Consider the following 70,897-nt stretch of genomic DNA (forward strand, 5'->3'; position numbering starts at 1 on the left):
TGCAGGAGGAGTACATGATTAATATACACATGGTAATCCTACAAGTACAACAGTATATTTCATATTGTAGCTCAGTAATAAACTGGCTACCCCTAATGAATATTGTTGGCTATACAGCCTACAGTAGTCTACAATACAGTAGCAACACATACTGTACAGTAGACAGTGGCTAGATGACAAGCAGTAGGCTAACTAACTTAATGAAACGGGCGACCTTTGGCCAATGGTGAGGCAGCGCGTCGTGGTAGAGGTATGCACATATCCTCCTATCTATAGAACTCAAACTCAAAGCACGACCGTGTAGACACTTGGTGGAAAGCGCACAACAACAACGACAACAACAACAACAACAACCAGAAACAACTTTGGACGCCGATTTCACAGTTTACTTGAATATAAAAGTAGTCATGGGACACGAAGAATCCATTCCGAGGAAGAAACGAAGGAATCGATGCCTGATCATGGGTCTCTGTGCAGTTTTTTTAGTCGTCATAGTCCTCGCTATTGCCCTGAGTGTAACACTCAGACCCAGTGGCTCCTCAAGTGACAGCTTCAGATCGACAATTATTGCTAAATGTGAAAAATTTAAAGAGAAAAGCAAACGACACAGGTAAGTGTCTTTATTGTTAAAACGAAAGTTAAATAGGATATTTCATTTTGTATTATTATTATTATTATTATTATTATTATTATTATTATTATTATTATTATTATTATTATTATTGTTGTTGTTGTTGTTGTTGTTGTTGTTGTTGTTGTTGTTATTGTTGTTGCTGTTGTTATTGTTATTATTGTTATTATTCTATAATTGTGGTAAAACTCAGTTTTCTTCTTGTTGAATATGTGTCTGCATTTACCTTGAGAATAACGTTGGGCCTTTTTTATTGACGTTGATCATTCAGACCTGGCTTCAGGTTCCTGTTAATGGTAGCACAGTTTATAGAAGCCTGCCTCCATCAATTATTAGCAATATATACCAACACATAATTAATTTGCTGCAGTTTTTGATGCAATCCCCTCTGGATATTATATTAAGGATGTGGCCAATGTCTCTTGATCCAGCTGACTCACAGTAGGCAAGATATGTTTCTCTCCTACTGTTCTTAACAACAATAGAAACATACTTGCCTTATTTCAATGTGATGTTGTTTCAGTCCCATATACTGGAATGGCCATGTAAGAAATATTCAATGGAAAAATGTTTGGTCTCTTCCTCAGAAGTTTTAATTAATAAGATTAAAGAAGTATCTTATAAATGAATCTACCCAACTAAATATTATCTTAAAAATGACAGACATTGATGTTTCCTGTACTTTTTGTATTGAACAACTGGAGACTGTTTTACATTTATTTTGGTATTACTCTCATACCAATTTCTGGTCTCATACGAAGCTGTGAAGCTGTGGCAAGACATCTGTTAGACAGGGCCCAGCCAGGACAAAATTGGCATTTAATTTTCCCAGTCAGAGTTTTCTCAGTGGATAATGCTTGTCTAGCCCCTACTCTTGCAATTAAGCCTTTGGGCTGGATTTTGCCCCAAATTTAATAGTGGCCAACATCCAATGATTGAGTGGATGTTTAATCTCCAACAAATGTAAAAAAAAAAAGAAAAAAAAAAGATATGATAATAGACAATTTTCAGTGTTGTTGTGTTATATATCTGTGTCTATAATATTTTGGTGTAATTTCACATTATTGTGAACCCAATATGGCTGTCATAATGAGCTTTACTACCTATTTGTGTGTTGACTGTTCTCAAGACTGTTCTCATCTCCTGAAACATTTACTATAATTTTTGTAACAATTTGGAGTAGATCTTATAAGTAAAAATATATTTTGGATTGATTATTGACAAAAAACAAAACAAATCACGACCATTCGGAGAGAATATATGTGTACATTTGTCAGGAGTGTTAGCACAAAACCACGACTTTGCCACGATTGTTGATAAAAAAAAATATGTCTGTGTTGATATGACCATAACCTTGTTGAGAGCAAAGCCTGGGGAAATCTTTTGCAGAAAATAGCTACAAAGGAATATAGCTGTGCTCCTACAGCCTAACAGGGATAGTGTAGATTGGCCCGTGGCCTATTTTTCAAAGAAACTGAATAGGCATCAGCAAGTCTATTCCATCATTGAAAAGGAGGCCTTGGCATTGGTAATGCCCATCCACCATTTAGGGTGGACGTCTTTCCGTTGTGAGGGAGGATTTGGGGATTTGGTGGTTTACACAGACCACAATCCCATTACCTTTTCGGAGAAGTTCAAAATGAATGGGTGTTCAGGTCAAGCCTGGTGTTGCAGCCGGAGCCTGGTGTTGCATCCGGAGCCTGGTGTTGCATCCGGAGCCTGGTGTTGCATCCGGAGCCTGGTGTTGCATCCGGAGCCTGGTGTTGCAGCCGGAGCCTGGTGTTGCAGCCGGAGCCTGGTGTTGCATCCGGAGCCTGGTGTTGCATCCGGAGCCTGGTGTTGCAGCCGGAGCCTGGTGTTGCATCCGGAGCCTGGTGTTGCATCCGGAGCCTGGTGTTGCATCCGGAGCCTGGTGTTGCATCCGGAGCCTGGTGTTGCAGCCGGAGCCTGGTGTTGCATCCGGAGCCTGGTGTTGCAGCCGGAGCCTGGTGTTGCAGCCGTATAACTTGTCTATCCACCACTTGGATGTAGATTTGTTTTAGATACATGTTAATTTTGCTCTTCTGCTTGAAAACGTTCTTTGGTTTTACAAAGCAAAGACTATGAGAAGCCATTATTTTTATTCAACCATTGTTAAGTTTGTAGCTAAATTTCATAATCATAAACATATATTTATGAATCGAAAACCTCTGTTTATTAACTTTGAGAATGACATTTAACAGTATATAAAAACAATTTCTTCTTCACATAACAAAAAAGCAATCAAAACTTTGAATTGTTGTACTTTGTACAAGGTCTTTATATAATGTATTGTCTGTATTCACCTGACTGTTTTGTATGTTTTGTTTGTAATGTTTGTATACTCCTATGTGTACTCTGTTTGTTTGTTCTTTGTTAATTATTACCCAAATCGATGTCTCAGATAAGAATTTGCTTCACCAATATAGCTACTTGTAACTTCTGTTGTTTCAGTGGAAATGATTGCCAAAAAATATGGAGTGTGTTTGAGCAAGCGTACGTGGGAAGAGACCCGTGCACTGTACCCATGGAGGCTTATGACCCTCTTATCCTCTCTGTGACCCAGGATCCTGCTTGTAACAGAGTAAGACACAATACCGTGATACAATCCATCTGGATAAAAACTCACCTCTGACTTGGTGATACACACATACACATTTACAAAGGACCCAAACCATTTCTGATATAATAAAAGATAGCCTGCGTTCATAGTTGTATTTTTTTGTTTGTTTTTTTGTTACATGCCTGCAGTTTTAAGTTAATGTTTGACGTTAACATTTCCCTCCATATATTATTTTGGCTTAAAATGTAGATGTTGTTTTGGAGTAAAACCAAGGACATGGTCCATGACTTCACAGAGAAGAGGGATTGCTTCCTGACCCTTGAGGACACTCTGCTAGGCTATATCATGGATGGACTCACTTGGTGTGGCAAGGAGGGCAGCAACGGTAAGGCTCAAATGGTACCAGGCACTGTCTTATCAGTCTGTGATTCAACAATCAAGATTCTAGTCTGGTGACAATCCAAAGGCTACTGTACAGTATATAGTGGCTTACTACATAGTATACAGTGTACAGTGTACAGCACTACTGTGTACAGTAGTAACCATGAAATGTCTATCTAGCATCCTGGGGGTGTTCATCAAGCTACCTCACACTACAAACACGTGGCGTTCTTGCGTATTTACTTAATAGCCATGATGTACATGACTAAATAGTTTTTTATACTAATTCAGTCTACAAACAAATCCATTAAGTCATGTCTCTTGGCTAGTACAGTAACCTACCACCGTAGTCAATATTTGATTTGAGTTATGTTTTACTCACATACCTTTTACCATTGCCTTTTCCTGGAATGTACTCCACTTTTTCGAGTAAAACAACTTGTCTTGTGTGTGTGTGTGTGTGTGTGTGTGTGTGTGTGTGTGTGTGTGTGTGTGTGTGTGTGTGTGTGTGTGTGTTTTCCTCAGAAACGTTCACCACAGGATGCCCAGGGTGGACTGATTGTGACAACAACCCAGTTCGCTCATTCTGGAATCGGGCCTCTGCTGCAGTAAGTAGCTTTTAATGTGTTTGTGTTTATGCAAAGATGTCTGGTCCCAGATCTGTATGTATTAGCCAACTCTTGTGACTATCACTATCATGTCTTAAATAAACTGTATGCCAACCATAGTCATCAGAGGAGTTGAGTAAAGCACATACAGATCTTTGACCAAGTTAAATTCAATGGGCAAAGTGTTCTGAAATTCAACACACACACACACACACACACACACACACACACACACACACACACACACACACATACACACATGCACACACACAAACAATATTGATATGAATGAGATACTGTAGATACATTGACTTAGAAGGATCCAAATTCAAGTCAGACTGTTAGATATTATAATTGAGAGGAGAGGAAAGCGTTTCTCCGTCTCACTGTTTATCAATGGGGCTTTGTCTCTGTATCCATGGAGACACATTTCTTAGCTCTCTCCTGAGTGAACAATGTCCCACGCTGCACACCAGATGCACACACACTTTCTTTTTAATATCGGAATTCACAACAATAAATAGGTTGTATTTGCCATATCTAACTCGATAGGTATACTGTAGATTTAGGAAAGTATTTTCATTTTGAAAAGCTGTGCTGTACGTTTTGAGGTTTGAAGGTTTGAGTTTGGAGGGGTGCAGCTGCAAAGGAGCCGGCTCTACTCAGCTGTGTGGGAGCTGGGTGAACTGTTGAAAATTCACTGGGATTCACTTAGAGCTTGTTTCCAGCTGATTTTGCAGTACAGCAACTTGACATTTCCTCAGTGTGTGTGTGGGTTGGGTGGCCTTTACTGGATATGTTTTGTTTTATTTAAAGGATAGTTGTGTCATGTCTACCCCTTGCAGTTTGCAGATGATGCCTGTGGTAATGTCACAGCAATGCTGAATGGATCCATTGCCACTCCTTTCAGCCCCACTAGGTAAGCTGCCCTAACCATTGCACCACATATTCGTGAGCCAATGTCTTTTGCTTGGCCTACTTCAGTCTCCAAGGGCAATTACATGTTATCAGTAAAATATGATTTTATGATAGTCTTATCAGGTTCGTTGTGTGTAATTGAATGTGTTATTCTGAATACACTGAACAGTTTGCGAGTTACAACACCACAACATCCTTGCAAGACCACTTCAATCATGGAATTACATCCTTGCACAACAACAACTTCAATAATTGCATTACATGCTTGCCCATAACTACCAATAACCATAGTTGCTCTAGTCACAGTTGCAAACCTTTATTGTTAGTATTACTACTACTACTACTACTACTACTACTACTACTACTACTGCTACTACTAACTACTATTACTGCTACTATTAACTACTACTATTACTACTACTACCAATAGTATTTTAGTAACAGTACATAAAACCACTGTTGGGACTTGATACAGTAAGTATGTAGGCTACTTAGAACATGAAGTTAGATACTGTATATCAGGTCTCAGTTCATTGTTATGTGTTTTGTCTTGGTTTTGTGAAGTATCTTTGCCACCATTGAGGTCAAGAGGTTCAACTCCACCAAAATGAACAGCTTGGGTGTTGTCCTGGTAACGAATGAGAATGACATGTAAGCTTTGCACTCAGACGTAATATGTACTATGCATATAGTAGTTGTAAAGATTAGTATATCAACTGGAGACCTTTGTGATTTCCTCATCGGCTGTGTGTGTGTGTGTGCGTGTGTGCATGCGTGCGTGCGTGTGTGCGTGTCATTGTTGTAATTTGCATAATAAGTGGACATTAGTCCATTTCTATTTGGTTGCTTTTGCATTGCAGTGCTTTGACTTAAGACCTAGCATATTATCATCCACTGTGGAGTGTCTCCGTAATACAACTTAATGACAGCATTGACCCTATGCTGTATTCAATATAGAAGATATTGAGTTCGTTGGCCAACTTTATGTGGTTTGAAATCAATTCATCATTGATTAAAATAAATGTCAGATAACATATCCTAGACAGCCTACAGTACAGTACATACTACATGTCTCTGTCTACTTTAGGACGGCCTGTAATAATACCTCCTTAGAGAATCTGCAGAAGGAGCTGGATCCAAAACTGAAATACAGTTGCAAAGCAGTCCCTGAGTAAGTCCCCCCCCCTCCTCTCACCCTTTCTCTTGTCTTTCTGTGTGTGTGTGTGTGTGTGTGTGTGTGTGTGTGTGTGTGTGTGTGTGTGTGTGTGTGTGTGTGTTTGTGTGTGTGTGTGCGCACGCCTACCTGCCTGCCTGCCTGCCTGCCTGCCTGCCTGAATGCCTGCCTATCGGTCTGTCTATCTGTCCCTATGATCTGCTATTGATCCTCTATCCTTCAGGTCTAAGATCCGGGACTGCATCTCCAATCCAGACACGCCCTGTGGTGCCTGCTGGTGACTCTGTCCAATCAGGAGTGAGCAAGGTGTGGGCACCCAGGGCAGCTTGTCCAATTGCCATGTACCTGAGATACTATTACTGTCACCCACTGTGATTTAAGCACTGTGACAACAAGCAACAGGCCTACTCTGGTCCCCAACAGCTACTTCATTCCAAATCCAGAGATCTACAACTAGTTGCTAGGTGCAAGCATTGCTTTAGTACATTTCGCTGACCAAAGGTGTGCATCTTCCTGAAAATGGAACAATTGAAATTTCGCTAATGAGATTTGTCAGTAGACTATGTTGATAATGTAGCATTATTTGTTGATACATGCACTCGTACAACTGAGTACTGTTTCACTCAGCACATGCTATTGTGCAGTTTTATACTGTAGCTGATATTGTAGAACAAACTAAAGTACAGCTGATCTGCAAATATTCCCTGTGATTGATTTTAATTGGTTAGTTATTTAGCTCTGCTGGTAAACTGAGAGTTTAGTTTCCTAGTGCCATACAGTTTGTGTACTGCACACAACTATTACAATTCACCAGAGGTGTGTTATGTTGTGCATACCATACCCTACTATATTTAGAGCTGTATGCATGTGGACTCACATAACTAGACACAGGCTGTGTGGTGAGACATAGTAGTAGAGACAACTATGAACTTATCTTGTTTCACTTTTTACCTTCTTTTGAATGAACCAATATTGAGAGAGATGTTTACTGTTTACTGTTGATCTTTTTTACTTATTATTTTACACAGTAATGCACCTGTAACTTGTGCACAAGCTTGATTTTAAGCGATCTAGTGAAATGTGATGTGGTGGCAGGTAATCCTAGATTGTAATATTATTCTATGATAGAATCGGAAATACTTTTGAATAAAATGTTGATGAAATTGATTGTCTTGTCTCATTTGGATTAGGGTCACCAGTGAAGTGTTAAGTGTCAACACTAGGGGGCATGAAAGTGCAGCACTTTGAAAGTACTGACTACTGAAGAACTGTTTTGGATTTTGTTAACTTCATTGGTACAACAGGTTGTTGTTATGTAAAATGTAATCTAATTTCTATTGTTTGACTTTTATTATTACTGAAAGAGGAGACATGTTTTGGGGAATAAGGACACAAAGCTTTTTGCACCAACATTCAGTAATACTGTAAGTTATGTCAACACTTATTGTAAATCGTTTTAGAGTAAACATCTGCTAAATGACTTAAATGTAAAATGCAAATGTAAACATACTCTACCTGTCAGGTATTACTGTAACAGCCTACTGTAATGATGATGATGATGTGTGTGTGTGTGTGTGTGTGGGGTGTTTAGGGAGGAAGGGTAATGGGTAAGTGCGAGAGAGCCAAATGTACATACAGGAAATAAGATGTAACTATGCAGTTATTACTTTGTAATGAGTTGCTGAGTCATGGATACTATAAACAAACTATTTATGTGACATGTTAATGCTGGGAAAAGAAGTACTGAATAAACATTTATCAGTAAGTGCACAGTCAGTGCCATAACATATCACACCTTGGCTACTACTTCTACTTACAGCAACGATGTATGGTCACAGGTAGGCCTACTGCTGACACATATGCCCACACACACAATAATAGACAGCTGTAGAACAACCTACATCTAAAAAATGTGTGTCAATGGGAGTAGGTCGGCCATAGCTTCTGCTGAGTCACAGCGGAATGCCAGTCACTTTAAGTGAGGTGAATTCCCCCTTGCGCTTTCCAGAAACAAGTCGTGATACTCTGAGTCACACGGCGCCTCTGAGAACAGAAAGAGAGATTGTGTAATACGGTACTGTAGGCTATGACTGACATGTGTGATTTTCCCACGGTAGAGGCTGTAGAGCAACGGATTTTACTATTGTGCCATGGCAAAGTAGACTGATGTATTGTAATGTGCAATTATTTCAACTTTTGCCAACATGAGTAAAACATGTCTTGTTTCAGACAGCGCTGGGGTTTCCTCTCTGTCAGTCACATATCACTCTACGCTGACCATATATGCACTGACTGATAAGATATGAATGTCAAAATGACTTATTTTAGGATACGATATGAATGTCAACATGATTTATTTTACGTGGCGGTCGTGAACGCCTTAACCCCCTTTACATTACTGGCAATGAAAGGTCGAGATGTGAATACTCGCTTGCGCTTTCGGTTGTAGTTAAAGGCATAGGCTACACCCCCTCCACCCCTGGAACGTGCGCGCGTGCGTTTCTCCGTAACGACGTGCCCGTCTGAGGGAATCCCAACAGGTAGCTACAGTAAATTCGTGGGCGGGTTACTGTTCTATATCGAAGGAGGTGATTCGATCATAGAAAAAGAATTAAGGGTTCGGTGCACGTACGTCATAGGGATTCTCTCTAGCCTATATTTAAATGTCCCATAAACCAGTCCCGTGCACTTTTTTTTTTTAGACAAGAGGCACGCAGTGGCAAATCGAGACATTGGGCTACTGATACATTTCTGTTGAAATTACTGCATTGAAATGGTGAGTTAATGATTTAAACAAAACATTCTGGGGCGTTAATTAATTTAAAACTGAACTGCAATTATTTTAGTTTACAAATGATTAAAGTAAAGTAAGATTATAGTGCATTATTATGGCATTATTATTATTATAGCATTACATCTTACCAATATGGTCAAAACGAATACTATGTTTATCTGTCCTATTTATAAATACTAACTAAACATGGTGATGGCATTCATTTTTGGGAAATTAGCAGGTGATCAAATACTGTATGTCATTTAATGAATTTCTGCTTGGATATTTCTGTTAGCAGACATATGCTATGTGATTAAAAGTCTTATGTTAAGTGAGGCTTAAATGTAGTGAATATGTTGGTTTATATATATAATATTTATAATAGCCAATGAGTATGGCATTACGTGTGTAAGGCCTCAGTGTCCCATACATGGTTTCACAGTCTCAACACAAGGATGTGATGGACAGACCTCAGGCTGACAGACCACAGACAACTAGACCTCACATGGGAGGCACACAGACTGACACACAACAGTCTAAAAGACTGTACCCCTGGGAGCTGCTGAATCCAGAACGGTGAGGCTCTTAGATTGAAATGTATGAGTGTAGGGTTTTCCATTAGCTAACATTATTCCTTTATTTGTAATAGCACTGTGTTTACTATTTGACATCTCTTTCAGTCATTTCAGTCAAAAACACAGAGTGATATAATGATATAATGAAGTCAAACTACAATCTAAACATTCTCAGGTGTGAGAGTGTTGAGCTTGACCATTCCATCAGGGAGCGCGTCCAATCCCACCGACTCACCCAGGATACACTAGACCGTACTGTGATACTCAAACAGGCACAGGTAAATAGGAAATATCTATCTATAAGTTATTTTTTGCAAAATAAGTGTACTCATGCTACCAGAGAGGGGTTCACAGTTGTACACCCCCTCATACTCCTACACGTCACCCCTCACATCCTTCCTGTTCAGGAAATGACCTCGCTGTGTGTGTTACTGGAAACACTAATGGGGAAAACTTCCATTATGTGTCAAGGGAAGCTAGCAACGATTGGACACATCTCATACGACTCAGATATTACAGCAAGATTTACATTGTGTTTCAGCACCTTAGTTGATCTGTCCTTCCTTTTGCTTTAGTCTGGTGCACCTGCCACTGGTGTTGACACTGGGGATTTACAGATGGCCATCTTGGAGAAACAGAGACAAGAGGTTTTTTTGTTTTTATGTGCAATTATTCACACAGGCGCACACAGGCGCACATGCACGCACACACACACACACACACACACACACACACACACACACACACACACACACACACACACACACACACACACACACACACACACACACACACACACACACACACACACACACACACACACACACACACACACACACACACACACACACACACACACACATTGAACACCTACTCGAGCACATCTTCAGTGACTCACTCCTTTTGTTTCTCAGCTCCTTTACATCAACAAGAAATGGGCAGAACAGTACCAAGCCATGACACAGTATTACAAAGAGAAGGTGAGATGATAACTAGCTCTCTGTTTGAGTTGAGATTTTTGTGTGTGATGATCATACATAACAGAATGTACTCTTGTACACTGTACTGTACTGTATACAATACAACTGCATCTTCAAGTATATTGTTATACAGTATGTGTATGTAGAAGAATAGACAAATATAACATATGTCTATCAATGTGTGTAATTATTTATGCCTATGGATTTTGAATGCACAGGTACACAAGTTAAAGAAGCTGCTAACATTATATGATGGACACCAGATGAAGAAAGAGGAGGAGGAGAGTGACAGAGGAGAATGGTACAAAGTGTTTGAGAGGGATTTACCTCAGACAAAAGACGCAGCAGAGAACATACAGGTAAATATAGCATAACTGTTTTATAACATAGATTTTGACCGCACATTTACATCGTTCTGCTTTCTGTTGTTTTTCCTGTTCATGCTGATGATGAAATGTTGACTGATTGTAGGGACAAAACTGTGAAAAGTTATTGAAGGCAGAAAGTGAGGCAGAGGATCTCAGAATGCAGAACACTACCCTGACCAGAAGAGGGCAGCAGCAAGATGGGGAGATAAAACGACTCAATAAGGTGACTCAGGGCTGGAAAATTACAAATACGGGAAAAGGATACTTGACACTCAGATACAAACCTAAATAAATGAAATCAATAAATACCATTAAAGGTGCTCCACTTTAAACTTCAAATGGTTCAAATGAAAGCCAGTCATCACAGTCACAGATAAAAGCTCAACACCTTCACATAAGAATGTGTGCTCTTCCATGGGGGGTTAGGGTTAGTTACTGATCATTCTTTTGTTGTACCCCTCCAGGCCCTGAGTGAGGCGATAGAGACCCCTGCACCTGCTAAGGAGGACAGTGGGACAGGAGAAGAGATCTGGAGACACCAGGTACTGTAGGCTACATAGTGGAGATTCTAACTAAAATACCCACAATCATTACGTGGCTATGTATATTAGTCTATTTTTCTTTTTACTGCTGTTTCTATGTAGTTGTCTTGGTCTGTATAGCACACACCACCATCTATTAAAACATATCTTTATTAAAGGGGCAATCTGGGATTGGTATATACATTTTCTGACATTTAAATTAATGATATATAGCCATTTATTCCTGAAGAATATAACATAAATGCCTCATGATCTTAGTTCAACTGTCTTACCCATCAGAACCCAAAATATAAGCTTGTTTTACTCCATGGCTTGTAAACAATGTTATTGTATAGCTTCAAAACATTGTTAAAAATATAATTTTGATCTCTTGGATGGTCAGTACATGCAAAAATAGCTCAGTCTATGAATTTGACAGTGGTTACATTTCTCAAGCTCCATCCCTCAGCCGTTTACTAAATACAATGGTGGGTTGACCGCTTTGTTGTTATTTGAATCCCAGATTGCCCTTTTAATAGCCTATGCATGTGTCGTGAATTTCTTGCTTACCCTCAATGTCTCCTTCTCCACTGCTAGGCCCAGGTCTATAAAGAGGACTTCTTGAAGGAACGGAGAGACAGAGAGAAGTTGAAGGAGAAGCATACACAACTAGATCAGAGATTTAGAAAAGTCCACACAGAGCTAAATACTCTCAAGTCCCAGGTATGTTCCATTGTAGCATGTGATATGTTGTTGACACTTCACCCAAAATACACACACACACACACACACACACACACACACACACACACACACACACACACACACACTCACACACACACAGAGACACAGTGGACAGAGTAGTGGTCAAAGATGACACTCTATGTTTCTGATCCCAGGTGACATGGACTCCAACACTAGCTCGTTCCTCCCCCGCGTGTGTCTGCACTCATGGGGCACGTCTCCATACTCGAGAAGGGGAAGCCAAACCCAGTGCCCACCCCCACACCCAACACCCCCACCATCATCCTCAACCACACAACAAACCCTCCACATAAATAAACTATCACTGATCACACTCTCAAACTGAGCCATGTAAATGAACACATGAAATGAACGCAATAAATGATGGATCAGCTTTGAAATTAGTAAATAGAATTTAAGTTCTATTCAATAGCTTGCATAATTTCTAGTCCCTTTTTGTTCCCCTGCCCCAACCCCCCGGGTTTTTTTGCCCAGCCACCACTGTTGTGTTATAGACTCAATTTAAAATGGATTATATAGATTTTGCTTGCCATCAATCCACACACAATGCCCCATAATGACGAAGCGAAAACACATAGAAATCTTAGCAAATTTATTAAAATTGAAATACAGAAATACCTCATGAATGACTTGTTGAAGATTTTTGCATTTTAGCAAATTTTAAGAGTGTCATAGGTAAGGGACTGAATACTGTGTAAATGAGGTATTTATGTATTTCAAATTTAATACATTTGCATGTCTAAAAATATGTTTTTGCTTTGTCATTATGGGATATTTTATGTGGATTGATGGCACCAAATTTGTTTTTAATCCATTTTAAACTGAATCCATAACACAACAAAATGTGGAAAAAGTGAAGGGGTCTGAATAGCCACAAGATATCTATATCTACATACATATATATATATATATATATATATATATATATATATATATATATATATATAGAGAGAGAGAGAGAGAGACCCCTCAGCTGCTCCCAGCCCATCCCACCTCTCTCAATATCCCACCCTCTTTTGGTTTCCTTGTGCCGTATATATTTTTCAATTGTGCTGTGATGTCTCACATAGTTCCTGATATATTAAACTCTTATACAGATTTTATGCTAAAAACAAATATTTTTGCTCAGACTATGATTATATTATTAATTATTGATTGTCCGTCAAATACTAAGTCACCTAATAGTGCTTTTTGTAAGGTTATTTTAAGATTAGAATATTGTTTTTTTCCAGCCATTTCTAAACCTTAGACCAAAAATCGGACACATGGGGGCAATACCAAAACAGATGTTCTATTGCTTCAGTTTCCTCACTACAAAATCTGCATAGTGGCGATTCTTCAATGCCCCATATGGTGAGCATTCTTTTGGTTGCAATCATTTTATACAGTATATATTAAATAAAAAGCATAGTAACAAGACAGTTGTTGTTTTATGCATTGATTCATAAACCTGATGCCATGGGATAGTAACGTCAAATATCTCTTCACAGTACTCTTGTATCAATCTTGTAAGCAATAAATGTACTTTTTGTCTACTGCAATCCCTGTCTTTAATTGCAAAATTCTAAGAAGGAATTCCAAAACAAGTTTTAATTAAAAGTGATTATTTAGAGAAAAATATCTTCCCTTGACAATCAACAGTGCAAATTGAATACAAGGGTTTGTACATAACTGATGCTTGGTACCAATTAGTGAAATACACAGAATGTTATAATTGGTCTTTATTTGGTGACACCTAGAGAGTTAGAGCTCCTCATTGGCTGCCAGGTGAGCTGAGAGTTTCTGGGGCAGGACTACATATAGGAAGTGAGCCCTGTTCTGCTTGAGTTTTTGGCCGACTGTTTGCTCCAAGCCCAGGTTCAGATAACTCTCAGCATGGTCATAAGGATGCCACTCCACCAGCCCTGGCCTATTGGGTGACCTGAGGACAAGAGTATAAGTTCAGGAAATATTCTTTGATACTGCAATCAGGTACTGTAACTACTGACAATAAAACATAGGAAAAGTGAGATTATTCTCACCCTGTGTGAGCAAAGTTGGCCAAGTATGCCATCATTGTCCTGCTTAGCTCCTCCTCCTCTTCACTGACTGGTCCTACAGGAGACACACATTTACTTAGAGAGTTATTGACAGTTCCATAATGGACAGAGGCTTTGAGTTGAAAGAACCCAACTGTGATCTGAGCCTGTCCATTCCAGAAGCAGGCCCCGAGGGCAAACAAAGCATCATCGAAGTGGTCCGCCTTGACGAAGCTGGGCCTTGCCCCGCTGTTTATTGATGCAGAATGCTGGAATCCATACATACACAGGTACATCTGCATCTGTGTTTGGAAGAGTGTATGAGAGAGAGAGAGAGTGAGAGAGATACAGTTAGGTCCGGAAATATTTGGACAGTGACATAATTTTCATAAGTTTGGCTCTGTACACCACCATAATGGATTGGAAATGAAACAATCGAGATGCAATTGAAGTGCAGACTTTCAGCTTTAATTCAAGGGGTTGAACAAAAATATTGTATGAAACGTTTAGGAATTGCAACCATTTTTATACACAGTCCCACATTTTCAGGGGCTCAAATGTAATTGGACAAATTAACATAATAATAAATAAAATGTTCATTTTTAGTACTTTGTCGAAAATCCTTTGCAAACAATGACTGCCTGAAGTCTGGAACCCATGGACATCACCAAATGCTGGGTTTCCTCCTTCATGATGCTTTGCCAGGCCTTTACTGCAGCTGTCTTCAGTTCTGTGTTCGTGGGTCTTTCTGCCTTTAGTTTTGTCTTCAGTAAGTGAAATGCATGCTCGATCGGGTTGAGATCAGGTGATTGACTCAGCCATTGCAGAATATTCCACTTCTTTGCATTAAAAAACTCCTGGGTTGCTTTTGCAGTATGTTTTGGGTCATTGTCCATCTGTACTGTGAATCGCCGTCCAATCAACTTTGCTGAATTTGGCTGAATCTGAGCAGACAATATATCCCTAAACACTTCAGAATTCATCCGGCTGCTTCTGTCTTCTGTCACATCATCAATAACACTAGTGACCCAGTGCCTTTGGAAACCATGCATGCCCATGCCATCACACTGCCTCCACCATGTTTTATAGATGATGTGGTATCCTTCAGATCATGAGCAGTTCCAAGCCATCTCCATACTTTGTTCTTCCCTTCATTCTGGTACAGGTTAATCTTAGTTTCATCTGTCCAAAGAATGCTGTTTTTTGGCAAAGTCTAATCTGGCCTTTATATTCTTGAGGCTTATGAATGGTTTGCACCTTGTGGTAAACCCTCTTTATTTGCTCTTGTGAAGTCTTCTCTTTATGGTAGACTTGGATAATGATATGCCTACCTCCTGGAGAATGTTCTTCACTTGGCTGGATGTTGTGAAGGGTTTTTTCTTTACCATGTGAAGGATCCTGTGATCATCCACCATTGTTGTCTTCCGTGGAAGTCCAGGCCTTTTTGTGTTGCCAAGCTCACCAGTGCATTATTTTTTTCTCAGAATGTACCAAACTGTTGCCACTATGTCTCTGATGGATATTTTTGTTTTTGCAGCCTAAGGATGGCCTGTTTCACTTGCATTGAGAGCTCCTTTGACTGCATGTTGTGCGTTCACAACAACAGCTTCCAAATGTAAATACCACACTTGGAATCAACTCAGACCTTTTACCTGCTTAATTGATAAAGAAATAACAAAGGAATAGCCCACACCTGTCCATGAAACAGCTTTTGAGTCAATTGTCCAATTACTTTTGGTCCCTTGAAAAAGAGGGGGCTACATATAAAAGAGCTGTAATTCCTAAACCCTTCCTCCAATTTGGATGTGAATACCCTCAAATTAAAGCTGAGAGTCTGCACTTTAAGCCCATATTATATAACTGTAACTTCAATATGTCTTGGTAAACAGCTAAAATAACAAAAATTGTGTCAGAGTCCAAATATATATGCACCTAACTGGAGATAGAGTGATAGAGGAGGGGGGAGGGAGGGAGCGAGGCAGGGAGGGAGAGAACCAGCAATTGGTGTTGTCTCTTTCCACAGCCACTTTCTTACGCAGAGCCTGAATCTAAGCAAGCATGACTTGTCAAAGTGTTATTCAATATTAATTAAAAAATGTATTTACTTTAATGAGACAAAATTCATGGAATTTGATCTAGTAGTTCAGACTTACCTCTGTGGTACCTGGCCACCTTCAATACAGGTAGAACAAGGACTATGTCCCCTAGAATCTCTGTGAAAGCATCCCTTATATCCTCTGGGGTTTCAGTGTGTTGGAGGTATTCGTCTACAATCATCTGATTCCCACCCGAGGCCTGAAATACACAATGAATGCAAGTATAGACCCTGCCTACACTACAGGCGCATCATGGTTTCAAACAACAACCAAACATATATTGGTCCTTTCCAATGTTATTAGCTTCTTGTAGAGGGATGTTTAATAATGTAGCAACCCTTGTTGTACCCTCCTAGTAATCCAGAGATGTGGTGGTAGATGATGAATAAGGAGGACTTACATGAGAGGGGAAGAACATGTCCAACACAGATATCACTGACTGCTTCTCCCTTATCCCAAGCAGCCGGAGCAAAAAACTACAACAACACAAACAACAGTGGTGTAAACATACAGAAAGTATTAAAAAGGTGACACAGGTTATTTCTAGATCCGTTATACAGTAGTAAGATTGTCTTACAAAAAGCATTTTGATTAGATAGAAAGAGCAATGAGCTTGCCTGAGGTATTATCCATCAAAACTCATGGTTGGTCACTCCTATAAGCATAGGAACCTTTAGGAACTCCTTGTTCTTCAAAACCTCCTCCATCAATGGCCGGGCCCAAGAATGCCTGAACCTACAGTAGAATGCAGATATTTCTTGTTAGCATTCATGCCTCGTAAATAATCTCTTTCCACTAGAGTCTGGCATATTCAAATATATGACTATCCTGTGAGAAATAAATAAGATACGAAAGTACAAAAATTAACATTCCTAACGGTGGGTCATGTGGTTGGTGACCTCACCAGATAAGCTCAGAAGAATGCCTACCTCATTGATGCTGTTTAGTATGTCCTCTTCAGACATCCCTCTGATGCACTAGATAATGTCATCACACTCTGTCAGATTGGCTATCATCTATGAGAGGGGTTGGAATTAGATTAAATACTGCCATTCCATAGGCCCTCTCAGAAGAATATATCAATTCAATTCCTGAATGAATTGACCCCATTGTTTTGTATTGTCATGAATGGGGAGAGGGGAAGTGTGGACCTAGAGGATGTGTGAATGGGAATTTATAAGAAGGTGGGTACCTACCATGGCACTGGCTAGTGGGTTATTGGTGTAATGGGCCTCCAGAGGTGCCACTCCACTCATAGGGATGGCTCTGTGGAACAGCCCCTCAGCCAATGGGGACATAACCTGTCTATAAACAGACAGAGCGATTGGTGCAAAAACATGTTTTGGAGATCATCAAATTTATAATACATGATCTTGTATCATTTTTTTGGTAATACAGTACAATACATCTATAGACAACGCTCATGTGGACTTTTCAACTGCACCTGACTGACTCACTGCTGCCATCTATAGTCTCTGTCATACCCACCAACATAGAGACACTTATGTGCCGGCAGATTGTCCAAAGACAGTGACTGATCCTGGGTCCCCTCCGAAGTCCTCAATATTATCACAGACCCACTGAAGACTAGCTATTTGGTCCAGGAAACCCCAATTACCATGGGCGTGTTCATCTCCAGTGCTTCAAACAAACAAACAATAAATCTGGTATTGTCCATGACTCCAATGCATGGAAATATTACAGAGATTAAGAGAAAGATTTAAAACAGGTAGAAAGGATGTTACTGTCCCATACCTTAAGAAACCCAGAATACTAAGGCGATACTGTATGACAACCACAACCACATTCTGATAGGCTGCAAGGGCCGATCCATCATACTGGAAGGTTCCGCCCAGTTTGATGAGGCCTCCTCCATGGATCCACACCATCACCTGTGCAACACAACATGTCACTCCAGACACCATCGCTCCTTGTTTATCTCAGACTCTCTAAATCTCAGTTTCTATCGTGAGAAAATGACATTACCTCACTATTTTCTTCTCCCATTTTATTGTAATCCCATTATTTCCAAATAAACTATGTGCATTAATGTGTGTGGGTATGTGTTGTGCTACTACTGACAGGTAGTTTCTCTCCAGCAGGGGGCTCAGGGGGGTGTAAACATTGAGGTAAAGGCAGTTCTGACACAACTGGTAAGGGTATATCCATGGGAAAGGCTTTCCAGTACTTGTACATAGACGTCCGTTCCTGAGGGTTTTGTGGCAGCCTATTTTGCAACCGATTTTGGTCCAGACTGAAGACCATGATCATTTGAAACAGATGTGCTAGTCCTAGGCTGTAACAAAAGTCTGCTACACACCCAGTGACTCTGCAGGACCAGAGCTTGAGAAGATTTGTGCAGTAAAGAGTCAGACCCACATTGGAGGGAGGCTAGTACCATCTCTCACCCCCTCCCAGGGCTCGGCGGGCAGGGGGGCAGACAGACGCAGGGGGCCCAGAGGGGGGTGGGCAAAGGGGATTCCCAGATACTCCTCTACCGTCTGCTGTGTGCCCCTCACTGTCCTGTACTGCCCACGGACAATGCCACCCTTCAGGGTTACTACAGGGCCAGAGACCCCTGGAAGTACAGAAGCCACAATACACAAGACACAATGTCATTGAAACAAAAAGACAGTTTCAATGCATGGTTGTTTATAACTTAAGTGTATGTGACATTGGACAGTAGATGAAAATGGGTAGATTATGATAAGTAGGTTGTAGATGTACATGTTGAAGTAGACAAAACCAACACTTACTTGTTTGAGCCAGAGAAGTTCTTAAGAAGCCTAGGACCAGACAAATGTTCAGCAGAACCTTTGTCATCATGGTTATTCTAGACAGGGAAACACATTAATCTTACCTATGCACAGGTAATAAGGCACTGGAGAAATATGTCCAGATTTAACAACAAAACAACAGAGAAACAAACAATACCTGCAGGGCAAAACACTCACCATAAAACCCTGGCACATAGACCTACTCACTATGACTCGATATCCAAGCCAGAGTGCAATATATAAAAACATGACACCAAAGGGGCGGGGGTAAAGTTACAATAACACACCTTAATTACCATATAAGGTAACTGGGGTTCTAAATTCCACCAATGGTATGAATAAACAGGAAACCTGGTGTGGAGTGCTGTAGCACACTTCCAACACACTGACCTTTGATCATCAAACCAGATGAACTCGCTCTTGGTTTCTTCTTAGTATGATACCAATTATGGCAGTCCACCTATCAGGTGAATCATCATGCTTTCAAGCACCTTCAATGGCCCTGAATTCATCAGCATTGTAAAATAAAAATTCATAAACTTTTACTCCGAAATATACTCCTTAAAATGTCATGGTTAATGTTTTGTGAGCTGAAATATTGGGAACATCCCATTGTGTTCTTTTAAGAAAGACTTCCTAATGAATGTAGACTTGTTCATTACAAAGCTATTTATTAGAATAATTGTAGCAGCGACATGTTTCTGGTCTTTCAAACAAAATCCACCCTGTCCTTCTCTATTTGGTAGTGAAACATTTTTGACCAATGCGTCTACACACTTTACTTTGCAGACGAAACAGTAAGGCACATGACACTGTTGAGCTCAATAGAAGTGATTGTCTAATTACATTGTTAAAGTGCGTATGCACACAACATACAAAGACAGAACATTATAAGCACTTTACAAAGATACAGTTCCTGTTAGATTTGTCATTCACAACCAGATATGCTTATTATTGGTTTGGCTAACGTGTGATACATTCATAGTGGTTTGGTTTGAAATAACTTGCTGTTTATAAAGAAATGTGACAATTCTTTGGTAAATACCTGCCTCAATAAGTTTGATGAAAGCACAAAAGATGAAGAGGGAAAGAGAAGGCTTTTAAAATATGTCTGTACCCAGTGCTCATTGTTGTAGCATAACATTACATCACAAACTGTGACATGTGAGAATACCAAACCATTTGTATTTCATTGAAATATTTGTATCCCTTTTTTACAGATAAATATGTTAAATACATTCCATGTAAGTGTACGCAAAGGACAGCATTATCAACAACCATGCAATTAAAAAAACAAAGAAAAACAGGCGAATATTGCACACCATTTCCCAACTAGTCCTAACAACCTAGCCCTTTTCTCAGGGAACCCCAAAGCAGGAATTTTAAAACATCCACTTGTCAAGGGGTAAATCCAACAACTCCCCTGTTAGAAGAAGGCAGGGTTTGTGTGCTCGATGACGCAGCGTCTGCAGTGGCGCCGGACGAACCGCAGCGCCTCTGGCGACACCTCGCAGTCCTGCACGTTGAGTAGCTGCAGCTCACAACAGTTTGCCGCTAATGCCCTTAGGCCCCGTCCCGTCACACTCTCGCATGCCCTCAGGCTCAGCCTCCGCAGGCCCAGACAGTACAGCGCCAGCTGCTCCAGCCCGCTGTCTGACACCAGGGGACACTTGCCCACGTCCAGGGACTTGAGCTTGGGGCAGCTCTTGGCCAGGTGGCCCAGGCCATGGTCAGTGAGCCCCTCACAGCCTCGTGCGTTCAGATAGCGTAGCCGCGGACAGTAGCGTGCCACATAACGCACCCCAACATCAGTGATACGGCCGCAATGGGCCACACTCAGGTAGCGCAGGCAACCCTCCAGGCGGGCCACCTCACGCAGGCCGAAGTCGCCCACCAGGCGGCAGTCACTGAGGCTGAGCTCCCGCACCGAGGGGCAGTGCAGAGCCAGGTGGCGCAGGGCCTCGTCAGTGAGGCGGGTGCAGCGGCGCAGGTAGAGGTGGGTGAGGCGGGGGCAGTGGGAGGCGATGGTGCGGAGGCCCTCGTCCTCCAGGGAGAAGCAGTCTGTCATGTCCAGGTAGTGGATGCAGATCTGCTGGCCGTGCAGGGGAGACAGTTGAATAGACGCCTCCTGGGTGAGGCTGATGCACGTCACCTTAGAACAGCCTGAGGGAAGAGAAATGGAGCAGGTGGGTTACTGTTTTTGTTCATTCAAAAAAGTAAAACATTGTTTTCTAAATCATGAATACTGAGACACTATTGAATCTACCTGTAACCTAGGCCTTAGTCAATACCATAAACCACTTTTCATACCGTGTATCCTCCGATTAACTTTATATTCTCTTCATCAAGGTATTTTCTAGATCTATTGTTTCCAGTAATGATGCCCCTCAGCAAAAAAAGACCACTTGAGGGTGTCAAAGGAGAACTTGCTCTAACCAATAGCCTAATCGTACTTCTTAAATAAATGAGTGCAAATAACATGTAGAAAGCCAAAGGGTGTCACAGGAACAAATGTGTCATTTGTTTCCAGTGAAAAAAAGCCATATTCATTTCATTATTTTCTATACCCTTTAAAACGACCACAACCATTTGAGTCTATTTTTACAACAAAGGGCTTACTTCCCTTTGTTAATGGCACCAGCTTCGCTTGACCACCAATGTCCAGTCAAAGTCAATGTTTTTTGTGTCACTTCCTTTAATAACGAGAGCACCAGTCTGGTCCTGTCTCTTACGTTTGTTGAGGTAAGGAGTCCTGCTTTCAAAGCTAAGTAAGCCTTTCCCCTCTCCCACATGTGACCTAGTGGTTGGCTGAGCTCCCCTTCTCCTTTAATGTTTTTACCAGCTTTGAGAGAAAAGCAGGACTGAGAAGAATTAAGTATATGAGGAGAGTCCACAGATGTGTGTGATGAAGGGTAGCGCTTAGAGGCCACTCCTCTACCAAACTATGAATTTAGGCTGTATTGAGTTCAGTGTTTACATGATGATAATGTGCTTTGTTCCTTAGGAGGAACACTTGGAATGATTTTCTTATTAAAAGCTCACAGTCAACAGGGCCTTCTTTTTTAATATAAATGAAAACAATAAGAAAACATTTACTTTTCCACACAGAAAACCTCTCCCACTACCTATGGTTACCTGAGACGTTGAGGTGTTCCAAGTTGGAGCAGCGGGACACCACCTCGAACACGGCCTCATTGGAGATGTTGTAACAGCCAGCCACCTCTAGGCGGCGCAGCTCCGGGCAGCACTGAGCCACCTGGTGCAGCCCCCGGTCGGTGAGCCTCCGGCAGCCACTGACCACCACTGTCTCCAAGGTCAGGCACACGTTAGGGGTGTCCTGGCACAGCCGATGGGTCAGCACCCTCAGGGCGCGGTCGGCGTGAAGCAGCTCGCCTGTCAGCCGCACAGTGCTCCACAGGCGCGGGTCCCACGCTAGGTTGTACCAGCGCCGACACACCCGTGCACAGCGACACAGTTGATTGGTGGGCAGAAGGGCAAAGATCTGCAGGAGGGCGTGGTCAGGGAGGAGGTCGATGAGGGCATGGTGGTGGGCTTTTGATTGGCAGGAGCGGGTCTGGGTGCCTGGAGGTGGGTGCACCATGGCGACAGTCTCAGCAAGGGCGGAGGATGAAGAGGAGGTGGACTCATGGCCGTTGCTGGACAGGGCGGGTGATGAGAGGGAGGAGGATTTAGAGGGGATGATGAGGCCAGGGCTAGGGGTGCTCAGTGTCCGCATGCTCAAGTCTGATTCTGAAATACAAGAGAGAGAGAGAGAAAGAGAGAGAGAGAGAGATGTCTATCACAAGCATGAAGGATGTGAACAAGGCATACAAGGAAGGGCATAGCTGGAGATGTCAGAGAGTTTTCAGCCAGAAATATATTAAATATTGTTCCCACGCAAACCATTTTTCTTTTTTTCAAACTCACTTTTTTTGTTTTTATAGAACACTTTGTCTCACCATATGTATATGTTGAAAATATTGCAGCCATTTGTCATTGTTCAAATCCCAGGCCCCAAGAGAGGGATCGAGGCATTGAATGTGGTACCTATCAACTGGTCCTATTAAAGCCACTACTACAGATGGTACCACAAACTCCTCTATCAACGGATAACAAGAGTAAGGTTGCCATGGATCTTATTATCTTGTTTTGGGATGTTTGTGTGAAAACGAAGTGTCAAGTTTATCTTGCATGCACTTGTACCGCAGTCACAGGGCCTCCTCATCAGAGAAACTACCCCCTGTTCAAAGCCAGTGGTTAGGGGGTGTTTGGCGCTGTGGTTGGCCCTATGTAAACAGCCAGGCCCTCCTGACAGATGTGCGCTGATTGCCACTCGGCCGAGGGAGGCCGACGGCTGCAGCCGTGAGAAACCTTGGCTGGATCCCATCGCAATTGCGTGAGAGAAGACTTCCCCCGCCTACTTTGGCCGTACGTTGGATCTGATTCCCGGGGCCGACCCATCATGCTGGGACACTGAGTGCTCTCCTCTGATGCTATCGCTGGCTCCTCATCACCCCTCAAAGCTGCTCGTCCCGTCTCAGAGGGTTTTGCTTTCAGTGATTATAATCATTGAAAGCCCTTGAAAGTAGTCGCTAGAATGATGTCACCTTCAGTGTCCCGGTAAGGGAGCCTGAAGGCATTATCAGCTAGGAACGTGGTATTAACGCCTGTCTAAATATGAATCTCATGGCTGAGACAGCCACACGGATGCGTGATAAGAGCAGGAGCGTTGAGGGGAAATATGTCATTGTATTAATCTCATCTCCTCTATTTTCCCCTATGTCAAGCCTCCTACACAAAAAATAAACATTGGAGAGTGTGGGAAAATGTTCTGCACTTTTATTCCCCATGATTAATAAATGATTCCCAAAAGGCCAACCAATTTAGTGCCTATGTTAGGTTCTGGATGATCCTATAATTTAAGACATGTATGGGTTCAGTGGCTTGTCTATGGTTCCCACACGCTCCCCAAAAGCTGCAGCTAAACACTTGGGGTCCTGTTACAAAATCTGAAACATGTTAAAACTCAAGTACCGTATGTATTGCATTCATGACAAGTTTTTATACTATGCTGTATACTTCATGCAGCAATGCAGTAGCTATACTGTAGCCAAAACGCTCACATATGGAGGAGGTTCAGACAATAAGACTGAGACAGACAGAGGACATGTTATTTCAGTAATAAAGTCAGTAATTTAATTGTGAAGATGTATAGATGCCCACAGACAGACAATCAGCTGTCTCTACATACAGCATGACAAATGGACAGTGGCCATCCTATACCTGTCATGTAGATGTTTGTGAGCACAGACGGGCGGACAGCGATTCTCCCCTGGTTTCTCATGAAGATTTGTATCCCAGACCTGACCTGAGATCAGTCTGACTCCCAGCCAAATTGTGATGACCTACACAGACTAAACCACCTCTGGGGGAACATGTCCTCAGAATGATACCAGACTAGTGGTAAACACAAAGTGAAAAACTCCCAACCTTCTCACAGGCCTCAGAGAATGACTCAATCCCTGCTATAAAGAATGGCTAAGAGATAATGTAAACATGACTATAGGACATAAAACATTGAGTTCCTCCCATTGTTCATGAAGCTTTTTCAATATGTGAGGACTATGACACCAGTGCAAACCCTAGTCATCATGGAAATGCTTACGTAAGTCTTGAGTTGAGTTGAGGAAAAACTGTAATGATGCCTTGACTGGTGACACAGTAATGTAACATTACCTACATCATACAGATGCAAAAATATACAAACTCAGTAAAATGAATTCAGAGATACAGTAAATCAAAACTTACAGATACATTCTGATACAACAGGATTTTTTTTTTTAAAACATAAACACAAGAGATAGTCAATCCCTCTCTTTGTCATGCCATAGCACACAACTGAACCAAACAATCTATATGTCAGCTTTGAGAAAATACATCTCATTCAGAGTTAGAGCTTTCATAAAGTTGTTGGGTTGGGAGTTCTCAAGGACTCGTGCTGGCATTCGCCTCTTCTTCTTGGGTGGTCCATTCATAGTGGTTCCACTTGAAATATGTGGCGTGTAAAACATTAAACACCAACATGTACAGTGGTACAGAGTTGGACTTGTTCCCAATTGTAGATCTAACTTGCGTTCACATGTGTCACCGTCCAATGCCTTTCAATGAGAATGCATTGAGAACACCCTAGGGATATGCCATACATTTCTAATTTTGCATGACTGCCCAAATACTTCAAGATGGCAATAGTTGCTCTGAGCTTTGGTGTTTATGCAAGCACTTCATAAATATTGGTTTCCTGAGCTAATACCTAGTGTTTGTGGATTTAGCCAGTGTTTAGGCAATGTTGATCTGACATACTGTAACAAACACACAACATACAGTATCAGTCTACATAAGAAGTGAAAGTTAAGTACTTTCCACTTCTACTGTCCACTACTTTCCATCTGGTCAAACACATACAAGTGAAACTCATACAAGTCAGATCAATATATTTACTTTAAAAACGTTCTCAATTGTCATGACAAAACAATATGGAGTGTCAACATATTTATTTACTGTCAAACTAATTATATGCATACTATACACCATACAGGGTCTACACATGAAAGCATAAGTCAGTACACTATTATAATCAAGACATTAAAGAAAAGTTCACCTCTTGTGCGTGTGCTTTGGTCTGTACATTCCTAGCACAGACCCATTGCTTGTTGAGCCATTAGTTTTGATGGATGAACGAGACACATCCTAATAATCCAAATCCTAAGTAAATGCAATGGATTTTGCATGCAGGAGACACCGCCATCCAGCCATCTGCCACTGGCCAGGGAGCAACTTCCAAATTGTGTAATTACATGTGTCACTGATCACAAGACCGTTCCAAGCCCAGAGAATCACAGTGCTGTTAATTAGGCTACATTTCCCCATCGCTCCCATCCACGCTTTCACACAGCTGGTGGGAAAAGTTAAACGAAGACAGCTCATTTGTTTTGTTTCACTCCATTTTGAGAATAAGCACCTGGGTTTCTTTTGTGTGGAATACTACTGTGAATGATGGATACTCAAAGGATGGAGTCTCCTAAGAGAGAAAGGAGTATCTAATAACATGTTGGCTATGTCAGCTGGTTGATTGAGCTATTGTTTTTAGATACTGTACATATCTGCCTACAAAAGTTACCACTGATGCAGTGCAAGGTGGTGATTAATATATGAAATCTGTTCTTAGCAGAGCAGTACTGAGATTTAAACCCTCACTACACAAGACCCACTACTGTTTGCAGAGGAAACTAAAACCTCAGCAGTTCTGATCATTTCGTAACTCTGATTGAAAACAGAGTTTTACGAGAAGCTGTTGACTCCAACGTCGGCATCAGTCAAGCCTCGGTAGCCAGAGCATGACTTATAAAAGTTGAACTTTCCTCTGTGGTTCTATGCGTCGTAAGGAATAGATCCTGGAAGTGTGTTCAAAGACCTTAACTTCAATCCCAAGGATGAGACAAACCTATACTGTGTTAAGAAAAACATGCAGCCAATGCATGTGACAGTCCATGTCCATCATTATTCTTCTGAAAACCAGTGCCCTGGGCCAATAAAACAACCAAAACTCTAGACATACACAAGTATGCAGACAAACATCGGACAGACATCACATGAAGATCCAGCCAAAACAAATTATTTTAAACATGAACACTCATCTAGGTTATACAGGAAAAACATGTCTTGGAAAAATATTGATCATTCCATTTTATTTGTGGTACCACAAATGTTCCTAATGCAATTGGCTTATGTTTGTTCCGGAACCCTCTCTCTGCACAGCATCCATCTTTTCACAATTCATTTAAATGAACTCATTAGTTCACCAGTGCAATAATGTTCCATGTCTCTGTATCACATGCAAACCTGTAATTAAGAGGACAAACCTCATACGATGATTAAACTTCACATGAACCTACAGTGAGAGCATATGGTGGAAGATTCCTTTAGTTTGAGATATCAGACAGAGAAAACAGTTAAACATCTGGTCTTTACAGGCACTTGCACGGGGGAGGGGGGGGGCAAAAGGGGGGGAAATGAAAGAGCAACTTATGCATTTCGAGTGTGTAATCACAGCAAGGCATATTCAGCTGAAATATTTCGCCAGCAATGCCCAAACCATTGATGATCCACTGAAGAGCTCTGGACTCCTCAGCAGGATCCCATTAGCGAAAAGCCAACCAAACTTCTGTGACACATGTGGGGCACCCTTTGAAACCAGAACTCTAATATAAATCAATTAGAATGATCGCTGCATTCAGAACAGAGACATGATAAGGAGGACCAGCTGGACACTGTGGGCAAATCGTAAATTCAACAGAGGTTAGTCACATTTTGAAGACATGCACAAAAGGAGATTAAGAGTCAGAGAGAAAGAGAGATGAATAAGAGATACTAGATGGATAGAAACTTGATTTGCCCTTGAAGGAGAACGTGTCTTTGTCATACGTAAATGAGCACTGAAAATTCATAATACACGGAAAGCAGAGAGACAGGAAGAAAAGAGAGAGAGAGTGAAGATAAGTTGGCAAAGGGGGCTGCAGACTTTCTCAAAGCTTGAGACAAGTGCACAGGCAGGGTCAGTCCAGACCTCGACGCAGTCCAGTAATAAACCAGGAGTACTCTTCCCAATAACTCATAGTACTGCAAGGCCTGCAAAGACTCTGGCTAGAGCCAGTGGGCTAATACTGCCTTTACCTCAATGCCATTAGTCCTATGACATCAGGCTTCCCATCAGCCTTTTCCACTGCGGCCCTGATCCTGCCAAAGGGGGTGGGGGTGCAGGGTGGGGTATGTGAGAAAGTCAGTGACACTCATTTCTAAATCCTAACTGACAGTGGACAGGACAATGTCAAGTCTCTATTTAAAATCAACATCGGAAAAATGTATTGCAAAGAAAGTGTCACCTAATAAGAAATGCCATATGGTTTCAGATGTTGAAACCAGCAGCCAAGCAGTGTGTAGGTCTACTGTAGGATGATTTTGCTGAATTGAGAGTGACAGAAAAATATCCATAGTGCAACGACGTACTCTGTTGTTAATACAAAGGACAACATTGGATCTCATATATCAAAACCCCAAAAAACATTGGTTTTGTGGGCCTTTTCGACACAACTGACTTTTATAGTATCTATTTTTGAAGCAGTGTCTCCCAATAAGGGTCTAGTGTGGTGGGAGTTGGGGTACAATAACAGAGCCTATCCCATGTTTTATTGAGTCAGCGGAAGCTGAGATTAGAGTGCAGTGCAGCAGCTTGGCTATCAACAAGGCCTTCACTACAGGAAGGAGTTACGTCATCAGACAAACCAGAGTACAATGGGGCCTGGCACTTCGCTTACAACGCCTATACTAAGGTAGGAAACTGTGGGAGTTCCAAACTCACCACTCCCCTGTAACACCCGCCTCCACGAGACCAGAATGGGTCTCTCACATGCAGCTAACCTCTCTCTGAGCATGTGCAGTACTACTCTTTGTGTCTCCTGGCCCCAAAAACAACACCAATATCCTCAGTGCTCTCTCGGCCTCCGAAAGGCCTCACTGTCTGCTCCAAGGACACACAATACCCCCCCCCCCCCCATCTCCTCTCCTCACTTCGTAAATCTTCAGCAAGGAGGACTGCAGACGCTCAGACATCCGACAGCCAAACCTGGGCTTGATCTGCTCAAACTCCTTCTCCCTCAGAGAGGAGCCATTGTGTGTCTATTCATCACAGCACTAATTCCCCTGAACGGAGATGACATTCTGGGCTCCAAAAGCAATTTGGCGTGAGGGGCCAGAACTGATCCAGTCTCCTATGAAGCATCGACTGTGAAACATAATAAGGTAATACAACATTTACAGGTTGCTAAATCAGGATATCAAAAAGGGAATAGGGGAAGTGCTGCTTCTGGACACTGAGTGTTGTTGAGGTGTGGTATGATAGACTAAGGGACCTATGGTTTAGCGGCAGTGTGGACAGCAGGTGTAGAGTGATGGCCATGGTAAATGGCTAAGCAGGATGACATTAGCCCTCCTCGGACTGCAACATATAGCAGCATAGCAGATCACACAGGATTAGAGAAACCCACACTAGCCTATGGGGTTGATTGAGTTATGATGAGGAGCAAATGTAGCGGACTTTGTCAACTACAGTATATCATGTGGTCTCAGTACCACAGAGTAGGGGATGTGGGAAGCTTGGGGGTTGCAATGCTGCATGTCTCCTATGTTGGCATTACAACAGGATATGGTTTTAAAATTCATCTCATCCACATGTTGCAGTTGCCTCAGCCACAGCTGTCACTTTCTCTATTGCGTAATAAGACGAACCACTGAGCGAATGGAGCAGATAAGTCCAGTGTGTCAGTTCAACCAGTGCAAGGTAGAGCTCTCTAACCACATCTGATGTCATACTGGCTAACAAAATCACATAGATCCAGGTGCATGTGAGCCAAAACCTCACTCCTGGGCCAAAATCTTACAAGCAGGCATATTTCTCAGCCAAATGGCGTCCTTCCCAACTCCTGTCGAACATGCTCCAGTTATAATACTGAAAAGTGGAATTCCGAAGGAGAAACTCAAACTCAAACTCAAACTCAAACTGCATTCAGACAATTGGGACTATGTGCTGCCTCGCCTTTCAGAGACAGAATGAGAGGACTAAGCAGTAATCAGAGAAGAGTTATGAGATGGAAGATGGCTCAATTGCTTTCCTTCCCCTCCTCCTTGAGTAAACAATGTTCTCTTGTTTTCTTTTTCTTTCACAATCTCTGCAGCCCTTTTCTGTGTCTGTGCTCAAATGTCCTGACTATGAGAGTCACAAGAGGACAGGAGCAAAGACAACAGAGAGACTGCTGAGAGTGCTGCATGGAGTGGTTTTCTTTCTCTGTGACTCAAAACACAAAGGTGCAACAAATCACACTACCTACAGTATAAAAGGCACTCTCAAAATGTCACGATTTTTTTGGTGAAAATGACCATTGCTAGAAGTTAAATAAAGATAGTACTATATACTACTAGTACTATATATAAATAAATATTCAGACCCCTTCACTTTTTCCACATTTTGTAAAATTTTGTAAAATCCATTTAAAATGGATTTTTGCCATCAGTCCACACAATACGAAGCGAAAACACATTTTTAGAAATGTTTGCAAATGTATTAAAATTGAAATACAGAAATACCTCATGTACATAAGTATTCAGACCCTTTGCTATGACACTCTTAAAATTAGCTAAAATGCAAAAATGTCTTCAACAAGTCACTCAACAAGTTGAATTGAGTCCATCTTTTGAGTTCAAGGTTTATGTGATTTCGGAAAGTATATATTTTGTTTTTATAGTCTCTGGTTTGCATAGGAATCAATTACACACTTTGTAGATTAGGATGTCACTACCAACTCAATTTTCTCTTGATCCTGACAAACTCCCCAGTCCCTGCCAGTGACAGACATACCCATAACATGATGCAGCTACCACTATTCTTCACACGAGGGATGATGCGGAAACTGCATTGCAAGTGCTGGATTTTTACTAAACTTAATGCTTTGTAGTCAAACCAAATAAACACATTTCCAGCCACTTTCTTTGCTGTATCACTTGAAATCATTGTTGCAAACACAATTATAGATATGAGGATTATTTTCCAATAAGGGATTCTTTTTGGCCACTTGGTTATACACCAATTTTGTAGAGTGACTGAGATGATGTTGTCCCATCGACTGTGCTTTTTCCTCTTCGCCATTCAACTTTGTAGATGTTTGTAAGTATCACCGGGCCTCAGGGTAGCATTCCTGAGCAGTTTTGTTCCTCTCCATTTGTTCAGTTTGTAATGACAACCTGATCCACACAGTGTGTAATTGATTCTTACACAAATCAGAAACCCTATAAAAACAAAGATATTCATTTCAAAATCACATATAAACAAATCTACTGCGTTGTAGGAATATCATAAGTGGTGATTTAATTAATTATTGTTATTAAATCTCGGCTTAGAACGCTTCTCGGCCAATCACAATGCTTGTTTTCATCAACCCGTATAATCGCCTCTTTGATGATGCTCTGACTGACAGACATTTCGTGACAAGTTTGGTTTACTTATGAAGCAATATGAAGTTGTAGCTAAACTTCCTGTTCACTGTAGCAACTGTAGCCTACAATTACTCCAAGCTCGTCGCACTGAACATTCTGAAATGCAACAAGTGCACATCATTTTACAAGTCTGAACAATCAAACGAACCAAACTACACACATTCTGAATACACCCTGAGGTCAGTCCAGGCCTCAATTGTCTGTTGACTAATACCATTCATTCTTGCAGTGGAAGAATTCTAATACCATTCATTCTTCCATCGACAGAACCTCTAACAATAACTGAAACCACTGGTGTATTCAAAATGTAATTTTTATTATCTAGTTTTGCTATTAACATGCGACTAAATGTCAACATGTGCTCTGTTTGCACTTTGGAGAGTATCTGATAATATGTACCTGAGAACGAGAATGTTCTCTCTCAGTACTTCTATACTGCAAGCTGGGATCAGGTATACTACCCCTTGCAGAGGAGCTGTCATACTGTACACATTGGTTTTTAACCTCTTAAGTTTTCAGCAGACGTAGAGTAACCTCAAACACAGCTCCTCGTAATCCACCACAAGCAGTCAAACATCAGGTCAGGATCTGGAAGGCTGATAGTCTGGCACTTGCCAGACATTTCCCTCCAGAAACAGTGGGGCTTCCTCCTCTAAACAAACCACTCGGCCTGGTTGAGCACCTCTCAACACAGCTGTCATGCTGAGGACAAATGACGGCTAGACCGGCTCCTTCAGTGCGGCAGAAACGTCCTACCAACGCTCTGAAAAATACTACCACATCAGTGTGACGTTTGTCATACATCTGTGTTATTGTTTGGTTAAGAAGACCCTCACGATTGCAGATAAATGATCTGAGATATTTATGACCTGTGTACTGAAAAATAGAAGGTTTTGATGATAACTATTGTTTATGAAAAACACTCCCTTAATGAGTCTTGCAAACATAATATGTGAGGGTGTTGGGTCCTCATTTGATATAAATAGTAGTGTTGTTCCTGATTACAGACAAACATCCCCTCATGCTACATTTCATATTTGGCAGGGGGAAAATAAACATTGACATAGCTCATATATATTTACTTGAGCATGCAAAATAAATGGATCATGAGAGTATGAGTCTAGTTTACAAACAGATGGAATTCAGGGGAATTTATCGCCCTTGGGAGGGTCAAAATATTAACATCTTGGAGACAGGAGCGTTTTCTACTGTGCACTGTTTAGACTGCACTGCTGACCCACCCACTGACCTCAGACCAGTCACGTGGGAATACTCCATGTGGATACTTATGTGGATGAGACATTCCTGTTATTGGATTTGAACCAATTGGTCCATAACAGTCCTCTATGAGTTATTGAATTACCATGTGTCACCATTGAGATGCAACGATGAGTCTGATATAAAATGTAATAATAAAGGTATTATGCTGGGTAAATTGGGTTTGATATCAGACACGGAATTGAATAAAAGAATCATCCAACTGTTTATGGACCAAAAGTTCACATAAAATACCTCCTTAACATGTTCTGTAGTACAAGAGCCATGGATAAGTTTCCCCACACACTGTTCTCACTTTTCCTTTGTTCCTTGGCAGACAGGAAGGAAGCAGGCATGTGTATTGTTCCCACGATTTACTGTTTCTATGTTACCTTCCTGGTGCCATAACATAACAAATTGCTGGTAGGTTTGGGGTCACATAATACAGAACAGAAGCACAGCTTTGATATGGTCAACTTTCCAGTGAATCTCTCTCTTATCAGTAAATGTAAAGACCTGATACAATGCTGACTGAGTATTTTTTTTCTTTTCAATTCTCACTTCTCTAGACATAGTCTCACAATACAGCCACTGTTGCAAGATAAAAAAAACAAAAAAACATTTACGGACGAGGTGTTTGCCCATTCTACACATTCTATTTCTATGGTGGAGCCACATTCCTCATGTACCCCTGAGTACAATCCTGCCAAAGAAAACCCCTCCAGGCCCAGACGCCCCAGGGCCAAAGTTTAACCCATGCTGTGTGTGTTGAACCTCAACCCACTGGAGGAATGTGGCCTACAGTCTGTAGCTCATAAGCAGGTCAGCTGGTAGAGCCCACAAGCTCTCCTTCATTGCAATAAAGAAGACACATTGCCAAAATAATATTGTATGACTTCATCAAATGGCAATGCCCCAACAACTAGCTTTTTGGCTTTATGGGAAAGGGGTATAACTCTACCTCTTCTTCACGTGGAAAAACATGGGTGACTTAAAGATGTATATCTGCCCAACCGGTAAAATAAAAAAGCGGCTTGATGCAGGTTAAAGACAAGCCAACAGAATTAACAAATTTCAAGTCCCTCTTATACTCCCCACCACTATGGTGACATCACCTCTTAGTTAGCATCCAAATGTGCAGTGAGGAGTGACAATGGCCTACTTTCCAACCCAAAGACTGATGCAATATGCTCTTCCTAATTAATATAACACCGCTTCACTACTTTGTCTTTGGGCCACCACCACGATGATTCCACACAATGTGAGAGAGTCACAATTATGGAATTACACTTACAGTACTGCTACTGAACGCTAACTTTAGCAGTTTTGTTCACCTAGAGGCCATCAACTCCCGTTCGGCTAGTTTGGGAGTACTCTGATTCTGATTGGTGCTTAGTGACTGGCCAAACAATGTGATGGGCTCTGCATCCAGAAGTGAGCGTGCTCCTAGTGCGTGATGGTGTGCAGACTCAGACTACATCCTGATTAGTTTAACGGGCCATAGGGCTGTGTGGGGTGGGGTGGAGTGGAGTGGAGTGGAGTGCAGTGTGGCGTGGGGGGGGGGGGTGCGCGTGGGGGGGGGACTGTGGTTGTAGTGGTCCCAGACCATGTAATTACTCCCACTTAGCAGGCAGAAAAAAATAACAATTTCTGTCATAAGACAGGAGGGGAATTATGGTCGGGCAGCCACCGACCGCGGCATACACTCTTGCACAGGTTGTTCTCAGAGCAGACACATGAAGCTCAATTATCAATTTACCCATAATACACCAGTCTGGTGTTCCAGGAGCTCCTCCGTGGATAGATCCTAGTGAGTCAGCATTTCTGTCAGGGCTCAGAGAGCTTGGAGAGAAACAATACACTGCCTTGTCTGAACTCAGTCTGTGAGCAGACTCAACCTTACTTTTGGGATTGTCTTGTTACAGTTCAGCAATAATTAATTAGATTGTTGATAACAGGAACATGAAGTGATCTGACTCCCTGTGGAGACAAGAGAGCGGACTTGGTTTGGCCAGTAAGCAGTCCAAAACAGAGACAGTTTTTCAAACTGACAGGTGTCTTAACTAAACATACACATTCATGGACCTTTTTGCATGAAACCAAAATTACATATGATGTAATATAAAGTGTCACAGTGAAGTATTCCTCTTTCCATTATCTTCTATTGTCCCTCAGCAACACCTTGAAATGTATGACTGAGTGACAGACAGAAGTGCAGGGTAGACCATGTGTTTGTTTTCTTGTGGGTAGCCCAACCCCACAGAAATACTTCGTTTCTAGCTCTCAAAGCAAACATCCAAAATAAAAAAAGATTGAATAAGAGAGAGTGAGAGAATGTGTGTGTGTGTGTGTGTGTGTGTGTGTGTGTGTGTGTGTGTGTGTGTGTGTGTACGTGTGTGTACGTGTGTGTGTGTGTTGCTATACTGTATGTAGATGATTAAGTTGGGTTTAGCCGCATATGGCATGTGGGATTTTCAGTTCTGAAAACAGTCTGACCTTTGACTATGATGGGATTGAGAAAATTGAAGCTCAGTTGACGCTGAGTAGAGTCATAAGAAATACATTTTCTATAAATGTCTTTCTAAAAACTCCAGCAATCACTTTGTTGATTGACATTGATTGACATGATTGACAGATTGTCACAAACAATTATTGACAGACCTTGTGAAAGACATCTGTTATATGTTTCAGGGCTGACATACACTTGTTGGAAAATGCCAGAGCAATGCTTGAGTATAAGCAGTTCTTGCTAGCATTGAATATCCTTAAATTAGAGCCACAATATTGAAAGTAGTTATCGAAGACCAAACAAACAAACAGTACAAAAATCTGGAAGCTGTTCTTATTAGTTACTGAGATGCTGCATCACACACATATTGTTGGATATACAAGGTTTATTATTCAAAAATAATTCTGAAACAGCTCAATACAGTTCTGAGTTTCCAATCGGCCTACTCTCTCTCTCTCTCTCTTTCTCTCTCTATCATTGGCAACACTAGCTCTGATATTACCACAGCTTGGACAAGCATTCTTCCTCTTCGAGGAGGCAAGAGTTTTTAAACAAAGCACAAGAAAAGCCTTCGGCTTCTTAGTTCTGATGGGAGCCGTGAGTTTGTTTTCAATTTAGGGTTATCCCAGGAACACACAGGTTTCTCCCAAAAATAGGCAGTATTACAAAAAGGGGAAAGGAAGGGAGAGAAGGGGGGGCAGTTGGGTTGAATAATGAGCACCAGATGCCTTACCTTCGGTGGTAGCCACATTTTTTGGAGCTTTAGTCGGTGTGTGATCCGTACTCGAACTAATGTCAGAGGAGATACTGGAGCTCCCTTTACCTATGTAGAAGGAAACAAATCAGGAACAATCAAGACATTATAATCAGGAAAAACAGTAATAAGATGGACTGTTTTGAGAACAAGCACACTTTCACTCCTGGAAAACATTTCATCACATCCATCTTAGGAGGCCTATATGAGATATATTGGGAGAAGGTTTTTAGCAAGCTGAGGTAGAGAGGTATGATGTTCTATGCAAACAGAAAACCCATATCCCTTTCATTACTTTTACTTCCCTTAATCTTAGATGGATAGTTAGCCTTGGCATGGGTTCAATCCCAGTGTTGCTTCCTATGGGAAAGTGTCCCCTCTTACGTTTGGAATAGGAATACAGTCTCCAACAAGTCCCCTTTGACCTCTGCTTCCATGAAAGCTGAACAGAGAGGGGAAACACTCATGTCTCAGGGGGATATGACTATGAGTAATCACTGTATTTGATCTGCAATTGCAGTTACATGTGTCCTCCACAGTATGCTTCCTCATGGCTCATGTAGCGCTTGCAAAAACGCCTGATGTGTTGTCTGCTCTATAAAGAGTGTTAAATAACTAGATGTATATACAGAAGTAAAGGAACATCCATTTGTCCAGTTATTATTTTATTGTCAAGTTATTGTTATTATAGTTTTATTGTTAATGATATCATCTTGATATCATTATCATTGTTGTTGTTGTTATTATTATTATTATTATTGTATATTATTGATACATCTTTTTTAACCTTTAACTATTTGTATTGTTGTTTTTACTGACTGTGCTTTTGTTTTACTTTTTATTTATCTATATATTCTTGTTCTCTCCATGGAATGTAGTGTCTTTGAGTACTGAGAAAAGCACTATACAAAATAAATCCATTATTATTATTATTATTATTATAATAATAATTATTATTATATGCAGTCTGACAGAACACTGTAAGCTCAGTCCAGAGGGTTGTGGGGGATGCTTTTTCTCAATGTTTTCTTCTCTGCTGATGTCACAATCTCTCTCTCTCCCTTCGGCTCCATTCCAGTGGAGGGCCGAGGGTTGTTGGGGGAGCGGCTGTTTATTGCACTTCATTCCACCGTCAGATCATAAATGCAGCTTTGTGGCTTCGCTGAGGGGAGGTCACCCAGCGTGAGACGCTCTGAGGTATTCCCAAACAGCCCGACCCACACAACATGCCTATGTATACATACTTACACGCACATCAAGGACAGTCATCTACATAGACTAGACAACACCAAAGAAATGTGATATACAGCACATGAATGCTGTAAAAGTAAAGTATGGGAGTTGTAGGAATGCTAAAATGATCCCCCAGAACACAGCTTAGCTTTTCAGAGAGGCAACGCTTCTTAGCACCTCATTCATAATGGCTACACTTAAACCAAGTAGCTCACCAGACTAGCAATTTTCAAGCTCAACTTCTCCCCTCCCACCTACACACACGCTAGTGCGCTGGCAAACACACTTACACACTACAACTGTTTTAGAGGCATAATGCAACTCATATGAGATTCATCTCTTTCACCCTCAAACTGCAATATGATGCCGACGGCATGTTGTGGTGACATCATTGAGCCGGCACATCTGCTATAGCTTCCACTACAGTCCACGAAAGTGAGTCACAACCTCATTGTAGAGCACTATGCAGATGAAAATATCTGTGTTCATTCAGTCATCAGTCTTGAGTGTGGTCTATAGCTCGCGTCCCTCTCTTTGCTGACACTTGTAGAGAACACAAGTGTTAACACAGGACAAGCATAACCTGCAGCAGACAATATGGGTTATACACATTTTGCCGATGGCAGCACTCTTCTCCTTGGAGGAAACCTCAGAGCGCCGCTGACACATTCAGAGGAAGTAGAGCTGTGAAAGGGGCCTGAGACTTTCTTGTTGACATTTCTGGAAAACAACTTTTCAAAAAGCTCCTGCTTCCCATCTTGTGCTTATATAATGTGTTCGGAGAACTCTGCTCCATGTTAGTCACCTAATTGTGATTTATAATGTGGCCAACAGACTTAAAAACAGATGTGTTCACAGACAGAAAACACTCTTAATAAAGCATATCAATGTATTGACATTTGATTATCTCCAGATAATTACATTGTTATTAATACTTAATTACACATTTTGCCAATTGTCATTGCAGCTTCTTATGCTATGCATATTATGGATAAAGGTATATGAATGTGTGTGCCATCATTCACAGTGAATTACCATAACATACAGTATTTATGAATCCTATGCCACCCAAGTAGTCTTAAAGCTGACTCTATCCCAAATGAACCATGATGGCTGCTGAAACAAATATATATATATTTACATAAGGAGTGAGCCACAACTTGTTCAATAAAAAGGTCCATTAAATCTGAGGGAGAGGCCAATGGGCCTGAGGTGCTGAACTCAGCAGAAGTGATGTGACGAGTACCAGTACCATGAGGATACATTCAGGACTGAACATGGAAGAACCTCACACATCTTCATAGCTGAGGTCCCAAATTTCTTAAAGAAAACTTTTATTTATTTTTAAATATATTTTTAGGGCATTTCTGCTTTATTGGGATAGAGATAGTAGAGATTGACAGGAAGGATGGGTGAGAGAGGAGGGATGACATGCAGGATATGTCGATGGCCGGAATCAAACCAGGGACCTTGCGATATGGTATGCGCCTTAGTGTGCTACGCCACTGAGCACCCCTTAACACAGCTTTAACTAAGTCAATAGTGAATATGTTTATCAACAGTCTTAGAAGAGCCATACATCTGCATTTTTTGGCCCCAGTAAGAGATTAGATGACTATTTGAAGTATATGATTTGCCAGAAAAAGGCAGTCTAACCAAGGGAGGTTATTTGATGAGGGAATTGTGTATTGAAATTTTGGACAGACATGACAACATTGTAGGTCAAATGTGTATGCTGCAGGACAACATTGTATGTCAACTAATGACCAAAAGAGCAATGTGATTCATGTATTTGCTCACTCTCTATTTGTCTTTCGCAGTGGACCCTAGGCTAAACATCTGGGTCTCAGCAGTCATTGGTAGGTAATGACGGATGTAAATCCTCACCTGTAGATGCTACATGCCCGTGCATTAAATAATGTGTCATTGCCATTTCATGTATCACCAAAAGCAAGGTAACACTATTGTTAGTGCTCTTCTAGCTTCATCAAAGAAGGAGTGGTCCTCATGATGACCGTCTTGTTTGACAGGCCGCTTTTGCATGTAGAACAATTTTATCAACTGCGTAAAAGCGTTCGTTGGAGAAATAACACTCATAAACAAAGGTTTGGTAACTAGTATTAACACAGAAAACAGTGTAACCTTCATAACAGATCATCTTTAGATCTAAAACAATCTAAGTGTGCTTGAAAGTATGGAAATGGAGGGAGGGAAGTCGGAGGAGAGAAATGAAATGACTGGGCATTCCAAATACTTACCCTCGCTTCCATACTGTTTCCCATTGTTCGCACCCATCCTAAAGAATGCATAATCTACGTGCAAAACTCAGCGGTATCCAAATAGGCGGAATTCCAGGATAATCCTGTCAATCCAAACATTATAGTTTCAAATGAATTTCACAAATAATTGTTTGAGAGACCGCTGACTTCAAATGGTTAATCCAGATGTTGAACGGGTACAGAGAACGTCTCAACATTACGCAAACCAGACAATTCTTCAAAAAGGTGGGTACTCTCAATCGAAACAGTGTTTAATTCCAGGATTTTTTCGTGGCTGCATCGGTCACAATATTCCAGTTTTAGGGTAGTTTAAAAAAATACAGTTTTAAAAGCTCTAAATGGTATCCAGCTGCTGATCAGGTTGCGTGCAGTCATCGAGGCGGCCAAGACTATACCCAGAAAGTTTTGACAATCTAAGGGGAAGACGCGCTGAACTAGTCCAGATTTAAAGAGACCGCGGACTTTATGGAAGCAGTGATGGAGATGTGAGGTACCATTCACAGTGCGCAGTATACAGACAGTAACACATTCATGTAGTCTGATTAATGTAAGTAAGAATATACATTATGTTCAGAAATTCCAACACCACAAAAACTGAGCAAGATTACTTGCTTAAAGCTACAGAATGTGATAATTGGTCTTGCATACACAATTTGAATACATGAGATGAACATTATTATACTGATTATTACACTGATGTCACACACAATAACTGGGTTTATGCCATTTAACTGATACAATAAGAATCATAAAAGGACCATGCATAGATAGGCCACATGAGTTAACGTAATTGCCAACACAGTTCTTAATACTGTAGCCTGTGTGAATGCAATGGGAATAATTTCCCCCACCAGTACCCCCTTATGCATTCCCTGGATCACTAAAAATAATTGGACCCCATTCAAGTGGCAACCGTATTTGGCCAGACTCTTCAAATGAGAAACGGTTTCCTGTGCATATAATGGGCGATAATATGACACTATTATTGGAAATATTCTCCTGTGAACATGTTTAAACAACAGGAATCGGAAAGAGCAAGCTATGGTATTTTTATCATCCAAAAGGTCCTTGAACTTCCTTTTGGTATCACGTCCCATGGCCTTTGTGTCGCACTGACAATGGGAAAAGGTGCATGATTGTTTTACACAACTACATACAAGTACTCCAACATCCATGTACTTCTCAAGGAAATACACATATGGGTGTGGTTTATGCAGCATTGTTCCTGAAACATGATTTACAGTATCTAACAGAAATACATAATGCTGGAGAATAATGCACTTCCTCTCAGTTACTTTTCTAGGTAAGTGCTATTGTAGCTCTTAGTGATATTAATGACACAATATATATTGAAGTCTAGTTTTAACCTGGAAAATGTTAAGCCACCCCTGATCTGACGTTCATCTTATCTCCATTTCATCTGACCAGGAAATACACATCTTCTTCAAGTTCACTGGTGATGCAGCTGGTAGCGTGTTGAATACCAGTTTAAGACATTTTCTTGGGAAAAGATTGTGCTCAAAGTTGCATGATATTCTTTTACAGAGTTTGATTGGCTCGCATGGTACCAATCAACTGGATTTTTGGCTGTCTGAAAGGGGTCAAATGCCAAGCCCCGAAACCTTTTACAGCAAAACGTTTCTACCGCACTGGAATGCACACCAAGAATGTGTTCTACATCCTGCATTTAAGAGTTTTCCTGACGCAAACCTGCGTGCAAGCGTGAAAGGTGAATTAACAATAAAAACATCTACAGCCAACCCAATAAAATGTGCTAGCTAACCAGCCCTCAAGTCTGAGAGTCAATACCAATATGACCTCCACCGACAATAATTGGTAGAGTAAAAGGAGTTGTATGAGAAATTTACTGTACACATTATAAAGGTATAAAGTAATTTCATTTTACAAGCAATTTAGTGCAAACAATGATACTATCAAAAGTGGAAAGTACAATTCACGATAATTTGATCGATATTGGGAGCCTGAAAAACATCAGTTGAAAAACATAATCATCTATTATATAACCTAGTGGGGTACTAAATGATTCTGACAGTATACTGTCTTCTATCATTACAGTTTATGAATGTTTAATTGCTGTTTATGAAGGCATACAACTACTTGTATAGGTCTGACGGAGAATGTGTTATTAAAAATATTCACACACTGGTGTCTGAAACCCACTAAGTAATTAGGACTAAAAGCTTGATTATTTGCGAAAACAGTTTTTTGCCAGTGACAATTATAGGCATAAGAATTACTTTATATTAATATAATTACAGTTTAAAGGCTTGATGTGATGTAGAAAAAAAAAAACTATTTGCTTGAAAGATTTATTTTATTCAGTAGTTTGAAAAAATAAAGCTGTCATTTAAAAAGCTCTTAACCTGCACCCTTATGGCTTCACACGCAACACATTTTGACTCTTAGATTAGTTCTGGGAGATGGTTATTGGCTAGCCAATGTGAATAAACACCCACAGTGGCACAGGGGTAAGGGTTGGAAGGAGGGTTTGTATTGAGTTCAGGAACAGGCTGGGTTGAGGCTACAGACATTAGACAGTAGGCTGAGGCTGAGTCCGTTGGGGTGGCGTTCAGCCCTGTTGTATTCTGGGAAAACATGGTCGTAGGCAAGGTGGCAGTGTGGATGCCATTGGACTCAAGGGCAGGAACACTAGGGCAGTCAGTCTCACAGGGCATGGGGAGAGGAGGAAGAGTAGGGATGGCATCATCAGTAGGTATGGTGGGGTGGAAATCAGGTAGAGTTGCGGCAGGGATCATTTTGGCCAGCCTTCCATTCAATGCCCTCATGGTCACAGGAATAGACATGCATCTGAATCATAAAAGAAAACAGATGCTGCACAACTACATATTCTAACTTTTGAGTAAATATTGAATTAGTACAAGAAAGCTGGTTCTACCAATCACAGAGGAAGGGGTTAAGAAAATGTCAATGTCAAAACCTTTGGACTTTGTCAGACTATGTAAAAGTAAGCTTGCTAATATGTAATTTTCTCTCAATTAACTCCTCATCAAAATAAAAGAAATACCGTTTTAGGACTCTGGAGATGTATTCGTCCATAGATGGCTCCTCGAAAACCTCCCCAAACAGACTACAGGTGAGCTGCCGAGAGTCTGCTACATTCACCAGCACTGCAGACAGGAAAAATACACCACTCAGATACCATACTAGGGAAGAGTAGAATAGAGTAGAATGTATATAGTGGTTCCCAAAACAACCCCTCTACTCTACATAACACAAATACTTACAAACAGCGAGAGCGCCACTGTCAGGTAGGTGAAAGGTCACCGAGAGGCTGGTGTCTGACTCTGGAAGAACTTCGCAGTGGAGATCACACACTGAACCTGAAGGGGTTTTTGTTAAAGAATTCAACAACGTCATTACCAGGTTGGAAATCGCTGGAGAGTGTGTGTAAGCTTCTGATTTGCACAGCTTGACCTCAGCCGTGTTGTCATCAGATGTCAATATCCATTTCATGATTACTCATTGATTATTGATCAAAGGAATTTAGTTCAGTAAAATACACTGCAGTACATGTATTTACAATATAAAAACACTGTTACTGTAGGCTACTTCACATGAGTAGATTCCAATGATTTGATGATGATTCTGTAAATAATGTAGGTTTGGTGGACTACAATCTTGATGGGAGTTCACTGACCTGGGCTGGGCCTGCGGGAGGTGATACAGCTGGCTAGTAGAGTGTTGATGGCACACTGGTGGCGGAGCAGCTCCAGGAGGGCAGGGACATGGGCGGGGTGGGTGAAGGGAATGCTGCTCACTAGCGCCCCCTTCAGAGCAGATGCTTCCCATGCAGCCCCTGGCAGGACATACTGGTGCATCTCTTTACCAGGGAGGGGCTAAGAAATGCCAGTGTCAAAACCTTTGGACTTTGTCAGACTGTTGTATAAAAGTAAGCTTGCCTAATATGTCATTTGCTGTGTATGGGTCTGAATTCCATGCCAATGTGTATCAACATACTCCGAATATGTGCCTCTTGAATGGTACCTAACTCAGTTGTAGAATGGTGATGTCAATCTTGAAGTGTTAAATGTACAACAGGGCTACACTTCAAAACCTGCTCATGTTTAAACAATCTACAAACCACTAGAAAGTGGGCATCCTGGTCATCCAAGATTTCCTCACAACTCTTTTCTCCCAATGAACTCCTCATCATTAGCTGAAGAAAGGGCGCCCACTGCAGGTAAACATCTGGTATGGCAACATCTATAAAACAACAGAGCTGAGTCAGATACCAAGAAAGATGATATCCAATCAACTGTGAATAACAGTGCAACACAATATGTTCATTTACAAATAACACACAAGTTCAACTTATCAACACCTGTAGTTCAGTTCACCTTAGGCATACATTTTACTGGTAGGAGTGTCAAAGTACTGTATGCCTCTACAAACCTGTAATTTGGCTGATCTTGTCTATGAAGGAGGAGAGCATTGGTAGTGGAGGGTGTAGTTTGAGCTGGAAGCAGGCAGGCACAATCTCACAGGGCACCTCACAAAGAGGACTGTACAATGGGAGACTGTAAAAGCACATCTGTTAGCATATACAAACTCAATACTAGCTCTAGCTGATGATCACAATATCCTGTCCAGAGTCTCAATAGTTACCCCTGGGCATCAAGCTGGGGTGGCTGTGGGATCAGGGACGTCATCTGGAGCTTATGGGTGGAGTCACTGGACCCCACTGACACCAGGGCCAGCTGGCCAACACTCTTCCTATCTGCAATCCAATATTAAAATACTACAGTCGTTCATTGGCTTCTACAAGATTTCTGCTACAATGTGTTTCTATACCTGGATCTGACATCTCCAGGAGGATGTCAAAGGGGCTGATGTAGAACTGGATACTCATTGGAACACCTGAGGAGAATGGAAATAAAGTGACATAAGTGTAATGGAGGGTGGAAGAGCAGCTAAAGCCAATGAAAAAAGTGTTCTCTGGTCATTCTGTTTCCTCTATTTGCTACTGCACCTTCTTTCCCTGTCGTAAGATAGCCAATCCTGCCATTGAGAATCATGTCCATGTGAAGATTGCAGTCCTTTAGTGGTCTGAAAGAGAGACAAACAACTTGTAGGGTGCACAAATTAAAGTTGTTTGTTTACAGCTGAGACAGATGTCCATCCTATAGACAATGCACTCATTCTATTTCACTCACCTAGGCAAATATGATATCTTCTGTAGATCTTTTCCCAAGTATTGCAGTGCTGTGTATATCTTTATCTTGACCTCACTACAAAATAATATCTTAGATTCATGACAACAATAGTTAAATTATACTAAATGCAAAGTTTGTTAAACAGACAGTACTTGTCTCCAGGTATGTTGTACATCGAGAAAAGATCTTCCAGCTTAATTGAGAATTCTTCAAACTTCTTTGACCTGTGCCATAATAAAGAGAGTCATCTGAGGATGGCTTTCAGTTTTAGGATTCAAAAGTTCATATTTTGTTAGAACTTTGGAAAATGAACATGCTTACATCCAAAATAAACTCATTACCAGTTCCATATGCAGTGTGAAAACATTGCCATAGCATTTTTAAAGAAATGTGTTAGGTGACCTCACTTGATTCACTGTCAGACTGTGGGTGTATTACCTCGTACCTTAACAGTTGAAGAAGTGACTCACTTGACTGTAACAAACACACACCAAAACAAATTACCATTAAAGTAAGGAAACACAGAAGTAATTGGAACCAATCAAATTAATTTATGTAAGGAGAGACTATCAGTTTACTACCACAGGGGCTTCTCCATGCTGGGCCACTTTGACATCCTCTACCCCACCACCAGGCAGCAGCAGCACCTCTAGGTAGAACATGTCAGCTGTGAGGTAGCAGGTGGTCTCAGTGGGGCTCAGGTGGGACGCCATCCTGTGAATAGCAGAGGTCAAGGGTCCTAAATGTGGATGTAGACAGAGACCTCTTTAACTGGCTTTCTAAACACCACAGTGTCTTTGAAGGTATAGTTATTAATGTTTCTATAATTTTTATTTGATGCTATATAATTAAAAATAAAGTCAAGACCATGCATAATATCAAGTCCAAGTTTGATATTTTGTTTATTTGTATTTGTGTTTATTTTCTCCATTTCAAATCAAGACAAGAGATGCAGCAATGTCTTGAAAATTCAAAAGTAATCCTTTGATTGTCCAGTAGATGGATACAGAGTCTAGACATGAAATTACTAAAACAGTCCAAAAAGAAAGCATTATATTGACATTAAAAGTATTATACCCTCTCTGTTTGGCCATCATCTCCAACCGGGATACCATGGCACTCAGAGAAGACACTGGCATTATAGAGCAGAAAGAGAATGGAGGACATTATTTCTTTTTTTTTATCAGAATTAAGAAAAACAAAACAAGGACACCACTTCAAGTGTCCATATTTACTGGATAAACCATATATATTAAAGACCTGGAGCTAAAATTGAATACTGATACCTGGTACCATATGCATTAGACTTTGAACCTTGATAGCTCTGATAGTTAATGTGGTAAATAAATCATTAATAATTCACAAATGAGTACAAATCTTTACCATTCAGTGCTTCATGGAGTCTTTTTAGACACCTAATCAATGGTTCACACGGTTTGTTGTCACCTCTCGATTTGTCCTGTAAAATACAGTTAAAAAGAAACATTTCATGTGTCTTAAGTATCCTGAGGAAAGCAGTGAAAACTTTGACATCAGTGTTTACGGAGGGCCTTAGATAACCAGTCTCAGGAGAGTACTTAAAAGCTGGATGTGCTTCAGCTTCAGAATGAGCATCACTGATGGCCGACATCTGCATGGCCCAGATCCAGCTGCCTTATCCCGTCAGACCGGACCACACATCTCTGCCCAGTAACCACCACAGCCTCTGCCTAACACTAACCCCTCCTGCCGCAGGCCCTGACTAACTGCTGCCAAGATAAACTTCCTCTGAGTGAGGCCCAACAATCATCTACCCCCCTGCTCCACCCATACCAAATCAAAACTAAGTCACCAAGACAGTGCACTCCTAAATGTACAGTCCGTGAAATTCTTCCAGTCTGCAGTCACATAGCTGCACAGGGCAAGACAGGACAGAATAGCACAGCTGCATACAATGTCATAGTTTTGTTATGGATTCCAATTGTTTCTCATCCCTTCGCTCTATTCTTCTATTCTGTCGTATACAATTGACACTACACATTTTGATGTCTAAATCTAAAAGGTGCTATAGGAGCTCAATTTCCAAAGATGGATGATTGGATTGTAGTGTTTCCTATCTGGCTGCCGTGCCAAAACAAGCATTTTAGTTTAAACCTATTGGAAACTTATTTTAAAAGCAGGGGAGCAAGGAGCAACATGACCAGAAAGACCGGGGCAGGCCTGACAAAGTAATTGCAGGGGACAGTGGACTGAGTTCATTTCCTTTTAATTGCCCATCTCATGCTAGTTCCCCTTGGGTGATGAAAAGTGGAGGGGAAGGAACAGTTGATAATGAGCCATGGAGTACAACTGGACAGTGGCCAAGGATTCCAGGATGAAATGACCTCACTCATATCATCACATCAGATCAGATTCCAGTAAGCCAGTCTACAAAGTAGGCATTTCCGAAGGAAACATATACCTTGTATGAAATAATGTTAGTAAATCTATGAATATGCATTCAGTAAATTAATTATTAGAATAAATAAAGTATATACAAATAAGTTGTTATGGGGTGTGCACAAGATCACAATGAAATACCTCTCCATCCAAAAAAGGGAGGTAGGTTTCGTGGCCCAACAAAATGGTAGATCTGACTGTACCCAGGCGAGTTCGGAGGGAGGAAACCGTTACAATGAAAGTGTGGTGAAATTATTCCTGTTGGTGACAGATCAGGATGGGCACATTCCAGTGATTAAAAGCCTCCAGTGAATGAGGGACCATGTTTGTATAGTGAGTTCGGTACAGCTCTAATCCTGCTGAAATCTTACTTAAACCCAACATCTGGAAAGCATTTCGAACAGTCACGGATGCATTTGTACATTTCTTGAGACAAGCTGTGAAGTAAGACAACCCCAGTTCCAAAGTAAGAAATGACGCTGAGGATTTTCATTCTCTCATTACATAATCAGTGATTGCTTACCATACATCTGCGAACCAGTTGAAAGGTCTCTTTCCATGTTTTCTCTGCATATTTTGAATGCAGGTTAAAAATAATCTTGCTCTCAACCACTAAAAAGAGGGAGATGAGAAACATTAATTTGACACTTCAAACAAGAAAGACAACATGGACAGACCGAAATGTACTCCAAGTGTCGGGGTCAATTCCATTGCAACTCAGGAAAAAGTTTAAGATAACTATTTAAAAACATAAATCATTGTCTGAAAGGACTTCTCAATGAAATTATTCCTTATTAGACCTATACCTGCTGTCTTCAATTCCATCAAGTCTCAGTAGTGAACACTTCCTTGCGGTGTCACAACAGAACACGTGCTGTTGTCTAAATACCATGCAAAAAGCCTGAGATCGTTTTTTTTTTAACACATAATCTGAGAAATTATCATTTTGATAGAAACAGTATGCTGAGTCGCTCACTGTGGGCTACTATGTATCGTGTTAATTGATATAATATAAAAAATTGCAACATTGTTCGAAACATTCTATGACGATTCCTCCACCCTCACGCACACCCCCCCGCGTCCACAGGAGATAGGACTAGTCAGGGCGCTTTCGAAGAACAAGTCCAAACGAGGCAGCAACGACTGGAAACACTGTATTGTCTAATTCACTTGACATTTATAAGCCTTCCCTTCATCGTAAAAGGTATCCCAAGGTAAGGTCATTGTCTTATACCTTGAAATTAGTTAACAAATCTAGTTAGCTATGTTTGCTTGTTTCAGTTGATGGATTTTGGACATAACATTGATTTGCTATAGTATTTCAGGTTAACTTGGCTAGCTGGCTATGCTAGCTAGTAGCAGTCTTTACCCCACCTTGCTTGCTAGCCAGTCACCTACTAGTGGATGTCGTCAGAGACGGTGGAGACCTGTCTTCCATAATATATGGTGTCATTTTGCATGCAAATCAATTTTTCGACTATAAATCCATTGCACTGTTACTAAAATATGAAAGTCTTTTCTTCCTCCCATCCAGTGAATGTTAGCCTGTTAACTAACTTGTTAGCTTGATTAATAATAGCTCGAATTATGAGTGATGGCTGTTTTGCAATATCTGATACATAGCTAGTAACTATTCATTCTCATTAATCCTTATCTTTGTCGCTTATTGGCCAGCAAACTGTTGACTTTGTTATTCAGCTGGGTGTGTCGTTAGAGGTAAACTAGTTACATTTCAGTGTAGCTAACTACAGTAGCTATATCAACTGTTGCCATATTGGAAGTTGAGTTTGACAGGCCTGTCTGTAATTCCCAGGAACAGTTGATCTGTGATGCTATGCTAGTTTGTTACTTTATAGCCTATCGTCTGATCAGAAACTGGTGTATAGTGTCAAATTTGCTGCTGTTTTCCCAGCTATCTGCTAAAGTGACAGTTGAACTGTAAAAGTCATTGTTAGCTTAGTCAAAACAACCACTCCCTATTTGTTCCCTGTGTCACCACTGCCATAGACCTATTGTGAAACTTGGCTCCTGGAGATTGGTTCTTTCTGAAGTATTCACTGCAATAGTAGACTAGTTTGTATATCAGTATTTCAACAAGCTAACAAAGTGCAGTCTGCCTTGGTGCCATCCTGGTTTCTCTCCATCACTACACTGGCCAGTGGCCACTATCTTGTGTGCACAAGTGAAGTGTTGTACAATCATTGTTGATGTGTTGTGGAGGACAACTTGCTTGCTTGTCATCCTAGGCTCGGCCTATTGTCATTGATCAAGCTAGGCCCTAAGTCCTGTACAATAAATACATGTTATGAGAGTGCCCCCTTGTGGTTTTTATTTCATAATGTTGAGTTGAGAAAAGATTTAAGCTAATCACAAATTAGGTTTATATCATGTGCTGTGAATTATATTGTTTTTGTTCTTCTTTTTTTCAGGGACCACACTCATTCTGACCCTCACTACAGTGGGAGCCTGCTGTCCAATCTCACTGCCTTACCTTCCTAACCCTCCTTCCCCCTCCCAACTCCTTCCCGAATCCCCTCCTCTCCTTAGACTCTGACCACTTCTAACCTATAGCCATGGCAGCTGCGAAACCTAAGGGGCAGAACTCTCTGGCCCTTCACAAAGTGATTATGGTGGGAAGTGGTGGAGTGGGCAAGTCAGCCCTCACTTTGCAGTTTATGTATGACGAGGTAAGAAAGAACCATGCCATGGAGCACACTTGTCAGTTGTGGTTAGTTGTGTTCCCTGAGGCTCATTCTATTAACATATAGTATTTTGTGGGACAAGGTAAATTACTATTGTGAGAAGGCCTATTTCTTCTCTTCAGGACAAGGGATGTTTAGTCTATAAACTTTCTCTTAATGTAGGCCTGCATGTCTCTAGAGACCACTATCTAGGCCTCATCGTAACCCCAATTTGCAGTGCCATATTGACTTTAGTGTAATGAATTCACGTGGTAGGCTATGTTGTGAGGTTCCTCATTGGTGATGTCAACCTCCTAGTTTGTTGAGGACTACGAACCCACCAAAGCAGACAGCTACAGAAAGAAGGTGGTTCTGGATGGGGAGGAGGTGCAGATAGACATCTTGGACACGGCTGGACAAGAGGACTATGCAGCCATTCGCGACAACTACTTCCGCAGTGGGGAGGGCTTCCTCTGCGTCTTCTCCATCACTGAACTGGAGTCATTTGCAGCAACAGCAGACTTAAGGTTGAGCATTCAACTCCAAATGCTTGCTTTTAGTCTTTCATGATGAGTTAATACATATTCACCGAATGCCTACTACATTGTTTTTAGTCATTTCCATGCATGGTTGAAGGTTGGATAAAAAAATAAAAGTTCTGTTATTCCTAAAAAGTAAAAGCTTATGCCTCTGACATAAGTAATTAATAAAAAGTAATCTGCAGTCTTTTTCTGCCATCACATACTGTAGGCACACATCCATTATTTGACATGGTGTAACCATGCAGGCACACTAGGGTTCTAACTTCTAAGCACACTGTGCTTTGCAGGGAACAGATCCTGCGGGTGAAGGAGGATGAGAATGTGCCCTTCCTCCTGGTAGGGAACAAGTCTGACTTGGAGGACCGGCGGCAGGTGAGCGCAGAAGAGGCCAAGGCGCGCTCCGAGCAGTGGGGCGTGTGTTACGTGGAGACCTCTGCAAAGACCCGTGCCAATGTTGACAAGGTAAGCTTGGCAATCTGAGGTGGGCTGCATCTACTAGCAAGGGTTATTCTGTCTTTTGTGAACAGCATTGGTCTGGTCCTTTGCTCTTCTCCATTCTGAAAATATAGTGAAGTATGTTTTGGTTGTTGCATGAAACTTATTGGTAAACCTTGTTGAAATTGTTTTTGCAGGTCTTCTTTGACCTCATGAGAGAAATCCGTGCAAGAAAGATGGAAGACAGTAAAGAGAAGAATGGAAAGAAGAAAAGGAAAAGTTTGGCCAAGAGAATTAGAGAGAGATGCTGCATTTTATAATGACAATGAGGCAGCGGTGACTGCTTATGTATATAAACATTTCTCTGATTTTTGCATTTGATTTGTGCCCATACCTGCCCCTTACTCTTGGTCCTGGTCTCCAGGGTGTCTGGTCTTGGATCAGAGGTAAGTGGTTGAGCAGAAGGTAAGTGGCACTGGCAACTGATTCATGCTCAGATTTGGCAGTTCTCTACATCATATTGATTAATTGATCCTTCATGCTCCTTCAACACTCCACAAAACCAGCCTGCAGCCTCTCTAGTTCTCTTGGACCAGGATCGGGGACCACAGAAGTAAGATATGGTACATGGACTAAATGTGACAAAATCTTTCTCAAACCAAGCTATTTGGGTTTGGCTGTGTAGATACAATGTAGATGTTGAGAAAGATGAGCTCAAGCAGACATAGGCAGGCTTAGATCCAGGGTTAGGAAGGGTAGATGCCATGTTATTTGATTTAAATCCTGGAGGGCTCCATCCAGATTAATTAGACCAGTCCCTCTATTGTTTATATTAACTTAATATTATTAAGTTGACACAATACTAATTAATAGAGATGCACCGATCCAATGCTGGACCGGGAATCGGAGATAGGGAATGCTATTTACTGATACAATGCCATGACTCAAACTGTCGTAAAAATATGTGTTGTAAAAACACGTGTGTTGTCGACTGACTGCTGAGCCCTTCATTGAATCGGTACTCTATATCGGTCGGTACTCAATAATTTAAAATGCAGTAATTAATCTGAGATTGAGGATTAAGTGAAATAACAGAAGCCTGCAAACATAGCGTCTCTCCAGACCTGGAGTTGAATAGCATGGATATTTACAGGTATGTCCTTTAAAACTACATTTTACAATATGAAATATGTACATTCAATTGTTAACAGAAGGAACAACAAACAAGTACCCAAGAACACTATGAATGTAAACATATATTTTTCAAGGTGTCAACTTATTTTTGCTCTTCAGAGGATACACGTAAAATAAAACCAAAAAATGTATTTTTTTGTTGCCATACATAAGATAAGCACACTAGTAACATGTTTTCCCTGTAAAGATGTGAGGGAAATCTCTTAAGTTTTTTTTTTTTTTTTTTTTTTTTTTTTTTTTACAATCTCACAGAGAGGACTTGAATTTAAGGTTATTGTTCATTATGGCCGAAGGGTCTAAGACTTTTAACTATTCAGTCTAACATTTCAGTCAGTTTACATTAACTTGTGCAGCTTCAGTACAGTGCTAATGAACGGGAATCTCCTTCATATGCTCTTCTGGAAAAGGATCTCTAGCACTTTTCTCTAGGTCCTTTTCCACCACTACTTCCTAAATCCCACCTGTTACAGAGTGGGTCAACTGGATTCTAGTCTTCAATTGAAAGTTCTTTTCCTGTGTTGCAACTGGGTGAGTGTGCATCTGTGGAGAGCTGAGTCATGTCCAAACAGGGTGGTGGCTGTCTGATGTTGTAATTAAGCACCAAAGACAATTGCCATCTCAGCCACTGAAATTGGAGTGCGTGGCAACTACATGTTCTACATTTTATATTACATTTATGGCATTTAGCAGACGCCTTTATCCAAAGCGACTTAAAACAAATACATTTGTTTAAGTAAGTGAATCATCTATCCATCAGTCATCATAAGATAAAGTAATCAATGCTCAGACCAGGGGCCATAGGCAGTCACAAAGCTATAAGAAGGATTTTTTTTTTTTTTCATTTATTTTTATTTTATTAACAGGAGAAAAACTTGTACAGGGGGGTAGTGGGGGTGAAGAGGTCTTTATGAGGGACCGTTAAGATGTAGCCTGAAGAGATGGATCGTCAATCTACGGCGGAAGATTGGTAGTGACTCTGCAGTCATGACAGCAGTGGAAAGCTCATTCCACCAGCGGGGCGCCAGGACAGTGAAAATCTATTTGTGTTGTAAGGCTTATAATGCAACTGTTCAATAATGATGTGATGATGGATTATAGAAGGTTGTTAGGGCCAAAGCTAGTGATCTTGCTCAGTTTTACTTTCTGATGCCTTGATGTCCATTGTGATTGTGAAAAAGCAAACTACTCCCCCTCTCCCTACAACTCGCACTACACTCCAAGATTACCAATCATATGCAATGCTGAGAGTTTGATTAAGGTGCTTTCTCTTATTTGCTCTTCTTTTTCAGTAAGCATTTGATATTCTCATTCACAGAACTCTGTGGTCTTGGAATTTGGTCATATGCCTGTCAGATCTTTCAAAAGTGTTCTATATCCTAGAACCACTTGTATTAATGTATTTGTATCTCTGTTTTATTGAACCTCAGAGTTTAGAAGCCCTGCCACTCATAACTGGTTTATTGAAACCCTGAACCCTAATTCTGTTGATATAAGGGCTTTCACTTAAAACACTTTTTTATTACTTTATCACCATCATAATACCTACAGTAAGGACCTGAGAAATTCTTGACTACCTGGTCTGACATTATCAACATTTAATTCAAATCTTATTTAATTCAAATCTTACCCCCAAGGCAAATCTTACCCCCAAGGCAGCACTACATGTGCCTCCACAATCCAGACAGTTTGCAACAAATGTTCACACTTGTTACTTTAAATTAGCTTATATGATTGGAATCCTCCTATGAACATTGTTTAAAGAGAAGTATGTATGCATTCTGGTGTATCCACACATGGTTTGAGAGGGCGCTATGTCGTCCTCTTGGTGCTGGGGGTGGAACTACAAGAGAAAAAACCTGTCAAGAATTCCTTCGGCCCCTTAGTATGTTACACAAATAAATGTAAAATTCACTTCACTTAAGTATCCCATTGTGGGATTATTAGACATTTGAATAATCACACACATTTTTGCCAACTACATTCAGTCCCTATCCACCCTCTGAAGGGAACATTACACCAAGTGAAACCTATTAAGACAAAATGTATGAGAGGATATTTTTTATAGTGATAATTTAAAGTGATAAGGTAAAGATATTTTTGAAGGTCTAAGGGCTAACCTTGTCAGTTACTTACCTAACTTGAGGCCAACCTGACTGCATAGTATATCACATCTGTCCTCTCGTGGGAGGTAGGATGCAGTGTCCTAAATTAGGCTGGTGTATACAGTACTCGGCTCAAACATGCTTGCTATATTAACCATTCCCTACTTCCATGGTGCTACCTTGCTTTCTCAGACTTGCATCAAGGTGTGTCTGTCTGTCTGTCTGTATCTGCCTGTCCTATACCTTCGGAAGTTCTATTATCAAGTAGTATCAAAGGACAACTGCAACCTGTACTTTTCCTATTGCTTGTCTTCACAGTTTTTGACTGCCTTTTAACATTTCAAGAGCCTTGACTTTTACTTTATTTATCTCTATGATTTGGTTTGTAAATCAGGACATCCATGTCAATATGAATGTGTTGGTTGTATAGCTTTATTGTTTAGTTATTCTGTTGTTGTGTTTGTGTCCATGTTTTTCATCCTAAACAGAACCACTAATGTAACTTACTGTGATTGGGTACAATAATTTAAATGTCGTACAACTTTCAGTTCATGTCAGTTGTGAGCTATCGGATAAACAAATAAAGTGATAATGATTAATAGCATTTATACAAACAATTCTATATTATTCCAAGATCATATATCGGTCGTAAATGCATCATATACATTTGTTGATTAATTCCAATGACATTTTCTATAGGAATAGTAAACCAGTGTGATGCACTACATACTGGATCTGTTGTCCCACTGATGTCAGGTGAACTCATACAGTATTCTTATGAGTACCGTCATCTGTATCCTTTTAGATTTAGAACATTATTACAATCTGTTTATGATGGGGACTGATGAATCTCACAACTCCAATCTCGGAGAGAGCCAATGAATGTTCATAGTAGGTGTGCATCAGCTAAATAATGTTGGCCTTGTCGGACATGAAGACATTTGCTCCAGTATATCACTGTAACATACCTGTTCTCACTAATTATGGTCTTCTATCTGTACTACCGCATTAAAACAGGTGTGTTAGTGCCTTGGTGAAACGAAAACCTGCACACCAAAGAGTGAAGTTGGAGGGGTTTTGTGTAGAAATTATAGATAGCTACTATAATAATAATAATAATAATAATAATAATAATAATATACATTTTATACAGTTAATCTGAATTGACTGCAAATTCAAATATTTAAAAATGAATAAAATAATGTATATTTTTATAGGAATTTGTTAGCCTGTGTGTCAGGGGTTTCCTTTGACAGTGACGTAACCACTGATCTGGATTATGCATATCATTGGATGTAACAGCGGAGTAGAAGGCCTTCGGTTTGAAAGCTAGCTGGAGCAGACCTAGGGCCCGGCAATCTGCAACGATAGTTTACTGACAAAGTTTGGTAAATTTTATCTGTTAAATAGTAGAATAGCTGTCCATTAAAACTCATAAAATAGCATTTAACTTTCCCTATTGTTCTGATGACAAATGGTTACCCGTTAAGACATGTGAAAGTAGATATGTTTTTTTGAATGGCTTTGTTTTATTGAATCTGCCGGAGTTGACTTGAACTCCATAAGGAGAAAGAAAGCTAACCAGTGTGCTAGTAGCTACTTCCTTGTTAGTGCAGAGTGGAGTGTGAATGGCAAACGTCAAGAAGTTAGACTCCTAACGAGGACTGGGAGTTTTTTTTTTTTCAATGTACTTTTTTTTTTACCAATTTGCTGAATGGATTTTAATGTCCACATGAGCTACGATATTTTTCGAAGAACACATTTCCTTTGAACAGGAGAAATATTGGGCCTACTACACTCAGCATGGAATGGAATGCAATAACGAGACTGTAGCTACATAGCTAGCTGGCCACAGTAGCTAGCTGGCTAAGTTGGACATCTTTGGAAATGCTCAGTGCTGAATTGCAATGACTGATTTTCATTTGGAATATCATTAACTAACTAAACTCAGCTCATCGAGGGATTCATTTCAAGAAGGAACTGTTGGAGTGTGATGGATTATTGTAAGGAATAGGTCGCTGTTGGTTAGTGACTAGCTAGCTAGCGTTAGCCTGCTAGCTAGCCATCCAAATCGTTGCAAATGTTTTGTTTTGTGTACCAATGAACATAACGTTGAAAACTACGAATATTATCATAAGTTATAGCATATATTTTTGACAAATAAATGCCTAATTCGGAGGTGCTTCGCGAGGGTAGGGGAAGGAGCCCCTCGGCACAGAGAAATGCTAGACAGGACAGGCGTAGTAAACCTGAAAGCGGTACTACTCTGCGAGAGAAGCACCGGGAGAAGAGGCGGTCATCGGCTTCTCGGCGAAAGAAAACCAAACATGCTAGGGAAAAAGAGTCATTGCATACGCTAGACGAGCCCGATGGTGAACGTAGAGGCGGTTTGGAAAGAGAAGATGAACTTCGGACTTTAGTGGAATATGACGACGTGAGTTCTCAATCCGAGAGCTTTTCTGGGAGCCCCTCGCCCAAACTAGACCCACATGCTCATCGGCTTTCTGTGGACCGACTCAACGAAGTTGCGTTAACAGACAATAACGGACCGACATCCCCAGAGAGAAGGTCTCGGAGAGACCGGGATATTTTGCACCCTAGGAAAGATGACCAAACCAGTGGTTCATCCGAAAGGAATAGACAAGAGAAGGATCCGAAAAGAAAGGATCGTCATAGCCGTGAGACGGACTCTTCGAAAGCTCGTGGTGCAAGTAGCCTGAGCGGCACCAAAAACAATCGAGACAGTGCGAGAAACAGTGACAGTAACGGCAAAAAGACTTCATCTGCTTTGCCCCTCATGTCTTTGGATAAAAGAGAGTCTAAACGGCACAGAAGTACGACACGGTCTGATAAGGAGCCCCCATCTGCATACAGGGACGCACCACAATCATACAGAGATGACCGTGAAGAACTCAGGGCCTACAGAAGAAGTCCTGGCTTCAAGGCAGAAAGTCCCTATGGGACATCTTATTCATATGGAGGATACCAGTCTCCTAGTGGGAGTTATAACCAGTTTATATCAAGAAGAAGCCCCAATTATGGGAACAAAAGACAGTCTCCTAATTCGACATACTACGGCCGAGATGCGGAGGTTTACGGTGCCTATAACATTTCCAAGTCGCCCAGTTCATACTCGAGCAACAAAAGAAAGCGGTCTCCCATGAGCCCATCAAACTGGCGCAGGTCTCCAAGCTATGGCCGACATAGCCCATTCGAACAAGGAGAACTCGCAAGTCCCTACGCGCCCCGTCGGCGATCACGAAGTCCATACCGAAAGTCACTAAGCCCGAGTCCAGACGTAAGGTACGTAAATGTTTCAAAGATCAAGCAGCGGATCTTTCATAACTATACATCGTACATTTAGATCGACAATTTCAGCGAACTAATGAATGATGCATCATCCTATTTCCAACTTCCACCTGACTGTCTAATTTCACTTTGATGTGTGTTAAGTGCTTGTTTACCTTAGTAGGTTGAATGCCTCAGTGTGCCTCAGGCATTTGAAAGGGAGGCCATCTCGTATAAAAAATGCAAGTCAACTTCCTTGACAGAAGGAACGCACGTTAGAAGTGTAAGCGACCCACTGAGACTAAATTTGCTGGGCAAGCAAGCGGAGTCATCAATAGTACGGCGGTGGCTTGCCATGTATTTTCACAATGACAAAAGTCACAAGGCCACGAGGTGCTGTAAATGCCTGCGATTGTATCAAGCTGCACATCAAGTGGAATGTATCTAGCATGCAATATGGCCTGTTAAAATCAGTCAACAGAACAAAATCACATGGTAGGCAACTCGTTACTTTGACGCGTTCCATTACCATTATAGATGGATACATTTGGTTCCAACTACTGACGTTTTTTGCTGACTTCATCCGCATGAGACACTCGCCCCTATCGTTCTGATGAGTTGCTTTGGTTGACTCTCAGTTAACAAGAGCCGGAAGGGTTTAAAAACGATGGTTGTTATACAGTGTTAAAGGGGAAGTTTACCCGAAATCCATGTTCATGTGTATTTATAGTCAATCCATAATGGTTATTCTCTGGAACTATCATAATTTCCCGTGCAGGTGCGTCATAGCTATCAAAGAAGCAGGTCTGTGTTTACTTCCTAAAAATGTCTCATACCCTGTTAAAATACTTCAAACGAGACTTTTTGCACTCTGACCCTGCTCTACTCTGCCAGTGACTCAGAGCAGCTTGCGCTGTTCAACAGAATGACTTTGCATTGGAGGGAGAGGGGAATCTTGGAGTTGTTGGAATTCACTCAAATGGGAAATTTTGAACATCGGGAATGATCAGGGCATTCAAAGGGAGATATCTTGGACTCAGATCGTTTTAAAACATTCACAAAAAAACATTTGTCTTCTATTGAAAAATGAAAACAACAAATCCACTGCATTACAGGGTAAAATTCCACTTTAATGTACTTTACTCTTTCATTTTCTTTATGTGGCTTGTTAATACATTGAACAAGTACAGATGGCTGACAGGTTGATTTAAAAGCTAATACAAATACAATTATTGCTCTGAGTGAATGATACTCTACCATACCACATGCACACCCACTTTTTAAAATCTTTGGTTGGTGATAACTGAAAATGAGGGACACTTAAGGCTTAGGATATGTTGAAGTGAAGTTAGGATATATTAAAATAAAGTTGGTTTACTAACCATATAGGCCTAGTAAGAGACATTGATGATACAACGTATGACAAAGTAACAGTCTGGATGTGTAGAAATTGCACCAATGAATGTGCTAAGCTGTTCAAGATTGTGATTCATATTGTCATCCCTTAAACCACATTGCACCTGTTAATGTTGTAGATATGGTCTTACATCAAGCTTGATACTAGTCAGCCAGATGCTTGAGTAGCATTGCAGCTCAATGTGTTTTTTTCTTAATTCATTTGATAACTACACCTTCATTGCTTGTCTGAAAAGTGTAGGCTAATCTATAAAATGTGCTGCTGCTTGAAATGTAAACTAGCCCAATACATATTATAGGCCTACTTGCTTAATTTATAAATTGTCTTATCTTGACATTTTCAACTTCCAAGAGTGTGTAGTCCAATAATTAAATGTGAAGGAATCTGAATGAGCATATCCTCTCTGTGTAAAGGTGTGTAATTCCTCTCTCTCTCTCTCTAGGCGATCTGGCAAGTCTCGGAGCCGAAGCCCATACTCATCCTCAAGGCACTCTCGCTCACGTAGCCGCCACCGCCACTCTCGCTCCCGCAGTCGCCCATCCAGCCTTTCCCCCAGCACCCTCACCTTCAAGAGCAGCCTGGCGGCTGAACTCAGTAAGCAGAAGAAGGCCAAAGCCGCCGAGGCGGCCGCACGAGCCAAGAGCTCCAGCAACGCTTCCACACCCACCAAGGGTTCCTCAGCTTCCCACCAGCCCAGCCCCAAGTCCAACCATGCCACCAAGAAAGGCCGGCCCCCCTCTCCACCGCCCCCTGAGAAGGGTCCCAGGACCCCTGTGTCAAGCCAACCTCAGTCCCCCTCAGACAGGTCCTCCAAGAGGCCCACAGAACCCACCCAGCCCAGCAGGGATAGAGACCGGATAAGAGAGAGAGACGGAAAGGGAAAGGATGACCCCTCTGCACAGCGGGACAAAAGGAAAGCGCCTGCATCTGGACAGAGCAAAGAGAAAGAGCGAGTGACTGCCACAGTCATCCCTACAATGGCACCTCTGCCCCCAACTGTGATTGAGCACTTAGACAGGTAAGAGAAAAAAATAAGTTGGTCACTTTTATTTTACATGTCCCTCTTGGTTTCCTCCCCTTGTAACCTCTCAACTCCTGGGCTCATTCCCTTCTTTTCTCCTGTGTGCAGCCTGAAGGAATACTTGCCGTCGCTCTCAGGGAAGAAGAAGCCAGAGCGGAAGGGCCGCCACCTTCTGTCAGACCTGCCCCTTCCTCCTGAACTCCCCGGTGGCACTGTCAGCTCCCCTCACAGCCCGCCTGACGAGAAGAAGACCACCACACTTCGCCGCAGGCCCAAGTATGTCTTTGAACCTTTTTGTGTCCCCATCTCCGTCCCATGCCCTGTGTCTGTCATCATTACATGCTCTGTGCCACTGCTGGCTCTTACCTGTTTTGATTCTTCTAATTTGTGGTTTTGTTTGAATGTCTTTCCCAGAATCTGTGGCCCTCGGTTTGGGGAGATCTGTGAGACTGAAATTGACTGGGGGAAACGCTGCGTGGACAAGTTTGAGATCATCGGAATCACAGGAGAGGGCACCTATGGCCAGGTGTACAAGGCTAAAGACAAAGACACGGGTTAGGACACTGAATGCTTATTTGTCAACATTTCATGTTGCTCAGAATTTGTGTTCTGTTGCATTTGTAACTGAAATACATGGTTTGATAATTCATATTGGAGTATTTTCATGACTCTAATAACTATGCTTCTCTGATCTCATTGTGTAGCTGAAATGGTGGCCTTGAAGAAGGTTCGACTGGACAACGAGAAGGAGGGCTTCCCCATCACAGCCATCAGGGAGATAAAGATCCTTCGGCAGCTCAACCACAAGAGCATCATCAACATGAAGGAGATCGTCACAGATAAGGAGGACGCCCTAGACTTCAAGAACGACAAAGGTACATAATAGACCAACATGATATTGCATGCTGCTGTATTACCTGCATATGTTTTGCTTTTTTTGTGCGTCACTCCTAAAGCATCATGCTTCCATTCGCAGGTGCATTCTACCTTGTGTTTGAGTACATGGATCATGACCTCATGGGCCTGCTGGAGTCTGGCCTGGTCCACTTCAACGAGAGCCACATCAAGTCTTTCATGCGGCAGCTCCTAGAGGGCCTCGACTACTGCCACAAGAAGAACTTCCTGCATAGAGACATCAAGTGCTCCAACATCCTGCTCAATAACAAGTGAGTGCTCAACACCAAACAGAAAAGATCATACAAATCCACTGACATCTGTTTTGTAGCAGAATGGGGTTGTATCTATGCCACTCTGTCAACTTGAGTGATGTTGTTCTCTTTTATCCACTAGGGGTCAAATAAAGCTTGCTGATTTTGGCCTGGCCAGGCTTTATAACTCTGAGGAGAGGTAAGCCACCCTTATGGCTGACAAATTAGACTGTGTGCCGTAGCCTGTATTTTATTGCTCCATCAAGGATATTGATACTGATGTAATTTTTCTGTCTTCCTCTTTTAGTCGACCATACACCAACAAGGTGATCACCCTGTGGTACCGCCCTCCAGAACTTCTCTTGGGGGAGGAGAGGTACACACCTGCCATTGATGTGTGGAGCTGCGGGTAAGAGACATGTATACACTGAGGTAGAATCTCGAAGGTCTTTCTTTGATTCCTTGCATCCTCTCTCTCTCTTCTCCTTCTCCAAACTGATTGGAGGAGATCTGAGGATCCTCCCCTCGGACGTCCAATGCGTTTTGTGGAGGCAAGGGGAGAGAACATAAGGAATCGAAGGAAGAATTCAGTCACATTTGTTTTACAGGTGTTTTACTGGCGAGTGGGACCCATAACTCTTCACCATGGAATGATAACTTTTCGTGGTTCTATGAAGAATCAAGTATTCATGCATTTAATCTGATTCTTTCTTCCCAGGTGCATTCTGGGTGAACTGTTCACAAAGAAGCCAATTTTTCAAGCAAACCAGGAGCTGGCCCAGTTGGAGCTTATCAGGTATGTTGTGCGAAATCTGTATCGTAAATGTCATTCATCAATGTCTGTATAATGCAGCAATAGTTGCCCTAACCTCCGCATCCTCTAACAGAAAGAACTTCAGTTTAGTCTTCCTGTGAAATCGTCAGGAAAGGATGCTGTTTTCTACGCTACCTTAAACTTTTGTTTATTATTTTCTTTCCAGTCGCATCTGTGGCAGCCCCTGCCCTGCAGTGTGGCCAGACGTGATCAAGTTGCCCTATTTCAACACCATGAAACCAAAGAAACAGTACCGACGGCGGTTACGAGAGGAGTTTGCTTTGTAAGTCCCACAGGCCTGTTGAATCGAGTCACTGAGCCATCGTTTGAGTAATGAATGGCCGTGTCGTTCAGCCTGTGTGTTTGACTAATGCCTTTGGTCTTTGTCTCTGGGCAGTATTCCACCCTCAGCCCTGGACCTGTTTGACCACATGCTGGCCCTGGACCCCAGTAAACGCTGCACAGCAGAGCAGGCGCTCAACAGTGAATTCCTCAAAGACGTGGACCCATCCAAGATGCCCCCACCAGAGTACGTTTGACTGAGTTTGTGATCAACTGCTGTACTGCGTTGTTTTTATTTCCGTTTTCTTATGGGTTTGTGTCCCCTTCGCCCTACTTTATTACCTTGGACATCCACACTCACCCTTTCTCCCCATCTTCCCCTTCACCTCTCCTCCCTCCTCCAGCCTCCCTCTGTGGCAGGACTGTCACGAGTTGTGGAGTAAGAAGCGTCGGAGGCAGAAGCAAATGCCAGAGGAGCTGACGGCCCCCAAGGCTCCCCGTAAGGAGCTGGGCCTGGACGACAGCCGCAGTAACACACCTCAGGGCTTAACTGCCCCCGGGGGGCTCAAAGCCCAGACTGTAGCTGCCTCTGCCCTTCTGGGTGAGTATGTGTCCAGACCAATATCGCTCATCCATCCTTTAATACTCGCCTCATAGCTTGTTGGTTTCACCCTTTGATTTTTATATCACAATACACTGAGTAACATATCCACAAGCTAGTAAAATAAAGCTGACTGTGGTCTAAAGAAACAGGGCTAAATGAAATGCTAGGATAAACCAATGCCAATCTCAGCTTGTAGTATTATGTGAAACTGATGTTGTTCAAAGTTGTAGTTGTTGTAATTTTTTCTCTCATGTCTCATCTCACATTTGATTACCATGCAGATCCCAAAGGTCCCAACTCCCAGCTGACCCAGGAGCAGCTAGCGGTGCTCCTCAACCTGCTCCAGTCCAAGAGCACGGTCAACACGGCCCAATTTGCCCAGGTCATGAGCTCCAAGGTCAACCCTGAGACCTTGCAGCAGCTCTCCAAGGTCCTGCCCCCCGCACCCTCCACCGACCAGGATAGACCCCCTGAGCCGCCTCCGCCTCAACCCAAATCCAACAAGCCCCCTCCTCCGGGCGGAGCTCCCCGCACACCCCCCATGCCCAAGCCCCCCTCGCCACCTCCGTCCGCCCCAGAGGGTGAGGCCGCTGCAGCCACCCAGACAGCAGTCACCATGCTGCTGGCCCAGCTCCTCCAGGCTCAGCAAACACAGACCCAAAGGCAGGAGTCTGGTGGTGGTGGCGACGGTGGTGGGGAGGGGGTAGAGGGCACAATTGCACCACCACCAGGAGGCCCCGCGCCACCCCCAGAGGCCAAACAGCCCCCAGAGCCCAGCCCAATCTCACCAGGTAACCACCCTCATATGCTAAGGGGAAAATTAGTACTGTCTGCCTGATGAAGGAAAAAAAAGTGTGGTCATGGTCTTTTATATAGATTTGGTATATTTGATAGATACAATTACTATTTGAAGGTACTCTATTTATACACTTCGATGTTATATGTTCGAATTATAAATAGATCTGTGATTCATTATCTTGCATACAATCTCATACATTGTCTCATGCTTTATCTTTCAGTGTCTGAGGGAGGCGGATGTTCCTCCAGACCCCAGGGGTCCATCCTGCCTCCTGACCAGAGACCCCCTGAACCTCCCATGCCCCCTCCTCGCTGTGAGGACCTTGACTACCGGCAGGCCCCCGATCCCAAGACTGGCCACCTGCCCCCCATCACCTCCACATCAGGAGCAGGCGATGGAGGGAGACCCCCGGAGCCAGACTACCCACCCCTCCCCAGCGCAGAGGGACAGGGCTATGGAGGAGACTACAGTCGCCCCCCGCCTCCACCCTTCCCTCCCACAGGGTTCAGTGACAGCTACATGGGCCACATGCTTGGCGGTGGACTACCACCACACGCCCTAAGGGATGTCTTCAGCAGCACGGCTCCGGCCCCAGGCCAGTCCCAGGCTGCCGGGCCCCTGGCCCCCTCGCTCCAGGACCCCTACCCTCCAGGCACGGGGGCACAAGGCGGAGGCAGTGGCATGGTGTTTAGCGGGGACAAGGACCACCGCTTTGAATACAATCACAGTTCCCTTCCCCCCGTGGAAGGGCAGCCCAACCCAACCAGCATCCACCTCTTCAACCACGGCATCGGCCGCAAGGATGGCACACACCCTCCCCCGCCAGGCCAATCTTGGGGGTCCCCCTCCCATGCCGGGGCACCGCCCCCACTTCCGCTCGGGTTTGTCCCTCATGTGAACTCGGCAGCCATCCGAGGGCGGGGCCTCCCCTTCTGATTGGCTGTGGCATTGTTATGTAAGGTGGGGTGTGGCGAAGGACACACCCCCAGACTAGAGGACTCATGTACTGAGCCCAAACCCCCTCAGGCTAGACCAGAGGGATCTGGAAATGCACACTTGATTTGTAATAATTTAAAAAGAATCTGTGTAAAGCATTGTATTTCTCCTGTATCTGGAATGTGGGGTACAGAAGAAGGGTTGGAATTACAGAGGGGGCTTTTCTTGCTCATACCATTTTCGTATTTCTTTTTTTTTTGTAATCAATTCTACTGCTGTCTTTTAAATTAAACTTTTACCTTTTTTGAGTGTACATTTACCAGGCTAGGTATGTTTTACGTCTGTACCGTAGCCATTTCTTTAATTGCTCCAGGGGCAGTTTAGTATTAATATTGTTTTGCACTACTGACTAAAGTAGGCAGAATCTATTTAGGTATGAAATGAATGATGTGCATTTATCTGCACAAATTAGAAAATGACCAGTAATGTAGGTTTTTTTTGGCCAAGGATATGTTCAGACCAGAAGGGGCTCAGTTGATTGGGTTCCTGACTGGGAGTTGGGAGTTGTCTTTTGAAGAAGCGGCCTATTGGTTCCAGAGAGATTGGTAGCACTTGGACGACTGCAGTAAAACTGATAGCTACTGAATGACTTGATGGAGAAAGGCTGTGCTCACTTAAAATCCCACCAGCCCTTTCCCAATAGCCATTGGAAAATCATAAATAAAACAAAAAGAGACCTGTAACCCAAGTTCAAAAAGGAGGCTAGTAACATGTCTTTTTTTGTACTAAAATGTTTTTTTTTTCTCCCTTTGGCAAATGTTTATTAAAGAAATGCCAACAATGTTCTCTTGAAGTGTCTTTCATTGCCTCCATTACTGTGCCTATTCTACACACCACACACTAATTAATGATGAGAATGGACACCTTGATCTTTCCATGGCTATATGGAGCACTGCTCAGTTTATGCCCCACAGTGATATTTCAATTACACTAGTCACTTCATGATGTATTTTCCCGTTTCAACCAACCAGTAATCTCTAGGACAAGTCATGTGTATTTTATACATCACTTTTATTGACAAACAACACTTATTGATATATTTCATTCAAATACAAGATTTTACTGTTATTGACTGACAACATTGTTTTGCCACTGGAGGGCAGTATGAGTCAACCACTGAAAATACTTATGCCACACCTCCTGGACAACACACTTTGGGACATCCATAATCATAACATTCAGCCAAGGTGGCTATCCAAATGATACATCTTGGTTGTGCTACCTGAGGGCAAGATAAGGAGAGGTAGGCCTTTTCCTGGATGTTAACACTCCTGAGTAAGTGCCTAGGTCATTTCTCTTTCTCGGCTTTTCCCTCCATCACATGGCACATGCCCTGGAATGTGAACAATGCGCTTTGCCAAATGCTGAAATGCATTTGGCCTTGGCCTATGCTGCAAATGCAGTACATATTTGAAGAGTATTCCTAGTGAGTGCAGTTTTTTCCTTCATAAATGAGCTCTTTTAACCTTGCCCCTGAAGAAGTTCATATCAAGTTGAGCATGCCATTCCCAAACTTTACTGAGTAATATAACAGATTTCAGTAACAAAATGCACTTTCTCTGAGGCGGTCACATGTCCTCCCAGTGCTGGTTTGAGTTTAGCCCTGACCCCTGAGGCAAGAGGCAAGAGTCAGGATACACTTCTCCTTGGGCCAGGCTGCCATTCATGACATCCACAAAATTAAATTAGATGAATGTTGTTTATGGGCAGCTCTGGCCCATTGGAACACCATTATGTGCCCAGTTTGTCAAAGTCTGCATTAGCTCCCCTCTCGTTGGTTTCAGAGTTGGCCTTGAGCTGGCAGTCCCAATTCTTGATATAGACTGTAAGATGGTATAGATGCACAGTGATAGCCAAATATCATATGTGAAAGTTAACGAGGCTGTTAACGTGGGCCGAGAGGCTATACAATCTCATAATAATCTGACAGGCCCCACAGTTACTGTCTAATCTCTCTCTCCCTCTCTCTCTCCTTTTTGTTTGATCACCTATAGCAAGCCAATAGGCCCCTCAATGCAGTCAGAAAATGAATGCATTCTAGAAGGAGCATCATACATAGGCTATGAACAAAGTTCTTTGATTGACAACATGTATGTGAAGGCAAATTCCCAAAAGGTGGTGAAGAAATACACATCTCAAAGTGTCTTAGTATTCGGTATAACAATATCAGACATGTTTTACATGTGTTGAAATCGAGTGCTCTGCTCACTACTCTTCACTGTACCACACAGTGCTATAGCTTCAGCCAGCATCTTGACAGATGGTCAGTTGGTGTTGGCATTGGCATTGGCTACACTTGGCGAAAGGCTGGCTGCTATAGGGAGTTTTGGACCAGACTGACTAGGCAGTCAACACTATTCTCAGCTGCTGGTTTATGTAGAGCAGAGAGCCATCAAGGAAATGGACACAGCTTCTCTCCTAATGGTTTAGATAAGGGAACCTCTGATCCTAGACCAACTCTTGAGAGTTTTACAGCAACACAGAGAATTAGAGGAGACTAAGAATACTGTGTGTAGAGAGAGAAAATAACAGAGAATTAATCACATTTCGTACGGTAAGTCCCCATAGCGAATCTGAGGACATCGCAGCCATTCAGAGCAAGGCTTTTCTGTCACACCAATTTTGTATGTGGAAAAAAATCTATTTTATTTTATCCTCTTCTATTTTATCCTCAGACTGCCTTATTTTATCAATCTTATCAAGCGTAGGTGCTGTCCATGGTGCTAACTAAGGCAAGGAGAGAGCAGGGCTGCAGAAGTAGCTCTGCTTGATGGAACAAATAACTGACTTGGCTACAGGAGAAATGAAAACTTTCTAATCACAGCTGTTCAATTCTGCAAAGACATTTTGTGATGTTTCTAGGAGAAAATTGTTTGTAACTATGTTGGAGGTGATACAGACACTTGCTATCTTAGTTATTCTACTCCAATAGTCAGTCAATATTTTTTACTGAAATAACAGACATTAAATCTAAGTGCAATATCTTAGAAAAAAAATGCATTAATTGGTTTTTAAGTGACATGCATTTGATGAATGTTATCTCTTTGGCAGTTTTAATAAATACACTTTTTCTCACCTGTAACTGTATCTGGTATTGATTCACATCTGCACTCATTTCAGTTATGCAATACAATTAAATGTAAAAGCTTGTAGGGTAATTGCTTGCAATTGTATATCTTACCACCCTAAAATAATGTCTGCTGTTGGAATCCTGATCCTGCAAGGATGAAGTTAACAGTTTAAACTGTTTTTGTGGTGCAACTATTATACATCGTTTAGTAGTGAGATTACTGCAGTGCTAACACCGTGACCTGTCAAACCATTTATCTGAGACTGATCGGAAACTTTCTAATTCATATAAAAGGGGGTCAGTAGAAAACACTTCTCCGTCGCCTAGCTCTTCTCTTATCATCACATCCTCTATCCCTCCCTCTCTCCTTTTCTCCCTCGCTCCCTCCCGATCTCCTTCCCTCTCTTTCTCCAGTCAGGGTCAGCAGAGTGCAAAGAATCACATGAAGAAATATTCAAATGTTGCTGATTGCTATTCAGACAGGCGGTAGAAGCTGACTAATGTAATTCGGCTCAGACGCCATCACTCTCACAGTCACTAATCCAGCCAGCAGAGAGATAATACAAACCACACAGGGCAGCGGGGGTTAGAATAACCTGCCTTGCGATGCGCACGTGAATGTTTCCAATAAATAATGGATCTTCAAATGGCAGACGCAACAGCCATGGAGGTATATTTTACAGACTCAGGGGGGAAAAATGAGAACAGACATTGCATTTCAAACTTATTTATCACTGTATGTGTATGAAATTGTCTCTCTTATATTTGACTTACCACACTAAAATATGCATTTATCACCGATATCACTTGTAATAAAAAAGCTATTATCTCACAGTGCTCCATCGTAGAGAGCTGATTGTCAGTGTGATGGCAGTTACAGTCTGAGAGTAATACACCATGGCTGATGGATGTAAGGAGATACAGCCTCACTGGCAGCTTCTTATGTCCTAATAAAGAGCCAAAGTGACTGTGATGGGAACCAAACTGAGGAACAGAACTGGGCAAAAGACATTCAAAATGAAATGGTTTCAAATATCTGAAAAACTTGGTGTGCTTGTTAAATAACACCACAAGTTTTTAAAATATTTGAAACTCTTTCAAATATGTATTTTGCCCAGGTCTGCTGAGGACACAATAGTGTTTAGGGGCACAGGGTAGCCTAAAGCAGGAGACATGCAGTAAGGAAGGACAGTTGTAGGTTTGAATCCTATTTTAGCTATATATTTATGTTGCTACATTGCTAGGATAATCCTTATGTTATAACATAGGCTTGATGGGGATGAGTTTTAAAAAAGAGGACATGCAGAGGACATTCAATACCTCAGATTGAGAGAGTATGGTAGAGACAATAATGTATGTATGTTAGATTGAGGGACATAGATCTCACACACACTGACATTGGCAGAGAGAGAAAAGGGCTTTTTGTCACATTACACCCCAGTGAGCAGTAAAGAGTCACACTGCCTGTCTTCTGTCTGCAGCATGATGGAACTGCCTTGGTCATGGTACTTTAGAGTCTGAGCTCTCTCTCTCTGTATATCTTTCTTTCTTTCTCTCTCTCTCTCTCTCTCTCTCTCTCTGTATATCTTTCTTTCTCTCTCTCTCTCTCTGTATATCTTTCTTTCTCTCTCTCTCTCTCTCTCTGCTAATGGGTGGGTGATATGAGGTCATGAGTCAGGGGGAGAGTCCTCTGATGAACTTACCATTAAGATGACTCAGAAGGACCATTTGCGCACTAATGCATGTACACATGTACGCGCACGCGTTTGTGCACACACACACACACACACACACACACACACACACACACACACACACACACACACACACACACACACACACACACACACACACACACACACACACACTCTCTCTCTCTCTCTCTCTCTCTCTCTCTTTCTCTCACTGAGACTCACTTCTTTCAGCAGTACAGTCATGGGCTTACAGGCACAATACACATTAAGAACATACTGACATAATCCTGAGATGAAGTAATACCTCTGAGTAGGTCATGGCAGGGCACATTCTTAGACTTCTGTCCTAAAGAATTAGAGGTAGTGGGCTGTCAGGAGTCCCTGTTGCTGATATACTGTAGTACTTATACCAGCCACAGTGGGGCAGTAAAAGATCAGAGAGGCAGGGGAGCTGACAATTCAGTACCAAAGTGAAAGGCATTTCTGTCCGATCTATCTGACAAGACCACAAGGACTTGGACATGAGATCCGTAAACACAGACATGTTTCATTAATAATGCTGCCACACAGGTAGGGCCTGAGAGAGATGGCACAACTTAGAGAGCATGCACACACACACACACACACACACACACACACACACACACACACACACACACACACACACACACACACACACACACACACACATACACACACACACACACACACACACACACACTGGACCAATGGCACGCTTAAGAGACACACATAATTGTCCTTTTGGTGGGGGTGCACTGTCTCTTCATTGTTGTAAAGTGGCATAACAGACTGCTGAAAAGGCTAGAAATTGTTAGCATATTGTACAAGTGATATTGTTCGCCTCCACTCAAACCAGTAAAGGGCTAAAGCCTGTATTGAATTGTATGGTTGTGTACTGTTATTGTACAGGGACCTCTATAGTCTATAGGGCTGTTATGGTAGGCTATATTTGATTTGCGTCGTGATTCAAGGTGTGTCATCACTTTTTACTGACCAGAGGTTTGGCTACAATGGCTAAAGCAATGTGAGGACTGTTGAGGTCAAATGTTTGGAACAGAGATCCAAACATTCCTGGGATGACCTGGGATAGATTCACAGGTTAAGGCAGAGGAATACTGGGGATGGTGTAAAGTGTTAAATGAAAAACAAATGTGTTGACTAATTCAAGCTGAGGGAAACTGTTTAATAAACAGACAATGATAGTAAGTGTTTAAGACGGGGCATTAAATGAAGTATGCTTGATGTGACCTTTGGTGGATCAGAGAGGCCCAGGGCTGTACTGTTCCTTAAGACATTAGTCAGTCAAGAAGAGCGTCTACGCTACGGCTAATGAATAAGGCGCTAATTGTGTGTGTGCACACTCACCGGCTTGTGCTTTTTGGGCCTGCTTCAGGATGATTTGCTTTATGCATTATTTTGCATTATGCTTTTGATAATGTTTTGTTTGTGATTTGTGTCTTCTTTTAAAGAAATGTTTCTCCAGAGGCTCTGTTGCAATGATTCCTAATTAAAGTGTAAAAGTTAAGAGGACAGATTCACAATCTTCTGAATAGAAGCAAAAAGACCTCACAGGGTTAGAATTATCTCTGTATATGATTATCAAATGAGAATAATATCCATTAGCTTTATAGCGTCTACTGCATCGTATATAATTCATATTTCTCCTTGTGATCAATAGAATATGAGTTTCAGATTTTCAGGAGAGGCCTTTTAATAATGATAATGGGATGAGTAAATAGCCAGACATGGCGAGTCGATCAATCCTGATGGAGTGTAAAAAGGGCAGCTTTTCTATTCAGGGGTCCAGGGGTCCCTGTCAGGCCCATAAAGGTCTGTCTGTTCTGCTGTAAAGGGCTGCTCAGTCTAAAGGTCATGC

General features: G+C 41.8%; 6 protein-coding genes and 1 pseudogene across 7 annotated transcripts; 4 read left to right on the top strand and 3 right to left on the bottom strand.

The window, feature by feature from the left end:
- Positions 1–267: 267 nt before the first annotated feature.
- On the top strand, positions 268–7,456 carry LOC310802503 (ADP-ribosyl cyclase/cyclic ADP-ribose hydrolase 1-like). Its single transcript, XM_083666909.1, has 8 exons — positions 268–610; positions 3,104–3,233; positions 3,462–3,597; positions 4,119–4,201; positions 5,047–5,120; positions 5,684–5,770; positions 6,207–6,290; positions 6,517–7,456. The coding sequence occupies exons 1-8, from the start codon at positions 408–410 to the stop codon at positions 6,572–6,574; spliced, it is 855 nt and encodes a 284-aa protein (XP_083523035.1). The 5' UTR covers positions 268–407; the 3' UTR covers positions 6,575–7,456.
- Positions 7,457–9,496: 2,040 nt separating this feature from the next.
- On the top strand, positions 9,497–12,572 carry LOC310810936 (TNFAIP3-interacting protein 3-like; the record flags this gene model as incomplete). Its single annotated transcript, XM_083678871.1, has 9 exons — positions 9,497–9,642; positions 9,817–9,919; positions 10,217–10,288; positions 10,556–10,621; positions 10,840–10,980; positions 11,093–11,212; positions 11,454–11,531; positions 12,108–12,233; positions 12,432–12,572. 9 exons carry the CDS (start codon positions 9,497–9,499, stop codon positions 12,570–12,572), a joined length of 993 nt encoding a protein of 330 aa, XP_083534997.1.
- Positions 12,573–14,018: 1,446 nt separating this feature from the next.
- LOC310811022 (putative inactive carboxylesterase 4) lies at positions 14,019–19,357 on the bottom strand (annotated as a pseudogene). The gene is made up of 9 exons: positions 19,344–19,357; positions 19,146–19,222; positions 18,769–18,967; positions 18,472–18,643; positions 18,145–18,281; positions 17,878–18,030; positions 17,586–17,690; positions 14,297–14,595; positions 14,019–14,196 (listed from the first exon to the last, which is right to left on the bottom strand). The product of its transcript is annotated as a putative inactive carboxylesterase 4 (transcript).
- A 499-nt stretch (positions 19,358–19,856) lies between these two features.
- Positions 19,857–39,392, bottom strand: LOC310803117 (F-box/LRR-repeat protein 7-like). The gene is made up of 4 exons (XM_083667775.1): positions 39,280–39,392; positions 35,768–35,857; positions 22,302–22,916; positions 19,857–21,329 (listed from the first exon to the last, which is right to left on the bottom strand). Exons 1-4 carry the CDS (start codon positions 39,314–39,316, stop codon positions 20,593–20,595), a joined length of 1,479 nt encoding a protein of 492 aa, XP_083523901.1. The 5' UTR covers positions 39,317–39,392; the 3' UTR covers positions 19,857–20,592.
- Positions 39,393–41,201: 1,809 nt separating this feature from the next.
- Positions 41,202–47,857, bottom strand: med1l (mediator complex subunit 1-like). The gene is made up of 17 exons (XM_083684280.1): positions 47,720–47,857; positions 47,437–47,525; positions 45,879–45,954; positions 45,573–45,627; positions 45,077–45,209; positions 44,941–44,969; positions 44,648–44,719; positions 44,496–44,570; positions 44,312–44,388; positions 44,134–44,199; positions 43,948–44,059; positions 43,735–43,859; positions 43,424–43,545; positions 42,980–43,178; positions 42,567–42,662; positions 42,347–42,449; positions 41,202–42,129 (listed from the first exon to the last, which is right to left on the bottom strand). Exons 1-17 carry the CDS (start codon positions 47,736–47,738, stop codon positions 41,724–41,726), a joined length of 1,854 nt encoding a protein of 617 aa, XP_083540406.1. The 5' UTR covers positions 47,739–47,857; the 3' UTR covers positions 41,202–41,723.
- A 162-nt stretch (positions 47,858–48,019) lies between these two features.
- On the top strand, positions 48,020–54,465 carry ralaa (v-ral simian leukemia viral oncogene homolog Aa (ras related)). Its single transcript, XM_083681242.1, has 5 exons — positions 48,020–48,127; positions 49,343–49,600; positions 49,913–50,121; positions 50,424–50,598; positions 50,769–54,465. The coding sequence occupies exons 2-5, from the start codon at positions 49,487–49,489 to the stop codon at positions 50,889–50,891; spliced, it is 621 nt and encodes a 206-aa protein (XP_083537368.1). The 5' UTR covers positions 48,020–48,127; positions 49,343–49,486; the 3' UTR covers positions 50,892–54,465.
- Positions 54,466–55,569: 1,104 nt separating this feature from the next.
- cdk13 (cyclin dependent kinase 13) lies at positions 55,570–65,019 on the top strand. Its single transcript, XM_083672849.1, has 14 exons — positions 55,570–57,170; positions 59,015–59,590; positions 59,702–59,869; positions 60,008–60,147; positions 60,298–60,468; positions 60,570–60,759; positions 60,884–60,940; positions 61,049–61,150; positions 61,460–61,537; positions 61,722–61,838; positions 61,953–62,084; positions 62,242–62,438; positions 62,723–63,232; positions 63,461–65,019. The coding sequence occupies exons 1-14, from the start codon at positions 56,032–56,034 to the stop codon at positions 64,174–64,176; spliced, it is 4,293 nt and encodes a 1,430-aa protein (XP_083528975.1). The 5' UTR covers positions 55,570–56,031; the 3' UTR covers positions 64,177–65,019.
- The last annotated feature ends 5,878 nt before the right edge of the window (positions 65,020–70,897 follow it).

The sequence above is a fragment of the Argentina silus genome (assembly GCF_951799395.1).
Source record: "Argentina silus genome assembly, chromosome: 1".
Classification (NCBI taxonomy): Eukaryota; Metazoa; Chordata; class Actinopteri; order Argentiniformes; family Argentinidae; genus Argentina; species Argentina silus.

Bases quoted from the DNA above. Each gene is read 5' to 3' on its own strand.
- LOC310803117 (XM_083667775.1), bottom strand. From the start codon at position 39,316: ATGGGTGCGAACAATGGGAAACAGTATGGAAGCGAGG. The intron at 35,858-39,279 runs GTAAGTATTTGG...CCTTCTACATAG, and splicing joins GAAACAGTATGGAAGCGAGG to GTAAAGGGAGCTCCAGTATC. The intron at 22,917-35,767 runs GTAAGGCATCTG...CTTGTATTTCAG, and splicing joins AAATGTGGCTACCACCGAAG to AATCAGACTTGAGCATGCGG.
- LOC310802503 (XM_083666909.1), top strand. From the start codon at position 408: ATGGGACACGAAGAATCCATTCCGAGGAAGAAACGAAGGAATCGATGC. The intron at 3,234-3,461 runs GTAAGACACAAT...CTTAAAATGTAG, and splicing joins AGGATCCTGCTTGTAACAGA to ATGTTGTTTTGGAGTAAAAC. The intron at 4,202-5,046 runs GTAAGTAGCTTT...TACCCCTTGCAG, and splicing joins GGAATCGGGCCTCTGCTGCA to TTTGCAGATGATGCCTGTGG.
- ralaa (XM_083681242.1), top strand. From the start codon at position 49,487: ATGGCAGCTGCGAAACCTAAGGGGCAGAACTCTCTGGCCCTTCACAAA. The intron at 49,601-49,912 runs GTAAGAAAGAAC...TCAACCTCCTAG, and splicing joins TGCAGTTTATGTATGACGAG to TTTGTTGAGGACTACGAACC. The intron at 50,122-50,423 runs GTTGAGCATTCA...TGTGCTTTGCAG, and splicing joins GCAGCAACAGCAGACTTAAG to GGAACAGATCCTGCGGGTGA.
- med1l (XM_083684280.1), bottom strand. The intron at 45,955-47,436 runs GTAAGCAATCAC...TGTATTTTACAG, and splicing joins AACTGGTTCGCAGATGTATG to GACAAATCGAGAGGTGACAA. The intron at 44,060-44,133 runs GTATAGAAACAC...ATTGGATTGCAG, and splicing joins CCTGGAGATGTCAGATCCAG to ATAGGAAGAGTGTTGGCCAG.
- cdk13 (XM_083672849.1), top strand. From the start codon at position 56,032: ATGCCTAATTCGGAGGTGCTTCGCGAGGGTAGGGGAAGGAGCCCCTCG. The intron at 61,538-61,721 runs GTATGTTGTGCG...TTTTCTTTCCAG, and splicing joins GCCCAGTTGGAGCTTATCAG to TCGCATCTGTGGCAGCCCCT. The intron at 61,839-61,952 runs GTAAGTCCCACA...GTCTCTGGGCAG, and splicing joins TTACGAGAGGAGTTTGCTTT to TATTCCACCCTCAGCCCTGG.